This window comes from Cajanus cajan, chromosome 2 (genome assembly GCF_000230855.2).
Source record: "Cajanus cajan strain Asha chromosome 2, NIPB_CcT2T_4, whole genome shotgun sequence".
Taxonomy (NCBI): domain Eukaryota; kingdom Viridiplantae; phylum Streptophyta; class Magnoliopsida; order Fabales; family Fabaceae; genus Cajanus; species Cajanus cajan.
Genome location: NC_138518.1, coordinates 51,654,917 through 51,727,005, shown reverse-complemented (window position 1 = coordinate 51,727,005; position 72,089 = coordinate 51,654,917). Strand labels below are relative to the sequence as shown.

Below are 72,089 nucleotides of genomic sequence, written 5' to 3'. Positions count from 1 at the left end.
ACCCAACCCAGTGGCCTATCTGAGCACCACTCTCCCAAAACCAGTGGCCTCCCAGAGCACTACTCTCATATATCAGTGGCCTATCCAAGCACCACTCTCAAGAGACTCTATGTGAGCTCTTCCAGTTCGAAAATATTTTTCCTCTCCTCAAGTCCTAGGCTAGACTCATGCCATAGGCATCACATGCAATCATGCATCATACATCATAATGGTCTGCCCACCATCATGATCAATAGTCATACACATGTCATAAGACATCACATGCAATAATGCATCATACATCATAAATCATTATGATCAATAAACATACTCATATCATATTCAACCATTCATACGTATCATCACAAGCATACATATGAATGATACCTCACCATACATCATATATCATACATACATGATCTAAACTTTGACTTTAAACATGCATAAACATCGATTTAAATTAATTATTTATAAATATAATCACGATCGGCGCAGTCAGCTCGCGCCTGGCCTAACACCAACCCAAGAGCTCTAAGCTCTTCCACGCCTGACGCGCTCAACCTGCGCCCGGCCTAAATCTATTCAGAGAGTTCAAAACTCTCATCCAAACTAACAAATTCAACCACATGCAAACAATCTAGCTTCCCCTTACCTGGAAATTGGCTCAGATAGCCAAAAACTGAACAAAAGTAGAATTTCCCTTCGAGGCTCAACTCGGAACTTCAATCCTCCCAAAACAAGCTTTCTAATCTGAATTTCAAGAAAAGACAGAAGGAGTTATTGATCTAGAGGAGAAAAGGAGGTAAACAGAGAAATTTGGGAGTGAAAGGAGCTCACTGACCCAGAGACCTTCTCTCTAAAACTTCTCTCTAAAAACTCAAGTTCTCCTGAAGGCCCCTAACCCCTATTTATAGATTTTTCGGACTTCCCAGAACGGCCCGTACCGAATCAAAACAGCCCGTTCTGAACTCCCAATTCACGCACAAAACCCACACCCAAAACGGCCCCTTCTGAAATCAGAACGGCCCGTTCCGGGACTCATCCGAAACGGCCCGTTCTCCCTCCGGAACGGCCCGTTCTCCTTCCAGCCGTTCCAAGCTATTAAATTAGCCTAAATTTTTAGGTTGGGAATGGTTCTAGAACGGGCCGTTCCGGAATTTGGAACAGCCCGTTCTAGAACCATTCCCAACCTAAAAATTTAGGCTAATTTAATAGCTTGGAACGTCCCGTTCCAGATTGGGAACGACCCGTTCTAGGCTACTAAATCAGCTAAAAATATATTTTTTTTAACTATGTTACAATACTCCCCAACAATTAGGAATTTTCGTCCCCAAAAATAGGCTTACCTGAAAAGAGAAATGGATATTGTTCCTTGAACTGACTCTTTACTTCCCAGGTTGTCTCACCAATAGCTGCATCCCAAAGAATCTTCACCAAGCTAATGGACTTGCCACGAAGCTCCTTCAACTTGTGATCAATCACAGCTACCGGTCTCTTCTCGTAGGTCAAGTTCTCTCTAACTTGCACCTCATCCATCTCTATCACGTGACTCGGGTCTCTGATGTACTTCCTCAACTGTGAAACATGAAACACATCATGCAAGTTGGACAGAACCAGAGGTAACACCAACTGATAAGCTACCGGACCTACACGACGAAGGATCTGATAAGGACCAATGAACTTCGGTGTGAGTTTCTTGGCCCTTACAGCCCTTCCCACTCCAGTAGTGGGTGTCACCTTGAGAAACACGTGCTCTTCCTCCTCAAACTCTAGAGGTCTCCTCCTCTTATCAACATAAGACTTTTGTCGACTTTGAGTAGCTCTCAACCTCTCCTGAATCTGTCTCACCATCTTAATAGTCTGAAGAACTAACTCTGGACCAACCACTACTGACTCACCCTCCTGATACCAACATAAAGGAGTCCTACACCTCCTGCCATATAAAGCCTCAAAAGGTGCCATGCCAATACTCGCATGATAATTGTTATTGTAGGTACACTCTACCAATGGAAACACCTCCTCCCAGCTACCCAGATGATCCAACACACAAGCTCTCAAAAGATCCTCCAGTGACTGAATTGTCCTCTCTGACTGACCATCTGTCTGTGGATGATAGGCAGAACTCAACCTCAATCTCGTCCCCAACGCCTGATGTAGAGTCTGCCAAAACCTTGAAGTAAACCTTGGATCTCTGTCAGAAATAATACTGGAAGGCACTCCATGCAACCGTACTATCTCTCGGATATACAACTATGCAAGCCTCTCCAAGGACCACCTCTTGTTGACAGGAAGAAAGTGCGCACACTTTGTCAACCTATCCACAATCACCCAGATAGAGTCACTGTTCCTAGCTGTCCTAGGCAATCCAACCACAAAGTCCATAGTGACACTATCCCACTTCCACTCAGGAATCTCCATCAACTGTAAAACCCCTCTAGGCCTCTGATGCTCAACCTTCGCCTTCTGACAAGTCAGACAAGCGGCTACAAACCCTGCTATCTCCCTTTTCATACCAGGCCACCAGAAACTTTTCTTGATGTCTTGATACATCTTAGTCATACCAGGATGTATGCTAAGATGACTCATGTGTCCCTCCTCTAGAACAACTCTCCTCAACTCTGAATCACAAGGCAGACAAATCCGACCTCTGAATCTCAAAATCCCATCAGTACCAAGCTCAAAACCAGTTGCCTTCTCAGTACCAAGCAATCCCAAAATCCTCAACAAATCTGGGTCCTGTAACTGTTTAGTTCCCACCTGTTTCCAGAACTCATTAGTTATGGTGATCATACCACAACTAATGTGATCCTGAACAACCTCCACCTCTAATCTCAAATCTCTAAACTGCTCAATCAGCTCCAACTCTCTAACCATCATAGCTGACATGTGAAGGGATTTCCTACTCAATGCATCTGCTACCACATTCGCCTTTCCAGGATGATACATCAACTAGAAATCAAAGTCCTTTAGGAATTCCATCCGCCTCCTCTGCCTCATATTCAGCTCCTTCTGATCAAACAGATATTTCAAACTCTTGTGATCACTAAATATACTGAATCTCGCACCATACAGATAGTGTCTCCACGACTTCAAGGCAAAAATCACAACTGCAAGCTCCAAATCATGAGTAGGATAATTTCTTTCATGGTTCTTAAGTTGCCTCGAAGCGTATGCCACTACTCTCCCTCCCTGCATCAACACACAACCTAACCCCTGATGAGAAGCATCACAGAACACATCAAAAGGCTCATCAGTGTCAGGTAACACCAAAACTGGAGAAGTAGTCAACCGTCTCTTCAACTCTTGAAAACTCTGCTCACAAGCGTCCGTCCAAACAAAAGGCTGATCTTTTCGAGTCAATTGAGTCAAAGACATTACTATTCGAGAAAAACCCTCAATGAATCTCCGATAGTAACCCGCCAACCCAACAAAACACCTAATCTCTGTAACAGTCCTTAGACGCTCCCACTGAATCACAGCCTCCACCTTGGCTGGGTCCACTGCAATCCCCTCTGCCGATATCACATGCCCCAAAAATTTCACCTCAGACAACCAAAACTCACACTTGGACAGTTTGACATACAACTGTTTCTCCCTCAACACCTTCAAAACTGACCTCAAATGCTCACGATGATCCTCCAATGATTTAGAATACACCAAAATATCATCAATGAAGACCACCACAAATCTGTCTAAGAACGGTCTGAAAATCCTGTTCATGTAATCCATGAACACTGCTGGAGCATTAGTTACACCGAAAGGCATCACTACATACTCATAGTGACCATACCTAGTCCTGAAAGTAGTCTTTGGTATGTCACTTTCCTTCACCCTGATCTGGTGGTATCCGGATCTCAAATCAATCTTTGAAAATACTGAAGCTCCCCTCAGCTGATCCATCAAATCATCAATCATTGGAAGTGGATATTTATTCTTTATCGTTGATTTATTCAGCTGCCGATAATCAACACACAAACGGGCCCCACCATCCTTTTTCTTTACTAATAATACTGGGGCACCCCAAGGAGAAACACTAGGCCTCAGCATCTGTTTCTCCAACAAATCCTCAATCTATTTCTTCAGCTCTACCAACTCAGTTGGAGCCATCCTATAAGGAGCCACTGATACCGCTCCTGCACCAGGTACTAGATCAATGCTAAACTCAACATCACAAATAGGTGGCAATCCTGGCACATCATCTGGGAACACCTCAGGAAACTAACTAACAATCTCAATCCCAATGATGGCCCTCTCTGTCTCAACACTCAAAGCAGCAAATAACATAAATCACTCAGCTCCATCCCTCATCAACTGCTCAGCCTGACCCGCTGATACTAACACCTCCTCCTCCAATTGAGGAAATACCAACTCCCTACGAGCACAATCTATAAGGATGTGATGGGAAGATAACCAATCCATCCCTAAGATTATGTCGATATCCACCATGGGCAACATAATCAGGTTCACTCGGAACCTCCTACCAGATACCTCTATCGGGCATCTCACACACATCTCTGACGTCACCACAGAAACTGAAGCCGGAGTAGATACAGACAAATCAACATGCAAGGAAGATACTGACAAACCCAATCTCTTCACACAATCAACAGAAATGAAAGAATGTTTGGCACCAAAATCGAACAAAAATAAAACATCCTCACCTGTTGCCTTCCCCTTCCCCTTCACCAAGTCTGATGAAGTGGAAGCCTCTGCACCTGATAATGTAAACACTCTTCCCGCAGCTGTAGGTCTGGGTGGCCTCGGGGCACTCCCAGATGAAGTCGACGGTGTCTGACAATCTATAGAGATGTGGCCTGGCCTACCACATCTGAAGCAAACATTCCCTGGATGGGAACAATCTCTGACCATATGTGCTCCTCCACATCTGTAGCACCGCACTGACGATGCTCCACCCTGAGGAGTAGCAGGACGAGGTCCCCTACTAACAGCTCCTCTCTGAGACTGTACAGGTCTGTCATAGGGTCCCCTCTGCTAGCCTCCCCTCCTGGACCCGGATGATCCCTCCTGAACTCTAGCAGCCTTATAGCTGCTACCACCACCCTCCAAACTCTCAACACTCTTTTCCTTCTCAACCAAAGCAGGAAACTCCACTATGGACATAGGGACTATGACCCTCTTCAGCTCGTGCCTCAATCCCTCTGCAAACTTTCTACATCTCCAAGCCTCAGATATGGCCTGAGAGTAGAAACGAGCTAGATGCTCAAACCTCATAGCATACTCAGAAACAGACAAGCTCCCTTGATGTAATCTCATGAACTCTGCCTCCTTAGCGTATCTAACGCTGTCCGGGAAATATTTCTCCAAAAAGACCCTCTTGAAGCAATCCTAGTCAACAAGCACACCCCTCCTCTCTAACATCTACCTGGTGCCTCTCCACCAGTACTCAGCCTCGCCCCCCAGCATGTAAACTGCATAAGCCAACTTTCTCTCATCAGAAGATCCCAAAACACTGAAGATCTTCTCCATATCCCTCAACCATTGATCTGCCACATCAGGATCTGAATCCCCTCAGAACTGGGGAGGCTGACATCCCCTGAACTCTGCTAAATCTCTCCCCTCTTGAGAGACCACCGGTCTAGCTACCTCAGCCGCAGCTCTACCTGCCTCCATCTGAGCAAAGTGAGCACTCTGCTGCTCTATCGCCATGGCTATCATCTCCATGGCCCTAGCAATTTGGTCATACTGGGGTCTCGCCATACTACAAGAATTCAAACATCCTATTAGTAACATAATACCCCCACAATTCACCAAAGGCTAGCACATATCAGAGATATGAGACAACAGAAACCTAGAAGGATCACTCCCCACAGAGTATCCTAAAAGACTCGACCGGCTCTGATACCATAAAAGTGTAACGACCCGCCACAGTCTCTACACTTAGTGGAATCGCACTACAACTAGTTAACTAAAAGAATATTAAACTGGATAACACATACATACAGGCATAAATATAAAGATCAAAATAATTAAGTTTCTATATATAAAATATAGCACCATATATGTACAGTCATCCCAAAATATTCCTTAGTGCCGGTCAAGCACAGACAAAAAATGTTACCCAGAATGGTAACTCAAAACACGAGACTCAGCTCCTCGTCTCGCAACGATCACCTCTACTCCAAGCTATCCCTGACCTGCTCTCACACCAAGTATGATCATCGCAGTCCCACCACATGGAAACAGAAGGGTAAGCTAGAGTTCAAAAATCAATCATACAAGTACAGAATAAAATCTATACTACACATGCATCCCAATCAAGTCCCTAAGGAACCTTTCACCTTAATCAATCATCCATTCATCAAACATGAAGTAAAATACCATACACTTCATCATCATGACAATCATGCAATACATGCAACTCATGACAGATATCCATGCATATCAATCATCTAATGCGTCGTCACGCATACACCTAGGAGATCTCCATAATAATAGAGTTGTATAAGTGACATTCCATCCTACTGAAACCACCCCAACCGTTTTCACGCCCAATGCGCCTGCTCGGTCACAGCTAAACAGGATATAATCCTCACTCGGGTTTACTCGGATGATGTCACTTATACACTTGGAAGTCCAGATCCACCGTCAGGTATAGCACAGCTGGGTACAGGCTTACCACGACCTTGACATGCATTAACCAAGTCAATTGTGGAGTTCGTCCACCGACTATCCGCAAGGATCCACGCACCTTCCCGAGTACTTGGTTAAGGGAATAACCCTCGACCTCATACCCCGCTCCAACACTAGCTAAGGACTTAGAGGAGACTCACCCAACCCAGTGGCCTATCTGAGCACCACTCTCCCAAAACCAGTGGCCTCCCAGAGCACCACTCTCATATATCAGTGGCCTATCCAAGCACCATTCTCAAGAGACTCTATGTGAGCTCTTCCAGTTCGAAAATATTTTTCCTCTCCTCAAGTCCTAGGCTAGACTCATGCCATAGGCATCACATGCAATCATGCATCATACATCATAATGGTCTGCCCACCATCATGATCAATAGTCATACACATGTCATAAGACATCACATGCAATAATGCATCATACATCATAAATCATTATGATCAATAAACATACTCATATCATATTCAACCATTCATACGTATCATCACAAGCATACATATGAATCATACCTCACCATACATCATATATCATACATACATGATCTAAACTTCGACTTTAAACATGCATAAGCATCAATTTAAATTAATTATTTATAAATATAATCACGATCGGCGCAGTCAGCTCGCGCCTGGCCTAACACCAACCCAAGAGCTCTAAGCTCTTCCACGCCTGACGCGCTCAACCTGCGCCCGGCCTAAACCTATTCAGAGAGTTCAAAACTCTCATCCAAACTAACAAATTCAACCACATGCAAACAATCTAGCTTCCCCTTACCTGGAAATTGGCTCAGATAGCCAAAAACTGAACAAAAGTAGAATTTCCCTTCGAGGCTCAACTCGGAACTTCAATCCTCCCAAAACAAGCTTTCTAATCTGAATTTCAAGAAAAGACAGAAGGAGTTATTGATCTAGAGGAGAAAAGGAGTTAAACAGAGAAATTTGGGAGAGAAAGGAGCTCACTGACCCAGAGACCTTCTCTCTAAAACTTCTCTCTAAAAACTCAAGTTCTCTTGAAGGCCCCTAACCCCTATTTATAGATTTTTTGGACTGCCCAGAACGGCCCGTACCGAATCGAAACGGCCCGTTCTGAACTCCCAATTCACGCACAAAACCCACACCCAGAACGGCCCGTTCTGAAATCAGAACGGCCCGTTCCAGGACTCATCCGAAACGGCCCGTTCTCCCTCCGGAACGGCCCGTTCTCCTTCCAGAACGGCCCGTTCTGGAATTTGGAACATCCCGTTCTAGAACCGTTCCCAACCTAAAAGTTTAGGCTAATTTAATAGCTTGGAACGGCCCGTTCTGGGCTACTAAATCAGCTAAAAATATATTTTTTTTAACTATGTTACACTTTCTCTCTTTTTCACCTCCGTTATAATTTTTCACAGCCCTCACTCCTATTTATAGAAGTCTGGAAAGGCTAGAACGACACGTTCTGAATCCGGAACGGCCCGTTCTGGACCAATTCGTTATGTGTAATATTTATAACTGGAACGGCCCGTTCTCAAACGCCCCATTATGGGGTTGGATTTTACTCATGACGACCATAATTAGAACGGCCCGTTTCCAACTAAGGTCTTTAGGCATTTTTTATAACTCAGAACGAGTTGTTGCAGATTGGGAACGGCCCGTTCTGGGCTAACAAAACTAAGCCTCTTTCAGAGTTTGGAACGAGTCGTTCCACCTTTTGGAACGTCCCTTTCTGGAACAACAAAAATAGGTTATTTTCATAATTTGGAACGGCCCGTTCTAGGCCTTAAAAAAATAATAAAATAAATAAATAATATTTTTTATTTGATTATAAAACCCATTTAATAATCTTTATAAATATAAAATAAATGATAATTAACTATTGTATTAGTAAAATTTTAGGACATTACAAATAGAGGGAGAGAGGAGGAATCAAATAACTTACAAAATAACTCTTAGTAAAGTTATTTCGCTCAATAACTCATGGTGTTTGTTGAATTTCATCGATCAAATTGTTAAATTAAATTAAAGTTATTAATTTTTACTAATAATTAATATAAAAAATTAATTAACTTTGGAATAAATTATTTGCTAATTAACAATATAATTGAAATATTAATTATTTTAAATTATTTAACTAAAATCTTAATTATTGACAATTTACTATATGATCTTAATATTTTTGTATAACTAATATCTGATTTTAAATTTGATATGAAAATATTATGATATAATTAGATAAGATTTTAAGTTAGTATTTTATTAAATGGTTGATCATTAGAAAATAAAACAAGGATAAATACATTTTTTTTAATTTTATATGTTTGATTTAAGATAAATAAATATATTAAATTAATTAATAATTTATTTAAAATGTTAAAATTTAATTTATTAGTATGTGATAGATAAATATTTATAATTTTATAAATTATATTATCATTATAAATTATAAAATTAAATAATTTAAATTATAATTTTAAATAGAAATAAGTAGATTGTTAATTATAAAAGTAAGTACATATAAATAAAGAATAATTAAATATATTATTATTATTATTATTATTATTATTCGTAATATAAAAGTATTATATATTATTATTATAGTACAAATATGAGATTGTATAATTGAAGATGACTTAAATGAATTAATTTGTACAATTTATACTGACAACATGCATATATATTTCGGTAGCTTATCTCCTCAGAACTTCACAGTTAAGCGTGCTTGACTTGGAGTAATATAGAGATGGGTAACCTTCTGGGAAGTTTTCCTGAAATTGCGCAAGTAAAGATAAAACACCCTAAAAAGTGAAATATCGTGAAATAGAACCCTTGAGAGGCCAAATATGAGGGTTGTCACATTAATAAATTTATTAAAATTAAACAAAAATTATAATTTCTAACAGAATTTTTCGTCAGAAATTTTCGACGGATTTTTTTTTCTGACGCCACTTTTTCTGACAGATTTAAATCCGTTGGAAAAAAAATCCGTCAAAAATTTTCTTGTTTATGTCATAAATTTTCGTCGGAAATTAGCCTTTTTCTTGTAATGTTTGGAAGATCATCATAGGCAGTGATGTTCTTGTGACCAAACCAAAGAATGAATATAAATAGGAAGAATACAACATCTTGCAACTCAAAACAAAAGCAAGATACATTCTAGCTTGTTTTTTTGTCTTGAACTGAGTACAACAAGTTTTGCAGTTGCAAGACTGCTAAATAGGAAGTAATAAAGGTCAATATTTTTCTGAAGGGATTTCTCTTACAAGACCACCTACCTTTAATGGAGAAGACTACCCATATTGGATGGACAAGATGGAGATGTTCATCAAGTCCACCTAATACTATCTCTACAAGATCATCATAGGCTGTGATGTTTTCATGACCAAACTAGAGAATGAATACAACCAGGAAGACTACAACATCTTGCAACTCAACACAAAAGTAAGATACATTCTAGCTTGTTCTTTGTCTTGAACTGAGTACAACAAGTTTTGTAATTGAAAAATTGCTAAATAGGAAGTAGTGAAGGTCAGTACTTTCCTGAAGGATCTTTTCTTACGAAATTGGTAGCCTTTAATAGATAAGGCTATCCATATTGGAAGGACAAGATGGAGATGTTCATCAAGTTTAATTTACCTAATACCATCTTTGGAAGATCATCATAGGTAGTTGATGTTCTCGTGACCAAACCATAGAATGGATGCCAAAAGGAAGACTACAACATCTTGCAACTCAACATAAAATCCATATACATAGCCTACTATTTGTCTTGAACTAAGTACAAAAATTTTTGCAGTTGCAAGATTGCTAAAGAGATGTGGGAAACTATAACTCATGAAGGAACTAAAGACATAAGACTCAAATGGATTACTATTCTTGAGAGACATTATGAGTTGTTATATATGAAGGAGAACAAAACCATTGATGAGATGTTTGAGAGATTCCAAACCATTCTTAATGGGCTAAAATCCCTGGGAATTAAGTTCTCAAAAGCTCAAAACAATCTGAAGATCTTGGATAGCCTTCCAAAGATTTGTGAACCAAATGTTACTACCATATCAAAGGCTCATGACCTTAAAAATCTTATGTTGTATAAACTCTTAGGAGCCCTAAGGGTTCATGAAGTCCATATAAACATTAGAGATCATTTCCAAGCCAATGATTTTATTGCTCTAAGGATTAATGAAACCAATAAGAAGACGGATAAAGGAAAAACTTTGAAGGTAAAGTCTTGGTGCAATAAATCAAATGAAAATTCTGAGGACTCAATAGATGATGACATATCTCTCATGTCCAAGAAATTCAAGAACATGTTGAAAAAGAAAGGACGGCTAAGGAGCTTCCACAAAAAGAAAGATAGGTTCAAGAAACCTATCAAAGAGGAAAACAATAAGGTCATTTTCTATGAGTGTAAGAAGTCTGGAGATATGAAGGTTGAATGTCCTACACTCAAAAAGAGATGGACTAGCAAGAAAAAGGCCAAAAAGAGCCTAATAGCCACATGGGAAGATCTAGAGAACAATAATAGTAGCAATTTAGAGGTTTAAAAGGTCAACATCTATCTGATGGCAAATGTATATGAAATAAGGATAGAGGTAGAATATGACTTTAATTCTTGTTCTAATTCTTCTAAAAATTCTAGTGAAAAGGAAATATCCTATGAAACTCTTATGGAAAACTCTCACATGATCACTCTTGAATCTAAAAAGTTTATAGAAAAATACAAATTATTACTAAGGAAAATGAAAAACTTAAGAATGATTTGTGAGACACTTCCAAAGAGATTCAAACTTTTGAACACAAATTCACAAGGAATGAACCACCTGAGATTACAACATTGCAAACTAAAATCCTGCAACTCAAAAAGGATCTTGCTAAGTTTATAAATAGATCTTCTAAGATGAATATGCTTTTAAAGCATATAAGATTACCATCATACAATAGTGACCTTGGGTTTAAGAAGAAGGAATTAGAAACATCTTTCTTTACACCTAAAACTACTTAATACAATGTCTATAGTAAAAATAATCATCAATCTAGTATATGTAAAATTAAAAAGAAACAAAAAAGAAAGTCTGAGGTTAAGGGTACTAACAAAAAAGGACCCAAAAGGATTTTGATACCATAGTCTCAAATATTTTCTGTTGTAGATATCATTAGTGAAAAAAAAAAAAAGAAGCTAGAAAGGATTCACAATAGTACCTAAATAATAGTTACTCGTGACATATGACGGGAGAAAGGTCCATGTTCCTAGATCTTCAATCACATGAAGGAAAAATCTCGTTCGAAGGTAGTGGTAAAGGAAAGATGAGAGGTATAGGTAAGATTGGTAAGAATAAGTGATTTCCTAGCTTTAACTTTGTGTTATTGCTTGAAGAGGCAAGTAATTTAAGTTTAACTTTGTGTTATTGCTTAAAACCTGAAAAAGATTTTTTGTAAAAAATACTTGGTTGTTGAAGTCTGAAGGGACTTTATTGTTAAAAGAATACTTAGATAGTTGCTTAAAGATGTAAGTTAAAGAATACTTAGGTTGAGCCAAAAGTGACTTATGAAAGAATACTTGTATCTTTGTGAGAGATGGTAAAACTTTATCAATTGATCAAGAATTGGATGTAATCCCGATAGTTGAGACGAACCAATATAAAAATATCTTGTGTTTTTTATGCCTTACTCTTCGTCTACACCCTTAAAATCACATTACTATTTCATTGTTTTAAAAAGTATTGAGTTTTTGATTAACACTTTTCAACCCCCTTTTAATGTCTTTATTTTCTCCACAATTAATAAACATGCATATTTATTTAAAAGCCTCAATATTATTTTATAAAATGCATTTTGTTAATTAACCATCCGTTATTAATTTTAGAAAAATTTGAGGTATTACAAGACTAAAAATAATGGCAAAAAATAACTAAGACTAAGATGGGAGAAAAAAATTATTAAAGGACTAAAAGTAAATTTCATGAAAAATGAGACATTAAAACTAGTTAAAAATTGTTAGGGGATTAAAGTGATTTTTGTGAAAAGATAAGAGACTAAAAACATATATTACAAGATAATTGTTATTTAGTCACTAAAATTAATAACGCGTATTTTTTTCACTATCAACATAAAAATCAACAACTAATATAACGTGTAATCATTATTATCGACAAACTTAGCAACTGAAATATGTTGGTTGCTAAGGTTCATTGTTGAACGTTTTTGCTAACCATCTTTATTTACCAAAATAACATTTAGCGACCAAACATTATACAAATCAATGATCGAAGATTATCCAAATTATCCACCAACTTTACCATCTTAATCATATTTGTTCCATTCACAATATTTGAACGCAAAACCTGTGCTTAAAAAAACTTAGTAGGATTCTATCAACTATTTGAATAACTTATTGATACATAAATAACAACTAAACATTATTTAGTGCGGGTGGACGCCGGTGTTGGTTTTTAGATTAATATAATTTATTTCATAACAACGGAGCAATTATTTTGATAAGTTTCATCATTCACCAACGCGACTATAAACAAAAATAGAACTTCATAAATGTCTCAGGGTTGCGAGAAAATCACTTTATTAGTTTATTGACATGTCTCGTGGTTTCAAATGTTATCTTATAATTAATTTGATCAACTCAAGTCAATTTAAAACACCACAGAGTAACCCACTTCATGAGTTCATACGTATTTAGCAGCTATCTGCAAGAGAGAATCACATAGTTCTTGTGGCTTGCTAATCATAACCATATGGTCTGCACCTCTGATCTGTTGAACTTCGACATTGATTCCAACATTTTGAGTCATCCAGAGTTGGAAATTCAATGGAATTTCATTGTCATCAGTGGAAACAATAAAAGCAAGAGGAACGGACCCATATCCCTGTCTGGAAAAGTTTTTCTGCTGTGACAAGTCTTCGATAAAGAGGGACCCTGGCCTTAATAGAGTCTTGGCTAATTCTATATCCTGCAAAATGCAATCTATATTTATATTTTTGTACCATAAAAAAGCAAGTCAATTTTTTAGCATGGAATAGTTGGTTAGCATATATAAATAAGAAGGTTGCAACACATAATTACCTCAATGGAGGAGGCTTGGTAGAGTTTGTCGGACAAGAATTTGGGACCAAAGTTAACTACTGTTTTGTTTCCACTTTGGGTGAATTCACTGTCCAACCAATTCTCCGATGGAATACTCTCAATGTACTGTTGAGGCCAAGAAAAAACATGACGAGGATAAGTGTAATTTTATAACTTCTCCTTTTTGGAAAAAACTATCATTCGTAGTCATTGAATGGAAGAAAACTAACAAGTTTTCTTGAAACTACATTCCTTTTTGAGTGACAGTTAAATAACACTATTAACAATATCTATGTGGCACGGTGATCACATTTCTGTGTTCTTATATTTAATTTTTAATTGTACTATAACTCTGGTTAGTTTAGTTTAGTGTTATAATATAATTAAAAATAAATATAAAAAACACTTATCACAATGTACTTAAATTTTAAATAAATCATATGTGATTATTTTATTTGTATATGATAATAATTGCATTATTTAATTTAGTATCACACACCTAAAAATGATATAATTATCTTAATTTAATATATATTGTATCAATTAGTTTAATTAATATTCTCAATTTTATTAGTAAACTAATTAGAATTAATGATATAATTAAAATAAAATATTAACAAAATTTCTCGGATTTAAAAAAAAAAAAAAAATACAAAGACTAAAACATGATAAAATCATATTTATGGAGACATAAAACATCTTTAAACATAATAATAATTTATACTATTAATAGAGGTGATACATATTTTTGATATATATATTATGTTGACTATTTTGCTTTTTAACTTCCAAAAACTTCTCTCTCATACTTTTTTATTAAATTTTTATTCTTCTTTATTTATTTATTTATCATAAATTCATTTTTCAAATATTTCATATCCTTTAAATAATATCTTCTAATTTTTAATTAATCACATATATATATTTAACATTAATTATTTTTAGTTTATTTAATTTTTTTTTACATAAAATACATGTAAGTACGAATTGTCTTTTTAATTCTATTAATAATAATAAAAGGATAACTAAATATTTATATACACACATTAATACTTTATAACATTAAATTTAATATATATATATATATATATATATATATATATATATTAAACTTATAAACATTTTTAAATTGGTAGAATTTCTATTGAATATAATTTCTTTATGTGATATATCTTTCAACCTATAACAATAGGTTTGACAAAATAATCATATGATGAAATATAGGGATGTTCATGATCAAATTTTTGAAAAATTCAAAACGAAACGAACTATTCCATTTTATAAAAATAATCAGTTAATCGATCTGTTTTTATAAAATGGATTAATTTAATTTTTTTAAAATATAAATTAATTTTTTTGAAATTGAATTGATTTGATGCGATTATCTATTTTTTTTTTACTTATACATAGATTAATTTTTTTTTTTAAAAAAAAATAAACTAAACCGATCTAGTTTATAAACATAACTAGATATTTTTGTAAAGTGAATTAATTTTAATTTTTTTTAAAAGAGACCATATTTTGTAATGTAAATCAGATAATTATATCGATAATGAACAATTTAAATTTTTTTCACATCCCTAATGAAATATTATTAAATGCATAAAAATACTCTTGCAGGTTGCAGCAGATTTATTAAACTGATCAGTTTCATATTGATGAGGATATTTTTATGAAGCATGGTGAAGAGAGGCTGAGAATCAAACCTTTTCCAAGACATAGGGTGGCTTGTGTTCAGTGTCTGGCATTATAGCTGTTACGAAAACACCAACAGCTACCTTTTCTGGGAATCGGTCCATGGCAAGTGCTATGTTCAATCCTCCAAGGCTGTGACCAACTAGAACTACCTTGTCATTTTGGGAAAGTGTGGCCAATAGCTGCAACAAAGGCCCAGAATACTCTGAGAAAGTTTCAACGTCTTCTATTTTCTTGACGTTGGTGCCAGAAGCTGCTAGGTCGATTACTGTGACCTTGTTGCCCGCAGATTCCAACCGTGGCTTCAGCTTATACCAAAGCCAAGCTCCATAACATGCCCCATGCACCAAAACATAATGTTTTTCTGAACTCATTATGTTTTCTTCTTCGGCTTCCAGTGATTACTACTTCCTATCCCTTCTCGCTATATATACACACACTCAGGGACTCCATATGTCAGCAAATAACCCAATTATTGGCTTTGAATAGTGAAAGTAAATCACATGTTTCGTTACTATTTTTTTTTTCTCACGTAAGAAATAATTCGTTTGGATTACACTTTGGAAGCTCTAAAAGCTTATTTCTCATCATTCTGGACAAATTTTGATTTAGAAACTTCCATTTGAAGTTCAAATACACTATTAATCATTTCTTACCGCTATATTTTATATAATATAAGAGATAATATTTCCTACTCATTTTAATCAAATTATTAGTATATGTCTAAAAATATTGTTTTGTATCTCTTAATTTTATATATTGAAAATAATTGTTTTTATATTTATGTTTTATTTCTTTGTATATATGATAATAATAATTATTAAATTTTATTACATTATATAAACATAAATCATTTTATATGTTAATTTAAATTAATAAAATAAAATATTAAGTGATTTACAAAATTTTTAAAAAAATTTAAACTTGATTTATATATTAAGAATTTTAAGTTAAACGATTAGATCGTTGAAATTTGATATAAAACATGAGTTATTGAATGAAGTAAGTCTAGATAAACTTATTCCTAGGATAAACAAATATATAAACTTATATAATTCACATATTACATGCTTCTAAAATTTGATTAAACACGCTTGATTAAGTTGAGTGTCAAATGGAGTGAAAATAGTGAAAATTATTGTGAGAACTGAATAGTATATGATGACATTTTTGTTAGCATCGATAGTTTTGAATGATATTTCAATTTCATTCACATTTTAAATGCAAAATTATTTAAAAATAAATATAATGAAAAAATAACATAATTGAAAATTTAAATTGTTAAGGTAAAATAAAATATTTATTCCTTGACTTATGCTAGTGTAACAGTAGTGTTTCTGCTGTATTGATAAATGAAAAAAAAAACAGTAATTCAGGAATGGCCATTCTCTCTATCGTTGTCGTCTAGGAAAAATGTTATGCCTCGCCTGCTTAGCATTTTTTTATTTGACAATGAAGATTTACAGAAAATGTTTTGTCCTCTCGCTACATCATGGATTGTAATTAAGAAAAGGACATAAATTATTTTAATTTCTTTTGTGTGTGTGATTAGTATTATTTTTTATTATCAAATACGTGTATTTAATATACATTTCATTAATATACATTTTTATATATTATCTAAAGCAAAATAAAATTCTAATTTTAATCATACATAAAAAAATTATACTTAAGTTTTATTTAACAAAAAAAAAATTTGAGACACAGTTTCTTTTATGCAGTTGATATTATTTTATGGTCAAAATTATAATTTTATTTTAATATTATACACTTACACTTAATATAATCTTAATATATATATATAATAATGTAAAACTCCAATTCCACCGACGGTACATTAAAAAAGAATGCAACTGTATCATATCCATGTTTTAAACGGTTGATGGATGTGGCGTTGAGAGCTTTATGGTACGTGACAAAGAAAATGTGGTATTATTTAAGAAATAATGTTGCTTTAATATATTTGATTAAGAAATAAAATAATGGGCAAATAATATACACGATCTTATCGTTAATTTACTTTTGCAAATAATAGTTTTTCAATTCCCTTAATTAAGTAATGGTGATTAACTGATTGGTGAGGCATATCTTTTACAGATCACATGATTTCCTTAGATTTGATCCTATAACATTTTCCCCCCTTTTTTGTGTGGTTGCGTAGATAAACCACAAAGAAGGTACTGTCTGGGATTGGATTTTCTTTAACAAATATAAAATATATAAGCGGCACTGCAACCAGACTCTAACAGGATTAAACACGTTATTTACGTGGGACGGATTCTAACGCTAAATTAACTCATGTTTCACATGGTAAGAGTTTTTTTTTTTTTTTTTTTTGTTAATTACCGTGTCCTGTCCATGTAAAACTTTTTTGTACTAATATTCAATTATATCTTTTAATTGTGTCATGTCACTATAAACACATTTGCTTTTAACAGTAATATGACACAAATAAAAAATATAATTGGTTATCAGTGTAAAAAAATTTTAGACTGATAATATATAGGTGATTAACTTTTTTTTTATGACTATTAAATATAATTATTTAAAAATGAACGATTAAAATATTTTAATAATTAAATTTAGTTTATAAATTAAAAAATCTTAATCGACAAAATTATATATAAGAATTGAATAATTTAAATTTTAACTATAAACTATTATTTTTTAAAAAAATATTAAAATAAATAAGAATTATTATCAAAAATATATTTAGAAAATTATTTGTTTTTTGAAAAATAAATACTTATAGATATCTATAAATATAAAAAAATATATATACAAATATCACTTAACAGATACTCACCTAAATATGAAAATAAATACAAAATAGATATTTATTTGGCAAAATACCAAACTACTTCTCATACTCTCAACGTTAATATCTATATGCACGAAAAATTAGGTCTCAATATCAAACGGATTCTGTCAGTTTTGGCTCCCAAAACTCATGAAAATTGACTATTTATTTTTGGGATCGATATTGACATTTTTTCTTTAGAAAAAAGTTAAAAATTCAATAATATTTTATTTGAAAGAGAAAAATAGAAGGGAATAGAAAGAAATATGTGAGAATTGATTTGATAGAATAAGTAAAAAAAAATAGAGTGAAATTTATAGTTGTTTAATAAAATAGAATTACGTGAGAAATAAAGTATATTTAGTATTTTAAAAATATATTTTATATAATTAAATTTTTATATAAAATAAATAATATTCATAATTTTTTTCTCTTTTAACAATATAGTTTGAATTATTATTTTTATTATCATTAATATATATATATATATATATATATAATTTTTATAAATAATTTTATTCGAAAGAAATAAATACAAATTATTTTTGTTATTATTATTATTATATTTGTTTATTATTATTATTGGGGTTTAATTTTTTTATAAATAACATTATCTAAAAATAATACACAAAATTATTATTATTATTATTATTATATTTGTTTATAATTATTAAGAGTTTAATTATTTATAAATTTATTATATATATATATATATATATACACAAAATACAACTCTTACCCCTTCTTATTTTAATAAAAATTAAAATTTTCCATATCTCCTTTCTCATTTTAGAAGAAAAGTTTTTTTTTATGGGCTCCATCCCATTTTGTTCACATATTCTTATTATTTCTCTTTAATGAACAGTACTAAATTTTTTATTTTTCTTTACCAAACAAGAAAAACCAAATAAATTAAATACGAGTTGTGCTAAATTCAGCAGTAATTACAGCAAGCAACTATGTAGTATATCTGTTATATCTGAATAAACTTAAAGAATAAAAAAGTCCATATTTGAAATAACCAATGACAAAATTCCCTATTAAAAAATCATGATCATGTTCTACACAAATAGAAGAATGACAAGAAGATGCCAATTTATAGGAGAAGGAAGAGAGTTCCCAACACTAGTGAAAAAAAAGAAAAATCTTTAACATCAATTATTTTTGTGCTACAAAATCGGTTGTGAATTGAATGTTTAACCGACGTTGTATGTACCCACCACCCCAATACCCATCATCGTCGCACCTGTTCCAAATCCTGTAGACATCAATTACAACACCTTCCACCCAACACAGCCAACCCCAAAGCATATAGACAATCAAAAACAAATACAGAATCGATTATTCCATGTAACTCCAATTTTATATCATATACTATCATATAATTATTAAAAAAAATTGTGATTTGTGACAGTTAAAATTATAATTAATGACGATAAAAAAACCACCGCAAACATCCCAATCCACCCGGTGGTGCCCCAGATATGCAAAACCATTTTCCGGAGATTAAAAACCATGGTAACTTGCATTCTTTTATTTAAATTAACACTCACGGGCGGTTATACACCGTCACAAATTGCATTCTTTATTGTTTAGTATTTAACACTTATTGGGGGTCATAAATTACTACAAATCAGACTCTTTATTTATTTGAAAGTTTGGTAATTATTATATTTTTATGCAATAACTTTTTTTAAATGTTATCTAAATAGTATTTTTTTTTAACATTTTAATGATATTGTTAAGTTTTTTTAACTTTATAAAATGATAATTAATTTTAATTTAAATATTATTATTAATTATTATGTTTTTATGCCTCCTAAACTCTTATGAGTTCTTTAAGAGTAGGTTAAAGACATTTTTAATTAGTCATCATTAATTATATATCAAATATCAAAATCCTAAAAAAGATGTATTGGATTAGGCTTTTGAAGGACTTTTTTAGTTGAAAAAAGTCTTGCGAATTTTAAAAAATTTTGTAAAATTTTTATGACTTTTAAGATTTTGCAGGATTGCACAAGACTTTAAATAAGGATTTTAATGAATTTTGCAACTTTTAAGAAACGATTTTAATAGATTTTAGGGGACTTTGTGAACTTTGCAGAATTTCGTAGATTTTTTATATATGATAAGAGTTCAAGATTTTTTTTCATACATTCAAATTTAAAAAGAGTTAAAGAAAAAAATAAAAAAATAATAACAATCTCTAGATAAATAATGATAATAATAATTCTATGTAATATCATGTCCTCCTAAATAGCATTCACCCACATGTTCATAGCTATACTAGTCCTCAAAGCATTAACATCTTTTCGCTCTTACTCTTAGATTTGAATAATAGGCTCAAAATTATGATTTTTATTAACCGGTAATGTTGAAAATGAAAGTTCATCCACCGTTCCAATTGAAAATTTATCGGAATGACATTTTTTACGAAGAAAGTTATGTAGTATTGCACATGCTAAAAATTATTCTAAACAACATTTCAAATTGTTTATAATGTGTGATTTAAAATATTTTATTTATAGATGATTAAAAAAATAGTGGGGAATGTAACAGCCCATTTTTCGTGGGCCAAAGGCCCAATTCGTGGCCCAGAACGGGCCGTTTCAATTTTGAAACGGGCCGTTCTGGAATAGTGAGTATGGCCAAAATTGTAGAAGCAGAACGGGCCGTTCTGGTTTGGAGAACGGGCCGTTTTGGAAGCAGAACGGGTCGTTCTGTTGGGTTTGAGAACGGATCGTTCTGGTTTGGGAACGGGCCGTTCCAGTTGAAAAATTTACGTAGGTTTGAAGGGCCCAGAACGGGCCATTTCGATTTTGGAACGGGCCGTAGTGGTAGGTGGGCGAAAAATCCTATAAATAGGCCTCAAATCCTCTCATTTCTACACACCTCTCATTCTCACTCTCTCTTCTCTTCTGTTCTCTCTTTCGTTCCTCTTCTTCTCTCTGAAGACCAAGAGGAACTCAAAGGATGAGGTTCTACTCCAGTTTTAGTTCCAATCCTTGTTTAAGGAAAAAGAGGAGGAGGTTCTGCCCGAGTTCCTAATTATTCAGGTACGGGGGAAAAAGGGGATTATTTATATGTGGAGTTGCATGAGGGAATTGGGTAGAAGAAGAGCCCTTAGGATTATGAGTAATTTTACAATTATTTCTGTTTGAAGAATTATTGGCATTATTTGATTCTGTATATATTTAGGACAATAAATATATAATTTGTTTGTAAAAATGATGCTCTAGGAGAGAGAACGAAATTATAGAAAAGTGCCTGTAGGGTAGGTTTTGGAAAAATTGGATTATTCCTGTTTGAGGAATTAATTATATCATTAGATTCGGTATGTGTTGAGGATTATAAATATGCTAATAATTTGTAAAAATGATGCACTAGGAGAGAGAACGAAATTATAGAAAAGTGCCTGTAGGTTAGGTTTTGGAAAAATTGGATTATTTCTGTTTGAGGAATTAATTATACCATTAGATTCGGTACGTGTTGAGGATTATAAATATGCGAATAATTTGTAAGAATGATGATCTGTAAAAGAGAACGAAATTGTAGAAAAGTGCCTGTGAACTAGGTTTTGGAACAATTAGGGGTTTTACTGTGCTGAAATTATATTAAATTGATAATTCCAATGTTTATTAGTTTATGAATGTTATTCTTATATTATTTTATAAGAATTGATGATCGAGATGTGAATTGCTTGAGGATGTGTAAACCCTTATTTTGTTATACTTATCTGTTGAGTATGTGATATGGAATTGTGTATGTGATATGGAATCGTGATATGAGATGAGATGTTGTATGGACATGATTAAAAATGTGATTGCGATGTGTTTCCTCACACTAATGACTAGGGATGGCACGGCCCCTGGGTAAGTGGTGCTACAGGGAGGACGTGACCCTAGCATGGTGTGGGATGAGTAAGACAGTTAACACACACCACTTATGTCGATTATGGCAGCCCTGGCACAAAGTTAATTGCAAGAGACTATGTGGATTGTAATGTGATTGTGGTTCCTCACACTAAAGGATCGAGGATGATACGAACCCTGGTAGTGGATGCTTCAGGGACGAGCGTACTCCTGGATGATCAGGGATGATACGAACCCTGGGTAGTTGATGATTCAGGGACGAGCGTACTCCTGGATGATCAGGGATGATACGAACCCTAGGTAGGTGATGCTTCAGGGACGAGCGTACTCCTTAATGACTAGGGATGGCACGGCCCCTGGGTAAGTGATGCTACAGGGAGGGCGTGACCCTGGTTTGGTGTGGGAGGCAATTAACCCGTATCACTTGTGTCAGATGTGGCGAGGTCTTGGCATAGTGTTAATTGTGAGATTGGTGTGAATTATGGATGTGGAAATGATATTTGTTAAATGTAAAATTGGTGTGAATTATGGATGTGGAAATGATATTGTTAATTGTAAGATTGACATGAATTATGAATATGGAAATGATGTTATAAATTGTATAATTAGTGTGGATTATGATGGATTGAGATATGTATGTGAAATGAGATATGTTAAATGTGAATTGAGATGTGAAGATGATGAATGATTGATATATATACATATATATATATATATATATTTTATTAAATAATGAATTATGAGATTATATTGTGATGTGTTTGTATGTACTTTGCATATAGATATTTTCTTTTCTCACCGTATAAACTGTGGATATTTTAGGTGAAGAAGATCCGGCTACGAGTGGCATCTAGAATGCCAACAGTTAAATTATGGGAATGCTTTGATAGTGTGACATCGGGGCAGAGGATTTCTAGGACAGAATATTTATATGGATTTGGTATTGTAATAAATGATTTTAAAATTGTAAACTCTTAAATTTTACCTTTCAAGTTTTATTTTTCAGTCATTCTCTTATATTGAAGAAAGAACATATTTGAAGTTTTATGTGAACCTTTTTACGAACCCTTTGAAAGTTTATTCTTCTTAATTAAATTATATTATATATGTGTTGGGGTAGTAAGGGTGTCACAGGGAAGCTACCCTACTCTCTTATAACTAAATATGTCCTTGTATCACTACTAGAAAAATTAATATTTGTGACGAATTTTGTGACGGAAAAAATAGCATCGCTAATAGTGACGCATTTTGTGAGGGAATTTTAAGTTTTGTGACGGACAAGAATTTATTGACTTTTGTGACGGATTTTGTGACGGAATATATTCCGTCTCTAAAAATCCGTCACAAATTTCGTCACTGAATCAAAAAAAAAATATTTGTGACGGATTTTGTGACGGAAAAATTTTCGTCTCTAAAAATCCATCACAAATTTCATCACTAAATAAAAAAAAAATGTTTGTGACGGATTTTGTGACGGAATGAACTTCGTCTCTAAAAAATCCGTCACAAATTTCGTCACTAAAATGAAAAAATTTAGTGACGGATTTTTCCCTCTCAAAATTCCGTCACAAATAGGTTAAAATATTTTGTGACAAATTATTCCCTCTCAAAATATTAAATTTTATTTATGAAACTTTTATATTTAAGAATTATGCATAATTAAAGAAAATATGTTAATTTTTTTTTAAAAAAAATTAAAAATATTTTATTTCATTAAAAGACTGAAAAAATTATGAAATTCATTTAATTAAATAAAAAATTGTCAATTTTGAACATAAGAAACTAAGACATTCATTAAAAATATTTAAAAAAAAACTTGTGAAAATAAAAAAAAAAATATTAATTTAATTTTGGCTTAATTACATTTTTGATCCCTCAAGTATTGTAATTTGCAATTTTGATCCCTAAGATTTTAATTGGATAATTTTAGTCCCTAAAGAATTGTAATTGTGCAATTTTAGTTCTTTAATTTTTAATTGAACAATTTTAGTCCCTCAAATATCATAATTGTACAATTTGAATGTCTCCCATTAAAAATTTAATAATTTTAAAATTTTAATATATATATATATATATATAAAATAATTTAAAATTATATAATTATTTTCTTATTTAAGTTAGCATATACTATAATTTTTATTAATGTAACAAATGATATATATTTAATATTACTAAATAAATAAAATGTATATATTATTAATAATTTAATATTGCTAATAAATTAATATCAATAATATTTTTAGTATATTTATAGATAAACTCATAATTTGATAAATATAACTTAGTATATGTTAATATAATTTTACAAAAATATAAATATACTAGATAAGATATGTATATTTATAATTAATATACTTATATTTTTGTAAAAGTATATTAATATATAATAAGTTATATTTATCAAATTATGAGTTTATCTATAAATACACTAATAATATTATTGATATTAATTTATCAATGATATTATAAAAATAATAATATATAAATTTTATTTATTTAGTAATAATAAACAATTATACTAATAGAAAATTCGGGATGTTACAATTTGATATATTAATGAAAATTATAATACACGTTGATTTGAATAGACAAATAATATAATTTTAAAATATTGTATATATATATATATGTATATATAGTAAAATTATGAAATTTTTAATGAGAGAGACTAAAATCACACAATTATGATATTTAATAGACTAAAATTGTTCAATTAAAAATTGAAGAACTAAAATTGCACAATTGCAATCTAAAATTACCCAATTAAAATCTTAGGGATCAAAATTGCACAATTGCAATACTTAAAAGATCAAAAATACAATTAAGCATATAATTTTTTAGCTAAAAAAGTTAAAAATGAATGTGTAATTAGAAAAGTTTAAAATATTTATTTTTTAATTTAATAATTTAATTATAATATAATAAATTTTAGAAAAACTTATAAATTAAAGTAAAGAAATCAGAAGTGTCAATTTATTTTTCTAAGTTATTGATTTCTTATTTTTTAGTTTAGTTGTTTATTGAAAAATGTCTTTCTAATGTCATAATTTTATAATTTTAAAGTGTAAATTTTTAGTTAAAAAATTAAAAGTTTCTTATTTTATGTTAATAAAATAATATCTTTTAATTTCTTTATTTTTATGTTTAAAATCAAACTATAAATTAATGTAATTTAGATTTAAAAGTGACAAGGATAATTTACAAGTTTTTTATTATTTTTTTTAACTTTAATTGCTTCTAAATGAAGGAAAAAAAGTAAGAAAACAAGATATCTTGAAACCCTTCATTGAGTCATATCTAACAAATTATGAGAAACAATCTCACACTCTAGTGAATAAATTTTTATCAATACCATAGTACTTTACTCAACCATGGGTTTGACAGTAATACATGGTCGTTATGAATTCGATTAACAAGAACATGGAGAGGTTGGGAACCTTATATCGAAGATTTAATTCGAATGAAAATAGAAAGTATTACTACTGTGATGAATTGGAATGCATATTCGATAAACCCTAAACACTTTGATTTTGAAATGCAAGAATTGCTTTGCTCCATCCTCTTTCAACCGTCAATAATTTATCTGTTTTAAATTATGTCTTATTTTTATTATAAAAACCAACAAAACTGTAAAATTGGATAACCAACAAAACTACTACATGGAGGTTATTTTTTAATAAAGTGGAGACCAAAACCTTTGTATTTCTTTTATCTTTAGTTAAGTTATAAATAAGTTTAAATTGATTTTTTTTAAAAACGAGTAAACATGATTTAGATTATAAAAAATGACTAAATGTAATAATTTATTGTAGATTTTATTTATAATTTTTTTTTTGGAAAAAACTCAAATGAAATCAAATTTCTAAATAAAATATTCAAAATAACATAAATTTAGTTATTTGAATTTTTGTAATTAAAAAACCATAAGAATTATATAAATTTCAAAATTCAAAATTAGGCTAATTTTAAAATTGAATTTATAATAAAATATGATTATATATTTAAATTTTTAAAAATGAATTTAGAAATTATTGAAACGATAATTTATATTTATGTTATTTTATATAATAAAAAAATGAATTTGATAAATAGAAATATCTTAAATTTAGATTTTTAATAAGTTGAATATGTAATAATTCAAAATTGCTGGTGGCCGGAACGGGCCGTTTCAAAAGTGAAACGGGCCGTTCCGGAATAAGAAAAATGCCCAAAACTGGAGAAGCAGAACGGCCCGTTCTCATAACCAGCAGAACGACCCGTTCTGCTTCTCCAATATAGGGCATTTTTGTTATTCCGGAACGGCCCGTTTCACTTTTGAAACGGCCCGTTCTGTCTACTGTTACGTAATAAATTTAAATTCAGTATAAAAATAATAATAAAATGATTATAAAAAGTAAAATTAAATAACTTAGTTAAAAAATGACTATAATTAATAATTTAATGTAAAATTTGTTTAAATTTTTTTGAAAATAAATAATAAAATAAATCCTCTCTTTCGTCTTCTTCACTTTTTAGAAATGTGTTGACAAGATAATGGATAATATATTTATTTTTAGATAAAACTTAAATGCAATATTAAATGCTAGAGGGAACCGGCCAAGTTAACTATATATAGAGTATCATACAAAGAAGGAGAGTGACACTTAAGTATTCTTAATTAAGATTTATATTAAAGTTTATATTAATATTTTATTGTTGAATTTATTGTATTACCCTTTATCAAAATTTTCTGGTATTAAGTGCATTTATATATTTAGAGTTTTATAAATGTTACACTCAAAATGTGAGGAAATGTATTAAAAATTTTATATTGAATAATGATATAACTAAAATAAAGTATATATAAATAATAAAAATTCGTACATTACAAATCACTTATATATATATATATATGATTAAGAAATAACTTATTTAAGATATATTATATAATAAGTTTTTATATAATAAGATCTTAATTATAATTAACATTAAACATTCAATGAATTCGAATAATGATATGTTTTAAGAAATAACTTCTTTAAGATCTTATATAATAATTTTTAGTTAACTTATTCATTATCATTCACTCACTTGATTAAAAAGTGATAAAATATAATTAATTTTTAATTAATTTAATAAAATAAAAACTTTAAAATATATATCTAAAATCTGTAACAATTTCTTAAAGACAAATATTTAATTAATAATTATATGTTATTAATAATTTATATATTATTTATATATTATTAATATAAATAATATATTATACAAATATTTATATATTATTAATAATTTAATATTGCTAATAAATTAATATCAATAATATTTTTAGTATATTTATAGATAAATTGATAATTTGATAAATATAACTTAGTATATATTAATATACTTTTACAAAAATATAAATATAGTAGATAAGATATGTATATTTATATTTTTGTAAAAGTATATTAATATATAATAAGTTATATTTATCAAATTATTAGTTTATGTATAAATATACTAATAATATTATTGATATTAATTTATGAATAATATTATAAAAATATAATATATTTATATATATATATATATATATATATATTATGTATTTATTAATAATAAATATATATCATTTGTGTGACACCCTCTACCCCACATACCATAACACAAATAACAAAAATTGAATAACATAATCTTTTTCATATTTGAAATACCAAACATGTTTAATTCAAATCAAAACTCATGTATTTGTGGAGATATTCATACATCTCACGCAATAAGGAATACAACAGAACAATCAAAAAGCAAAATATAAACTTGCATAGTTTATTTGTTTCTTTCAGGGTTCTCTTAAGAACTCACAGAGTACTCTAATCCATACAATAAACATCTTACTCATATAATTGTATCTTACAATTGCATTCCCTTATTGTGTGTTTGGATGAGTAATTTTACAAATTCAAGGAATTTGAAATTCTTGGTATTTGAATTACTTTGATTTCAATTTCTATCATTGTTAAAATATTTCGTTTGGCTAAGTCAATTCAATTTTTTTTAAATTTTAAATTGTTAATATGGATATGATAATTTGATTCTATCATGATAAAATTGCTTTTAAAAATATATTTATATGTTGAGATTTTTAAATAAAATTTTATAAATAAAATGTTAACCAAATTTTAAATATTTAATAATTTTAAAAATTAATTCAGATAATATTTAATAATTTTTAAAGTATTTTTAAATATAATAATTTAATTATAATATAATAAATTTTAAAAAAACTTATAAATTAAAGTAAAGAAATCAGAAGTGTCAATTTATTTTTCTAAGTTATTGATTTGTTATTTTTTAGTTTAGTTGTTTATTGAAAAATGTCTTTCTAATGTCATAATTTTTTTTAATTAAAATATATTTCAAAATTTTAGTTAATTCATTATCATTCACTTATTTTATTAAAAAGTGATCAAATATAATTTATTTTCAATTAATTTAATAAAATAAAAACTTTAAAATATATATTTAAAATCTGTAACAATTTCTTAAATACTAATATTTAATTAATTTTAATATAGACTAAATTTAATATTAGAAAACACTACTAGAAAATCTTGTGTTTAATTTTAATGTGTGCAAAATATTTTCATATGACAAAGAAAAAGTTTCCAAGACAATAAATTTCAAACAAATAGTCAATTTATCTCCTAGAATTGAGGATTTAGACAATTTTATAATTTTCCACACAATCTATTATATTTTTCATTTATTTCATTCATTGTCAATATATTGTGTTTTTATTTGTTAAGTTTTCAAGGGGTGTTTGCAAAAGGGTGCTAATTTTCTTCTTGTGTAGTTGGTGAGTGGTTGTGAGATCTTCCTCAAAGTTGAGTTTCTTGTTGGGCTCGAAACCGTACAAAGGGTGTGGAACTCCTTCTTTGCTTCTCCTCTTAGAAGATTTTGGCTCTCCGAAGAGATAAGGGAAGTTTATTATGTAATTGTGTTAATGTGCATGAGTTTGGGGTGGTCCAAGATCACTAAATTCATAGTAAGTTGTTGATGTTTGGTGGCTAAGTTGTGGGTATAAGGGTTCTTCAAGTAAGGCTCTTTTCTCATGGTGAATCTTTAATACTTGGTTGCATATGTTGTTTTGATGGTGAAACCTTGACGTGCTTGTATCGTATAGTTGAGTGCAAGATTTTGAGTAGAAATCAATTCTGCATGAGTGTGGAACTAATGTCGCGTTAGGTGTGCCTTCACTGCACTAAGGGCAGTTCAACCAGAGGATCCTCCATTTCTCCACATTGAGCGCAAGATTGGTGACGTCAAGCGTAGGATTGGTGGAGTCAGACATGGGAAGAGGGAGTGATCTCAGATCGGATTAGCGTCGATGCATGAGGAGAGAGATGAGTCTCTGCTTGGGTTCACGTCAGGCGTCAAAGGGTGCAATGCCAAACGTGAGTCAACTAAAGAGTTCTTTGCCTGATTAAGGTTAGGGGTGGGTTTTGCCATGTTAGGTGAGAGAGAGTGAAACACTCTCTATCTTAATCATGTTGGATGCTAGTGGTGTGTAAAAGATAAAAGGACAAATGTGCAAGGATAGAATAGAGTGATGAAATGTTTGGTGTATTGATTATCCAATGTGAGCAATATATGTACAAGGTGAAAGGCATCAACAAGGACAAAATAAAATAAAGAAATATTGTTACAATATACAGCTAATACCATCTAGAAGCTACTGATATTTACAGCAAACGTAACAGAAAATAAACTAAGAATGTATTGAGGAATAATCTGTGGGCTGAGGAATGGATTGGGCTAAGAAAGCATTGGGCTTCTTCTGTTTTACCCCCCCCCCCCCACAAGCTAGAGGTGAGTGAATGTCAAGCAAATCTAGCTTGGATAAATTAATAGTGAATAAGCGAGGGGAAAGAGCCTTTGTAAACATGTCAGCAAGTTGGTTGGAGGATGAAATAGGTAGCAAGCGCATGAGACCTGACTGAGCTTTCTCACGAACAAGATGACAATTAATTTCTAGATGTTTTGTGCGTTTATGAAAAACTGGATTGGCAGCAATATGGAGAGTGCTTTGATTATCGCAATACAGGACAAGCTGCTTTGAACATGAAATTCCCAAATCAGACAGTAAATAAATGAGCCATTGCAATTCACATGTGGTGGAAGCAAGTGCCCTATATTCGACTTCGGAAGAAGATCTAGATACTGTGTTCTGTTTCTTGGTTTTCCAAGAAACTAAAGAATTGCCAATAAAGATGCAATATCCTGTAATAGACCGACGAGAATCAACACAGGTAGCCCAATCTGTGTCGCTAAAACCTAGAACATGAACCGGTGAATCACGCCTAAACACATAAGGCCTTTGCTGGGGCTAGCTTTAAGATATTTAAGAACTCATATAGCAGCCTGGAAGTGAACTTGAGTTGGGTTAGACATGAATTGGCTTAGTTGTTGGACAGGAAAAGTAATGTTAGGACGCGTGCTTGTAAGATACAACAATCGACCAATTAAACGTCTATAAGAGAGGGGATCAAACAATGGTGCACTTGAATCTTGATGAAGACGTAGTGAACAATCCATTGGAGTGGTGGATGGTTTGCATCCCAACATACCAGAATCTGATAACAAATCTAAGCAATACTTCTGTTGACAAATTGAAATTCCAACATCTGAAACATTGACTTCTAAACCCAAGAAATATTTAAGATTTCCTAAATTCTTTATGTGAAAATTTGAATTTAGGATCTGCTTGATAACATAAATTTCATGCAAACAATTACCTGCCAAAACTATATCATCAACATACACTATCAAGGCTGTGAAATCAGTTCCATGATTTTTGACAAAGAGGCTATGATCCGCTTGGGCCTGCTGATATCCACAAGATAAAAGAAGGGAAAGTTTCTCATACCAACGTCGACTAGCTTGCTTCAGTCCATATAGAGATTTGCGAAGTTTACAGTAATGTGAACTAGAGTAGCCATGAATACCAGGAAGAATAGTCATATAAACATCTTCAGCTAAATCTCCGTGCAAGAAGGTGTTGCTGACATCTAATTGCTACAAGTGCCAGCAATTGATTGATGTTAAGGCCAAAATTACACGAATTGTAGTCATCTTTGCCACAAGAGAGAAGGTCACCATGTAATCAATCCCCTCAATTTGAGAGAACCCTTTGGCAACAAGTCGCGCTTTGTAGCGCTCAATACTACCATCAGCTTTGCGTTTTATCTTGTAAACCCATTTACATCCTATGGGTTTAACGTTAGGAGGAGGCACAACAATGTCCCAGGTCTGATTTAGATTCAGAGCATCAATCTCAGCATTCATTGCCTCAATCCAACAGGGGTTGTGAATCACCTCTTTGTAGGTAGCGGGTTCACTTTCAGAGAAAAGAGACATGACAAAGTTGTGATCAAATGGAGGTAACTGAGAGTAAGAAATGACCTTTTGAATTGGATATTCACACTCTGAGGATGGTTGGTCTCACAAAGCAGTAAAGGTGTTACAAACAAAGTCACGAAGCTGAGTTGATGGTTGAGGAACACGAGTTGAACGACGTGGCTGAGGAATGAATTGTGTGGTGGGCGTAGGTGAATTAGATGTGGGTGGTGATGGTAATGGTGAGTTAAGGTGGGTGGTTGATGGTGATGCGTTAGGCAAAGGCAGGGAAGGAGACGTGTTTGGTGTTGAAATGGGGTCCACATGAGAATAAATGGGGTCCACATGAGGGTAAGTGTTGTTGTGAAAAGGTATGGATGGTTCTGAAGGAAGAGGAGGAGTGGTGTTAGAGACAATATCATTGGGCTTGGGCTTTTTGAATGGTAGGATTGCTTCATGAAATATGACATTTCTAGACAAAAAAATTTCTCTGGAATCCAAAATAATGTACCCTTTTGTTCCATTTTGAAAACCAATAAAAACACCACGTCTAGAACGTGGGTCAATTTTTTTTCGAGGAGTATGGGTGGAAGCATAGCAAAGAGATCCAAAAACCTTGATACTAGAAAAATCAGGTTTGTTATTAAAAATTAATTCAAAAGGAGTTTTATTTTGTATAACGGGTGAGGGAACCCGGTTTATGAGAAAAATAGCATGCTTAATGGCATAGGACCAAAATTTATTAGGAATTTCAGATTCAAACATAAGGGCCCGGGCAACATCGAGAATATGTTGGTGTTTCCGTTCTACTCTAGCATTTTGTTGAGGGGTGCATGGACAACTTGTTTGGTGAATAATACCTTTAGAGGCATAAAAGTCTTTTAGGGAAAATTCTGGGCCATTATCAGAATGAAGAATTTTTACCTTAGAATCAAATTATGTTTCAATTAAGGCAATAAAATTTTCAATATTAATTTAGACCTCTGCTTTTGTTTTTAATAAAACAACCCAGGTAAATCTACTGAAATCATCGACAATTGTAAGAAAATATTTGTGACCATGGATAGAAACTTGAGAGAAAGGGCCCCATATATCTATATGAATAAGATCAAATATTTTTTAGGCTTTGCTAGTACTAACAGAATATGATAATTGCTTTTGTTTAGCTAAATGACAAATATCACAAGGTTCATTAATAGGCTTGGAAATAAAAGGATATTCATGTAAAGTTGAAGCTTAGCCAAACCAACCATCTTCATTGTGCTTAGTTCCTGGATTTGGCATAAAAGACCCGAAAAGGTTAATTTGTGATTGAGACTTGAAAGGAATTTTGAAATGAAGAAAAGATTAAAGCTAAAATCTGGAACATAAAGAACATTATAAATTGTAAAATTTGGAGCAAAATGAACAGTGCCAGCATAATGTGAAGTGACTATGGACCCATTGGGTAGATGAATATTAATGGGTTTTATTTTTGAAAAAACTTGAAAATTTTTTAGAGAACAACTAATGTGATCAATTGCTCCAAAATCCACAATCCAAGATGACGAATTATATAATGAATTGAAAGAGAAGACATGAGAAGTTTGTTGTGTGACATTACAAAAAATAAAAGGCGCGTTACCACTAGGACCAGAAAAAGAATTTGGGCCTTTTTGAATGAGGTTGACCCGAGTGGAAGAATGAGGCTTATTGCTATTTGCACCACTTGTGGCTTGTTGGAGTAGAGACATTAAATGCTGATATTGGGCCTGAGTGAAGTTAAGACCTGATCCATGTTGTTGCTCAATAGATTTTTGCGACGGAGAAAGCTAGTCATCGGTGGCTTTGTAGTTAACAGAGGAAGGACCGCTAGAAGAAGAACCACCGTTGGGGTTGTAGAAACGTGGACGACCCGGATATCATGGATGACCAGGAGGGTAACCGTGTTTGCTATAGCAAACATCAACGGTGTGCCCTGTTCTCTTACAATAAACACACATTTTTGAAGATCTGGCTTGTTGGGTTTTGCCACCACTACCTCCGCCGCTTGGTCCACCACCTCCACCACTGCAAGTTTTACCATGAAAAGAACGTGCGTCAGTGGCATTTGTTGAAGGGGAAATGACATTATTAGCAAAGTAATTTGGCGCATCTAGAGGAGAAACGGCAGTAGCATGCTGTCATTCATTTTGAATGACCATGGAAAAGACTCTGTTAATAGAAGGTAGAGGATCCATTAGTAAAACTTGGGAACGAACAACATTGAATCTGTCATCAAGACCCTTAAGAAAGCAAATAATAAAATCCTGTTGATGGTAAACGCGGGCTTGACAATCACACGGTGGAAAAGGACGAAAATTATCAAGTTCCTCCCAAGATGCCTTTAGAGTAGTAAAGAAATCTGTGACAGTGAGTGGACCTTGCTTCAAGGCATAAATTTCCTCCTGGAGTTCTGCAATACACAAAAGATCGCTCTGAGAAAAACGTTCTCGTAAATCATTCCAGACATCAACAACACGGTCCAGATAAATTATGCTTTGCGCAATCAACGGAGAGACATAATTTATGAGCCATGACATGAGCAGCATGTTGCAACGCTCCCATGGAGGATAGGTAGGATCATTAGGACTTGGAATAGGAAAAGAACCAGTAAGGAACCCCATTTTGTTTTTGGAAGTGAGAGCCATGCGAAAGGAACGAGACCAAGAGTGGTAGTTACCACCGGAGAGGACTAGAGAAACTAAGACAGAGGAGGGGTTCTCACTAGGTTGTATGTAAAAAGGACTTGATGGATTTTGGCTAGGGTCAATAAAAGGAGGTGGGTCTGAGATGTGATCACTGTGAGGGGACCCAGGTTCAGAAATAGAGGTTGCCATGGTAGCAAAAAAAGGATATCAGCAGAGCTCTAGGAGGGAGCTTTGATACCATAAAAGATAAAAGGACAAATGTGCAATATAGTTATGAAATGTTCGGTGTATTGATTATCCCAATGTGAGCAATATATGTACAAGGTGAAAGGCATCAACAAGGACAAAATAAAATAAAGGAATATTGTTACAATATACATCTAATACCATCTAGAAGCTACTGATATTTATAGCAAACGTAACAGAAAATAAACTAAGAATGTACTGAGGAATAATTTGTGGGCCGAGGAATGGATTGGGCTAAGAAAGCATTGGGCTTCTTTTATTTTAGTGTGGCATCAGACGTGGATGAGACAGAGAGTTCATTGTCTCAATGGCGTCAGATGCCGCTTGAGTAGCATCAGGCACGACCTACATGTTGTATGTTGGTTGTTTTATGATAAACTATAGTTGAATATTGATGATTAAGTTGTATCTATGCTAATGTATGATGAATACCTATATTGTAAGTTGATAGATGGATTAGTGATGTTATGTTGTAAGTTGTATGTTGTACAGTTGTTAAATTTGTGAAGCTGTAGACATGTGGTTGAGATACATGTCTTAATTAAGATACGTAGATGCCAAAGGTGAATTATGTTGTTTTAAAAGTTGATTTTCCCGCTAAGTTCTATGTGGTTTAGTATGGGGTAGTCGAACCATATCTTAGTTGAATAACTAATCAAGTAAAGTACAATATTGGAGACTTAATCTTTAACTTAGCGTTGGAGGGTTGTGGTAAAGGTAGTTGGTGGACTAATCCCACAGGTAGCTCAGTGTTACAAGCTAATGTCGTGGTAGACTCATACCCAAATTGTTTTACCTTGACATAGTATCATACTTGTTTAAGTGACAAAATCTGAGAAATCAAATTAAGTTGTATATGCTTGGCTCTCCTTGAGGCCTAATGCTATTTTATGTCTAACCTGATTGAGATATGTCTAACGTTATGGTTCGATAGGGCTAAGTCACTTAAACCACTCATTTTTATTATAAAAGATCTTTTTAGTTGACATACATGACAATGCATTAGTTGTTAATATATGTATGTTGAAATGTTAACTATGATAAAGTTAACAAATGATGAGTATGTTATAAGTTATGAGTTGTACTATTATTAATCTATACTTTTGTTACTTTGTTGTGTTGTTGGAAGTTGTTTTCTTTAGTAAGCTTATATTTTTTTTCTTGTGATTGAAACTCTACGATGATTACACTAAATATGCGAGTAAAATAGGATTAGGCGACAAAGTTCGACTGTTTTGAATGACTTTTAAATGAAATCATATTCTGGAATCCTCAATTGATCGTATAGAAGAAATTTTGTATTGTCTAGTCTCTAAAATATATATATATATATATATATATATATATATATATATATATATTTATTTGATATATTAAATTTATATTTGTGTATATTTTATATATTTTATTCTATGTTTGTTTAACTTCCGCTTAAATATTTTTTTTTAATAAATGTGATTATTTCTCATATCGTTACAATTTTATTTTATTTTATTTTTTAAAATGTTTTTTTTAATCTAAATATACTGGCAATCAGTCCAAGAATGTGTTCTTTTTCACTAATTGATACAAATCATACAATGAGCAACTTGCATGTGTACGGGCATGACTCCACCGCCTATTATATGTCAGTGGCACTGTTAAAAATTTGTATTGTTTCGCTCCATACTCAGTACTTTCCAGAGCACGCTACAATAATTTGGCTACTTTTCAGATTATACATCTCTATATTTCTATTTGTTTAGATTATTTTCGACAATGCTTTCTATTTTCTGTAGGCACATCAAGTATCTTCTAGACAATAGATTTCAAGGGTATGTGCATGTGCTGTTCATCACTTTAAATTATTTTTAATAAATTTACAGCATCCAGCTTCTGAGTTGTGATCATGAAGCAAGCCAGGTTACTAGTAAGTCAACAATCATGAGTAGCTAGGGAGTGGAATATATTGCAAAACTCGAGTCCATTCTTCCATCTGATGACACAAGGAGAATAGTAAGTAACTATAGTATCAAAAATTTGTTTTCAAAGTCCCACATGTAGTTGACTCACTGCTGATAAATTGTAATGAATAAATCACTAATTAAATTACATAAATAGATATAAATAAAATACAATTACATAAAAAGAAGAAAAAAATTATATATATATATATATATATTAATATTATGCTTCAGTAAAATATATATAAGTGCATTGTTTGATTCTTGCAAGTTGTGCTACTGGCTGCGCATGCTTCATATGTAATTTTATAAAATTGTTAAGTAAATATAAATTTATGTTAATGTAATTCTTGTTTGAATAACAAATGTTATAAAATTAATTAATTTTGGAAGACAATGTTGTTTGAAAATTTATAATTTAAAATTAATTTTAAATGCATAATTACCGAAATAAATTTAAAAATAAAATGCAGAATTTTAAAATAAAACTTTCGCTTTTTTGTTGGGCTTGGTACTTTTCTTTCTTTCTCCGGCCCAATCCACATAATGAATCATCTCACTCATTTTTATTTATTTATTTTTTTTTTTTGGTAAGAGTCATCTCATTCCTTGTAACCTTGTCCAATTTTTCTTGGTGGTACACCGCAACTAGAGATGGCAAATATACCTATATTCGCGGATAATACTCGAACCCGTCCTGACTTTAACAGGAAATACCCGGTTTGACTGGGTACGGTACGGGTAAAACCCGATATATTAAATCGGGTACGGGTACGGGTACGTGTATGTACTTACCTGCCCCGTACCCATACCCGTATCCGTCTCCGTTTCCATTTTTAATTTAATACTCACTTTCAATTTAATTATATTAAAGAGTTTTAATATTTTTTATGTGTGATTATTTATTATAATATAAGATAGAGAAATAACCTAATTATAATTATAATATAATAAAAAAATAATTTAAAAGTATAAAAAAATTACAAAAAATAAAAATAAAAAAATTGACGGGTACGGGTACAGGTATACCCGATACCCGACGGGGACGGGAATGGGAATGAAAATCACATACCCGACGAGTACGGGTACGGGAACGGGGATGAGTTTGAGTCGCAAGACGGAGACGAGTATCATGAAACCCGTACCCGACCCGCCCCGTTACCATCCCTAACCGCAACTAGAGCAAGTTGGGTTTTAAATTGATTTAGTCCCATTTTATTAAACTTTTCCACAAATATTTTTAAAAAAAGAAAATAAGAAAGAAAATTAGAGTAAGTATTTTCTTAAATTAAAATTAACTTGTATTACGTAAATTAGAAAATATATTTTAGAGGAATTAATATAAGAAAATTTTTATAAATTAGTTTATCATATGATAATTTTAAGTTTTAAAGAATTTTATTTTATTTTTCTATAAGTGCAGGTAGAAAAATGCATCTAAACAAATCCTTAATGGACATAGTTGACTTGCATCCAACAATTGAGAGTTTTAGTATTGATCCTATGCATTCGCACAACACTTATTTATAGTTAGAAGGTTTTCTTCACCAAATCATTTTTTGCGCTTTGAGAAGGAAAGGGCAAAGATGTAGGGAGTGTTTGAATTTAGTTTGACATACCTAAACTTGAGTTAAAAAATGGTTTTTCAATTAACCATGATACTTGACATTGTGTTAGAAACATGACTCTAAGTTTTAGAATCAAGTTTCATTGATGCTAATATAACAAGAATTTGCATCGATACTAACTTGAGTCACATATGTTATTTATTTTATGCATACCCTTAATTATGTTATTTGTTTCATGTATATTCTTAGTTAAACTTAAGTTATTTTTTATAATCATACACCTAAAATTAATTTTGATTGCAATCTAATAATATTGTTTATCAAAATCAATTTTTTTTAATATTGTTATCTAAACAAGAATAACGTTACTACATAATTACATTTACTTATGATTAATCTTATAAAATTATGTTAATTTACAATCAATTTTATATATGAATATCTAAAATTCTCTAAGAATATTCAGTGATAACGCTTATAAGGACTTTAATGGTAAATTCAGTGCTAATTCTAAATGTTTGTAAGAATGTAGAATAGTTTTATAGCTTTATTAAAGAATCTTGAAGTTCTCTTTATATAAGAATTTTCTTTTCAAGCTAAGAAAGTTAGTCACATTTGTTTCCCCATGAGGAATGCATTAATAAGAAAAAAAAATGCATTAGATGTCAAGTACCTTAATTTTGACAAGTTTCTTTATTATTTTTCTAAGTCCAATTTATCTAGTGTTTACTCTAGCTAACTTCGAATTAGGCATAAATAATGTAAAATGGGCAATTTTCCCAAGTTGATATTACTTGGTAGAAGTAATATTGACTTAAGAGTTTAAACACGTATTTTTATTTCTTTTCTTAATTGATCAGCCATCACCACATTAAATATTAATAACCATTTTCGATAATTGAATCGTGGTCAAAAGTTTACCTGTACGCTTTGTTAACCTTGTCTAAAAGTATGTCTTCAAACTTTTATCGTCACTATTTCTCCTTTATTACACTTTTCGTCTTCCTATCAACTACGTCTAGGCTTTCCATTACAAGGTGCATTCATCATTTCATAGTGTTTATTTAGCTTTTGAAGTAAGTATCTTATCTTTTCTTTCTTTATTTTTGTCTTCTTTCTTGAATTTATTGATTTAAAGATGGCGTCATGCAACCATGCATTTCATCTATCTTTCCATGGTGAAATTGCAATATATATATATATATATAATGATAAATATCTAATATTTTTTGTCTTCATTTTTTAATAAATCATTATATTTCTCAGATGTAAAAAAAAATATTTTTTCTTTAAATAATTACACACGTCTCTCCAATACTCTTTATATACAGTAGAGAGATTGGAGCACTACATGTCTTTAATAATTATACACAGACAAATATTAGAAGTTGTAAAAGATATAAAAAAATTTTATAATTTTTTTACATTTAAGGGATATAAAGGTCCCCTAAAAAATAGAAATTAAATAAGTAATTACTAAAATTTATTCCCATTATAATAAGTATATATATATATATATATATATATATATATATATATATATATATATATATTATAAGCACGGACTCTTCTAATATCAAATAAAGTGTTTCGTTAGCCGTTAATTTTATTGTCCCTCTGTGGGCCTTAGAGGTACCACTTCTCGGTTAAAAACATTGATGTAATAGAATGGGCTTTGGCTTTTCTGTATTTTGTTTTTGGCAGATGATAAACACACTTCCACTCTCGTATAAACATACTCCCTTTTTTAAAAAATATATATATAATATCTAAATTACTCTTTAAAAAAAATGAAATTCCTAAATTTACACCTCCTTTCCTCGCACCCCCTTCCCCGCACCCCTCTTCTTCCCAAAGTTTGTTTCCGCTCAATGTCATCAAGCAATATACTTTTACAGTCATTCTGAATAGAAAAAAAGGACTAGCCCCACCATAACCAGCATAAGAAAGACTCTTTGCTGGTGAAGGATTTGACTCTGGTAAGTATCATTTATACTAAAGCTTCTTTACAATGATTTTCTTTTATATAAGTGCTCGAGTTAGGATTGTTGACTCAGAATTTGAAGTATACAATCCATTCGTGGCCGATTTCTTTCTCAATATCCTGTATCTGCATGTAGAAGTTTGAACTTTGGAGAATATTATGCCTAAAACTACTTGCAGCCTAAAACTTTAGTCTGGAACGACACCAGAACGGGCCGCACTGCAAGCAGAACAGCCCGTTCTGCAAGCAGTACAGGTCGTTCTGCTTGTAGTACGGGTCGTACTGAAAGTAGTACAGGCCGTTCTGCTTGCAGCAGGGCCATTCTGGAGCCGTTCTGTTGTAGTACAGGCCACCGCGTCACTTTTAAAATGGCGACCTTATGACTGATTTTAAAACCCCGATTTTAAAAGTCATTTTTCTACTAGTGTTTCTTTCCATAGAACAAGTAAGAGTCTTTCTCTTACAAGACCACCTACTGACATTGCGCACCTCTCTTCTTTCTCTTTCTGGCACTCCTCTTCTTCTTTTTTTTTCACGCACCTCGCACCCCTGTTCTTTCTCTTCCCCACACCCCTCTTCTTCTTTCTTTTTCCCGCACCCCCCATCTTCTTTCTTTTCTACCCCTTTATTCTTTTCTTCTTCATCACTTTCTTATCCGACCTCTCTACCTCCTCTTCTAGCCTTTTTAGTTTTTGTAATATCTTCTTCCTTTTTTATTTTGTTATAAATTGTAAGCTCACGGTTTAGTGTCAAAGGAAAAGGTGTAAGGTCATATGCATTTTTCCTCCAAGTAATTCTCCCTACTATCTCCACCTTCTTCTATATTCTTTTGTTCTTATTGTTTGTAATTTATTATTGCTCATTGTTTCTCTATTTTGTTAACATTGTATCTCATCTTTACATTTCTTTTTAGGATTCTTTATAAGGTTTGTGTGTTTTAAATTGATTGATCAATTATCTTTGTATTTTGAAATTGACCGATCATCTATCGTTATGTGAAGTTATGGCACGGACAAGAGGTGGTAGCGTTGCACGAAAGCGTCAACGACTAACGAAAGATAAGCAACATGTGAATGCTCAAGTACCTATAGTCAATGATCACGAGGAGCCTCAAGAGGTCATGTTAGATGGTGTTGTAAACCCTTAAGCACCGAGGTCATTTCTAGGAGGCCCTGAGGATTTGTCGGTCCTTAGGAATTTTTCAGACCATGTTGCAACCCGCTTATGGAGTGGCGAGGTAATTAAAGTTGTTGGATTTTTTTAATTTGATGTTTAATAAACTTTTATAATGACAAGATCATAAAAATTAGGATCGTGGTGAGCTTAAAATTGTCAATCATGGAAGAAAAGTAAAAAGTTTTGTCATCAAGCACCACCAAATACAAAAATTGGTAGATAAGTCTGGCTTGGCATCACTTCTAGTTTGCAGCTACCAGATGGTGGATAAAGGGTCCATCCTCCAGCCTTTTTTGAGGTTGTTCCCCTTAGTTTGAAAGGGCATTCACATTTTTTGGTACTAGTCACCCTATTAGATAATGCATTTTTGTTTGATCTTCTAAATTTTCCACTTCTTTCACAACTCAAAATTACAAATGTCTTCCTTTTATCACGTCCTGTATTTGTATCTGACCTAAAAATAATAAGGACAAATCCACTTTCTTTTGCAACATGTCGTGCCCAATCCAACATAGCATCTCGAGATGGAAAAACCTAAACATATAAATAGAAAAACAATTATTATTATTATTATTATTATTATTATTATTATATATTGATAACTTAACAAAAATAATTGATTGTTCAATTACCTCTTTAGTGTTAAATACACCACTACAGTCAATAGTCTTATTTGTTGTTCCATTGGTTGATATATTCCTCACCTCAGACATTTTCCTAACATGTATTTCATGTGCACATATAAATAAAAATAAAATATTAAATAAATAAAACTATAATGAGAGATAAAAAATATATAACAATTGTACTAAAAACAAAAATATAGTATTTTAGGAATAATAAAATTTTTATTCCAGAAAATACTTTCCATAATATTTAATTCTGTAGCCTCCGAAAATGTTTTGTTACATAATTACGGAAAGTACTTTCCATAATACTAAAGTTACTGTTACGGAAAGTTCTTTCCGGAATTATATAAAAATGTTCCGGAAAATACTTTCCATAATATTAAATTCTTATTCCGGAAAGTATTTTCCAGAAATGTTTTGTTACATAATTCCGGAAAGTACTTTCCATAATATTAAAGTTACTATTACAGAAAGTTCTTTCCGGAATTATATGAACAATAATTTTACTATTCCGGAAAGTACTTTCCGGAATGCTAAAAAACTTATTTTACATTCCGGAAAGTACTTTCCATAATGTTAAAGTTACTATTACAGAAAGTTCTTTCCAGAATTATATGAACAATAATTTTACTATTACGGAAAGTACTTTCCGGAATGCTAAAAAACTTATTTTACAAGCGCATGACACATTTAACTTACCAGTTTCTTTATCTCTTCATCCACCACCGGCATCTGCGATCGAACCTGTTGTGCATAAGTAATGTTAAATAAGTTAAAAAAAATTGTAAATATGAAATGTAATTTAATATATTAATTTTGTACCTTGTATTGAATGTAGAGGATAATGATGATTGAATGAAAAATTAGGGTTTAAGAAAGAATAGAGTGGAAAGTGAAAAATAAAATTTAAAAGATAGAAAGATAAAATATGATTATGTTGATTGTAAAATAAGAAAAATCAAGAATGAAAAATAGGGATGGCAAATATACCCGTACTCGCGGGTAATACCCGAACCCGTCCTGACTTTGATGGGGAATACCCGGTTTGACCGGGTATGGGTACGGGTACGGGTAAAACTCGATATATTAAATCGGGTACGGGTACGGGTATGTACTTACCCGCCCCGTACCCGTACCCATACCCGTCCCCGTTCCAATTTTTAATTTAATACCCACTTTCAATTTAATTATATTAAAGAATTTTAATATTTTTTTATGTGTGATTATTTATTATAATATGAGATAGAGAAATAACCTAATTATAATTATAATATAATTAAAAAAATAATTTAAAAATATTATATTTTTTAAAAATAAAAATAAAAATAAAAATTTTGACGGGTACGGGTACGGGTACGGGTATACTCGATACCCGACGGGGACGGGGATGGGGATGAAAATCACATACCCGACGGGTACGGGTATGGGGACGGGGATGGGTTTGGCTCGCGGGGACGGGGACGGGTATCATGAAACCCGTACCCGCCCCACCCCGTTGCCATCCCTAATGAAAAACGAAAAAGAATAAAATCATCAAAAAATGACTAGAGTGATAAAAAAGGAGAATAAGAAAAAGAAGAAGAAAAAGAAGAAGAAAAAGAAGAAGAAAAAGAGGAAGAAAAAGAAGAAGAAAAAGAAGAAGAAAGAAGAAGAAGAAGAATGATAAAAGAAGGGGGTGAATAAAACAATTTTAAAAATAAAAATTTAGTTATAAGGATATTTTAGGAATTTTTTTATAAAAAAAAAGAGAGATTGGAAGTGTATTTATAAAAGAAGAATGTCTAAATTACCCTTTTAAAAAAAATGAAATTCTTAAATTTACACCTCCCTTGCTCGCACCCCCCCTTTCCCGCACCCCACACTCCACACCCCTCTTCTTCCCAAAGCCTCTTTCCGCTCAATGTCATTAAGCAATATATTTTTACAGTCATTCTGAATAGAAAAAAAGGACTAGCCCCACCATATCCAGCATAAGAAAGGTTCTTTTACATTCATTAGCATTCTGGAAAGTACTTTTACAGTCATTAGCATTCCGGAAAGTACTTTTCAGAATAGTAAAATTATTATTCATATAATTCCGGAAAGAACTTTCCGTAATAGTAACTTTAATATTATGGAAAGTACTTTCCGGAATTATGTAACAAAACATTTCTGGAAAATACTTTCCGGAATAAGAATTTAATATTATGGAAAGTATTTTCTGGAACATTTTTATATAATTTCGGAAAGAACTTTCCGTAACAGTAAGAAGAAGAAGAAGAGGAGTGCCAGAAAGAAAAAAGAAGAGGGGTGTGCGAGGTGCGGGAAAAAAGAAGAAGAAGAGGAGCGCCAGAAAGAGAAAGAAGAGGGGTGCGCAATGTCAGCAGGTGGTCTTGTAAGAGAGACTCTTACTTGTTCTATGGAAAGACACACTAGTACAAAAATGACTTTTGAAATCGGAGTTTTAAAATCAGTCATAAGGTAGCCATTTTAAAAGTGACGCAGTGGCCTGTACTACAACAGAACGGCCCTAGAACAGCCTGTACTGCTTGTAGAACGGGCAGTTCTACAAGCAGAACGGGCCGTTCTGCTATCAGAAAGGGTCGTTCTTCTTGTAGAACAGCCCGTTCTGGTGCCGTTCCAGACTAAAGTTTACATGCCGATACAGGATAATGTTCCATGCATGTACTTTTTACGCAATGGTTGACCTTATGTACGCATGTGATGTCCCGGTATTGAGAAAGGAATCGGCCAGGAATGGATTGTATACTTCAAATTCCGAGTCAACAATCCTAACTCGAGCACTTATATAAAAGAAAATCATTGTAAAGAAGCTTTAGTATAAAGGATACTTACCAAAGTCAAATCCTTCACCGGCAAAGAGCCTTTCTTATGCTGGTTATGGTGGAGCTAGTCCTTTTTTTCTATTCAGAATTACTGTAAAAATATATTGTTTAATGACATTGAGCGGAAAGAGACTTTGGGAAGAAGAGGGGTGTGGAGTGTGAGGTGCGGGGAAGGGGGGTGCGGGGAAGGGAAGTGTAAATTTAGGAATTTCATTTTTTTTAAAAGAGTAATTTAGACATTTTATATATTTTTTTTAAAAAAGGGGGTGTATTTATACGAGAGTGAAAGTGTGTTTATCATAGCCATATCATCAGCCTTTGTTTTTTTAGGTTTAGGAACTGAAGTTCCTTAAGCCCATTTCAAAGAATGTCAAGTTCATGGACAGTGGGTAGTGTCCGTAACTAGCTCATATCTCGTACTTTGCGTTAATTTTTTTTGACCGTTTGATATTAGAAAAAACATATGAACGGTATAGATATTTTAAGAGTACCGAAGTAAACTGTTATCCCAACCATTTTTTTTTTGTCTTATTATACTCAATCAATTATGTTCGATCAGAACAAATATCATACACGTTCTAATATATTTTGAAGAAAAAAAAATCCACATGCGATTCCTTTTTGTGAGACACGGGTTTATAAATGAAGTGGATTGAATTTCAATTATATATTTTTTTTTAATGAAAAGTATTAGTAACACATTTTTTTAATATATATTTATTTTCGTTAGTTAAAATTTATTGAAAGTTAAAAAATTAGAAAAAAAGTCATTATATGATATAAAATTTATTAAATTTGATATTTTTTTAATAAATTTTAATCAATCAGAATATGTGTGAGAGAATATATTGTTAGATTTTTTTTATATAGATATGAGTTCAAAGTAGTTTTTTTTCCTTAGTATACTTGATTGATTATCTCTAATTGGGAAATTTGCACACATGAATATTGATTAGTTATTTTTTCTTTATCGTAGATATATAATAAGATATATAATTTTTAAACTGCATACCTTTTTCTTTGAAATTAAATCATAAATCTAATAATATTATATTCTACGCATAAAATAATAAATAATTTATACTCATATAGAGGAGATTCCTATTTTGGTGTACATATTATAATTGACAATTTCAATCTTTAAAAATTTACACAATAATAATTAATAAAGATCATAAAAATCTTTTCTTATAATTTTTTTAATCTATTAATAATTCTTTACTATCATCACCAACATCTATATTTTCTACATATAAAAAGAGTGTACATTATTGTTGACAATTTTAACTTTTAAAAAGTTTTTTTTATAAGAAAAATAAATTAAGGGGAGCACAAGGGGTACCTCAACCCATTACAAAATACAAAATCACCTAAACAAAATCCAACGTAGTCTATATAAAAGGTAATCACCAGATTGTAATGTCTACCACCATTACAAAACTAGGACCATAAAATGTCATTTAATAATCAAACAAGTTCAGTAATCAGAAAATCAGATACAAAACTAACACCGTGGTGTGTACAAAATCAAAAAGAATCACTATTCCAGAAGTTATGGCAAACCCCAAGGGAAGAAAACTAGCTGAGAATGGGTAAAAAAATGACTTATCTTTGGTCTTAACCAGTTCCAGCTACGTAGTTTGATTAATTCCACTAAATCCGTAATTGCCACCACCTTGTCTTTAAAAATGACATCATTTCTAGCAAGCCACATAGACCAAATTGTTGCTAACCAAACCACAGACCACCCCATCCTATTTCTACCACTGCATCTAGGAAATCCAATAAAATGAGAAAAATTTTCATGACAAGAGTTGTGTAAAACTGTTGAAACACCAAATCACTACAAGAAAATGACGATTTTGCGACGGTTATATGGCCTACATTGCGACGGTTAGAACTGCCGCAAAGACAACATTGCGACGGTTTGGGCCGTCACCAGGCAATTTTGCGACGGTTATCAGAACCGTTGCACAAACCGTCGCAAACTTGGAATTGCGACCCTTTCATCAACTGTCACACCAACTGCGTCTATATTAACATTGCGACCCTTTCATCAACTGTCGCACCAACTGCCTCTAAATTAATATTACGACTCTTTTTTTACGCATCGAAAATTATTATTTTTTTAATTTTAATAAATTTATTAATGTAACAATCCTCATATTTGGCCTCTTAAGGGTTCTATTTCACAACATTTTACTATTTAGCGTGTTTTATCCTTACTTGTGCAATTTCTGGGAAACTTCCCAGAAGGTCACCCATCCCTGTACTACTCCAGGTCAAGCACGCTTAACTGTGAAGTTCTGATGAGTAGGTTACCGAAATGTATATGTATGTTGTCAGTATAACTTATACAAATTAATTCATTTAAGTTATCCTCAAATATACAATCTCATATTTGTACTATAATAATAATATATAATAATTTTATATTATGAATAATAATAATAATAGTAATAATAATAATAATAATAATAATATATTTAGTTATTCTTTATTTATATGTACTTACTTTTATAATTAACATCTACTTATTTCTATTTAAAAATATAACTTAAATTATTTAATTTTATAATTTATAATGATAATATAATTTATAAAATTATATATTTATTTATTAAATACTTATAAATTAAATTTTAATATTTTAAATAATTATTAATTAATTTAATATATTTATTTACCTTAAATCAAACATATAAAATTCAAAAAAATGTGTTTATCCTTGTTTTATTTTCTAATTATCAACTATTAATAAAATACTAACTTAAAATCTTATCTAATTATATATAATATTCTCATATCAAATTTAAAAGCAGATATTAGTTATACAAAAATATTAAGATTATATAGTAAATTGTCAATAAGATTTTAGTTAAATAATTTAAAATAATTAATGTTTCAATTATATTGTTAATTAGCAAATAATTTATTCCAAAACTAATTAAATTTTTTATATTAATTATTAGTAAAATTTAATAACTTTTAAATTAACAATTAATTGGATCGATGAAATTCAACACACACCATGAGTTATTGAGCGAAATAATTTTACCAAGAGTTATTTTCTAAGTTATCTTAAATCAAGCATATAATATTCAAAAAATGTATTTATCCTTGTTTTATTTTTTAATTATCAACCATTAATAAAATACTAACTTAAAATCTTATCTAATTATATCATAATATTTTCATATCAAATTTAAAACCAGTTCTTACATTTTCGACAAATATAAATTTTTCTGAAATATTCCATCAATAATATAGTTTTTCCTACAAAAATTTTCTCTTCGAAAATATAAATTTTTCGATAGATTGAATTTAATTTTATAAGAAATCATCTTCGATTAATATAACATTTTGTATATATGATTTAAGAGTAAAAGATTTTCAATTTAACGGTTGAATTTACAAAATTTACATTTAATATAAAGTTATTGAGCGGTGTAACACTTAGTAAAATTTACACCGATGTAATTATAACCCCCCTCATATATATATATATATATATATATATATATATATATATATATATATATATTAAATGTGACTTTTACTAAGTATTACACCGCTCAATAACTTTATATTAAATGTAAATTTGGTAAATCCAACTGTTAGATTGAAAGTTCATATCTCTCATAGATTATATATACAAAACTTTATATTAATCCAAGATGATTTGATACTTCATTTTTATAAAACAAAATTGATGCAATATATTCATTTCAAAATACACTAAAATATAAACACTTTGATTGCCTTCCAGTTGTTCAATTTTAACAAAATTTGATATACACTTATAAAGTGATATGAACTTTCAATTTAACCGTTGGATTTACAAAATTCACATTTAATATAAAGTTATTGAGCGTCATAATACTTAGTGAAAGTTACACCGGTATAATTATAACCCCCTATATTATATATATATATATATATATATATATATATATATATATATATATATATATATATATATACAGGAACGGATGCACATTTGAATAGTGGGGCACTTGCCCCACTACTATTTGACATATACATAATTTTTTATCTAAAAAATAATAATTTTAAAAAATAAAAATTATATTCTAATAAAATAAAATATAGATTCTGAAAAAAAATATTTATTTATTTGATATCTGTCAAATTTTTGAAAGAAATTAATTCTCATGTGATAAAAAAATTTCTTAATAATGAATTAATTTTTAAAAAAGTTTAATTATAATATATATATTGATATATATATATATCTCTTAATATTCACATATATAATGTAATATATTAAAATAAATAATTTTTTGATAAAATAAAATTTGTCCATGCATGTTTATCTTTTGTGTTTTTTATTTATTGTATACGTTGATTGAAAAAATCAAAATAGTAAAATTGTATATATTAATTAAAAAAATCAAAATAAGAAAAATATGAAGATTTATGTTCCATTTAGAATTGTTATTGTAAGATATATTTTAAAATAAATTATCATCTAAAAATATATATTAGATATTAAAAACATATTTATATCATAAATAAATTAAACTGGATTTTTATAAAATTTAACATATTTATTTTTATATTTTTAATAGTGTTATAAAGATGGAATTTAAAATAAAATTTATAAAATTTAACATTATAAATTATTCAATAATATGTGATCTGATAACTCAAAAATTAAGTTATAAAATGATTATATTTATTTATATACTCCAACACATCTTACATACAAGATAAATTCATAAGTTTGTTGAAAGATAAATTTATATTCTAGTCACGATTTTGAAATTATATAAAGAAAAAAAAATCGTGTACCTCATGTTAAAGGAAGTATATATAAAATTGTTAATAAAATATAAGTTTATTAAGATAATATACATAATACTTAAAAAAATTTAATTTTATTAAAAAAAAATTGTCTTGTAGATTGCGACGGTTTATAGTAAACCGTCGCAATGCTGATAGTTTTGCGACGGTTTATGACTAACTGTCGCAATGTTAAAAAAAATTTGCGACGGTTTATGATTAACTGTCGCAATTTTCAACAAATTTTGCGACGGTTTACAATAAACCGTCGCAATGTTGAACAATTTTGCGACGGTTTTGAAAAACTGTCGTATGAAGGGTCGCAATATCAAAGCGACGAAGGTTTCTAGATAACCGTCGCAATTTATCCGTCGCAATTTATCATTTTCCTTGTAGTGAACCAAGCAAAAATAGATAACCATACAGAATAGGCATAATAACATCCGAATAATAGGTGAGAAGTATTCTCCAAATCTTCACCACACCAAGCACATCCACTAGCAGAAATATTAAGAACCTTCCGCTTAATTAAGTTACATTTACTTGGTATCCTATTCAGCAAGGCTTTCCAAGCAAAACCTGATACTTTAGAAGGTACACAACTGGACCAGAGAAATTTATGAAGCGGAAAATCTGCGTAGATACCATCATTAATCACCGCCTTGTATGCTGATTTCACATTATATATCCCATCATTAGAATCCTTCCAACACTACCTATCACAAAAATCATTCTTTAAGACAGTTGATCCTAAATCAGTAGCTAATTGTGATAATAAATCTAATTCCCATTGAAATAGACTCCTACGCCAAGACCAAATTCACTCAAAACCTCCATCCTTCCAAAGCACAATGTTTGGGACCAATACATCCTTGTCAGAAGTTATAGAGAAAAATCTACTATATCGATTACAAAGAGGTCCCTGACCACTCCAACCATCCTTCCAAAAAAAGGTATTTCGACCATCTTCCTCCACCTTGGTACACCTAGAAGAGAACCGATCAAATGATGCGTATGGAGTAGAATCAATGGTTCACAGATCAACCCACCACTTTGAACTTTGTACTTTATCACCAACTCCCTGAAAACAACCTTCCCCATAAATAGAAGTGACAACCCTATGCCAAAATCTACCATTTTCAACTAACAGCCGCCATCTCCACTTTCCTAGGAGAGCAAGGTTAAATATTCTAAGGTTTAGAATTCCCAACCCACCATGTTCATTTCTCCTACACATCTCCTGCCAAGCCACCCAAGCAATTTTCCTATGATTAACAATAATAATTAATAAAGGTTAAAAAAGTCTTTTGATATATATATATTAATGTATTAATAAAGGCCTATTATACTTCCACCAAGATGTGTATTAAAAAAAATATGAAGTGTTTTTTATCTACTAATAAATATAATACAAATGGAATCAAATTTATATGGTTATTTAACTAATAATTATTTTTCATTGTAAAAATATAATATGTGAGAGGCATGATTCTTTGGGTTGCATGCTTTACTTCATTGCAATTAGATACTATAAATATGATTTTCATCTTTATAATTTAATTTTTTTAATTTTAAGCACTTATAACATAAGTTCTTCTTATACAAAAGTTTATTAAATAATATTTTAATTAAATTAATTATCCTAATAGGTTATTTTTTTTCAAAAATTACTTTTCGAAAGTATAATTTTGTTATTTTAAAAAGCACTTTCACAAAAGGGTATTTATATAAGGAATTAAAAAATAGAGTAAAGAGGTGTATTATTTATTTTTTTACGATTAATATTAGGGACAAAAAATGAAATGTGTGAATTTTATAAGAATGATTTCCTAGTTTTTTTTTTACAAAATCAAAAATGAAAAATGTTAAATTACATGGACAAAATCATATTTGTGTAGAATATAATATTATTGTATTTATGATTAATTTCAAAGAAAAAGGTATGCAATTCAAAAATTATATATCTTATTATATATCTAGAATAAAAAAACAATTATTAATTAATATTTATGTGTGAAAATTTCCCAATTAGAGATAATAAATCAAGTATACTAAGGGGAAAAAAATAGTTTGAATTCATATCGGAAAAAAATCTATTGTCTAACACGCATTCTAATTGATTAAGATTTATTTAAAACATATAATTTAATAGATTTAAAATTCTATTTAATGACTTTTTTTTTCTGATTTTTTAATTTTTAATAAATTTTAACAAACAAAAATGAATGTGTATTAAAGAATGCGTTGCTATCACTCTTTAATTAAGAAAAATACAATTAAAATTCAATCCACATCATTTATAACCCCGTGTCTCATAAAAAAGAATCGCATGTGGATTTCTTTTTTCAAAAAATATTGGAACGTATGTGATGTTTGCACTGATTGAAGATAATTGATCGAGTATAATAAAATTTAAAAAAAAAATGGTTTGGATAACATTTTTTTTTGTCGGCAAAAGAAATTTATAAATAAGTAAGTACTAAAAGTATTCAAAAATACAAAGATAATTAATACACTCTAACAAATAATAAATAAGAAATATCAACTCTTTCAAGTAAATCTAATAAAATATATTTCATTCTTTGTCAATTCTTTTAATCAAATTCATGAAAAAAATAATGTCTTGTATTACTTGTTGGAATAAAAAACTTGACTTTTTTTTTTTTTTTGGATAACATAGTTTTACGCTTCTGATACAGTCAAGATATCCACAGCATTCAAATGATTTTTTTTGAGACCCCCTTTTCCCTTTTCTTCCTCCTTTACTTACCCTCACTCTACTCTCACTTCTCCTCACTTGCCCATTTCCTTTCTTTGTGGTAGCTGTTGCATTTTAGGTGTGGGATAGGGGCTTTCGTAGCTGGCTGAAGTTATTCCTTCTTTTCTCATCTCTCCGTTCATCTTTCTTCCCCGTTCAAGCTTGTCTCCTTCCTGGAAGCTCGGATCTTCGCACCGAGGTAAGGGAAGCTAGGTTTTTGTTGATCTTGGCTGTAAATGAGTTCTAGAAACTCATTGGTTGTTTGATATTTGATGATTTTTGTTGAGATTGAAGAAATTGGGGCTTTTGGGTTTTACGGGGTTTGATGGAAAATTTGGGGTTTTTTATGATTGATGGATGCATGTTGAAAAAGCTGGTATTTTTTAGTTGTTGTTTGAAAATGTGGTACTTTGGACCGTTTGCATGTGGAATTTCTGTTGATTTTTGCAGGTTTTGAGCAAATTTTCGAAGTTGGAGAGTTTCTGATTGAAAGCACGCCGGACACAGTTCTTGGCGCCGGGCGCGTGACCATCAGAGGGCTCCATTGGTCAAGCACGCTGGGTGCAGGGTTGTGTGTGCCGGGCGAGCTTGAAAATGGATGCCCTTGGATGGCTCACGCTGGGCGTGGTTGGACCACGCTGGGCGCGCTATCAGTCAGTGACCCACTCTTTTTGGTTTTTGATGTGGCGTCGGGCGTAGAGACTCCTTGGGAGTCTCTGCCAGAGGTGGCGCCAGGCGCAATTTATATTGCGCCGGGCGTGAGACCCTGGGAAGGTCTCTGCTTACCTTGCGCCGAGCGCGGGTTTGCACGCCGAGCGTATGAGACCTTGTGAGATCTCTGCCTCCTATCACGCCAGGCGTTATAGGAATTGCGGTGGGCACGATGACCCCCTGGTGTTCTCTGGTTGTGCCACGCCGGGCGCGATCATGAGTGCGCCGGGCACGGATAAGATGATGTCTTATGTGCTGAAATTTGCTGATAATTGTGGTTAAACAATGAGCTGAGCTGTGCCGAATGTCGTTTATGCTAATTTAAAGCTGTATTTGATGTATACTGTTGTGCTGGATGCTGATATTATTGTGTTGTGTTGAGATGTATGCTGTTATAGCCGCTATGTCGGTGCTGTTATTAGCCACTATTGTGGTACTATAGCCGTTATGTTGGTGCTGTTATTAGCCACTATTATGGTGCTGTTATAGCCGCTATGACGGTGCTGTTATTAGCCACTATTGTGGTATTATAGCCGCTATGCCGGTGCTGTTATTAGCCACTATTGTGGTACTATAGCCGTTATGTCGGTGCTGTTATTAGCCACTATTGTGGTACTGTTATAGCCTCTATGCAGGTGCTGTTATTAGCCACTATTGTGGTGCTGTTATAGCCGCTATGCCGGTGCTGTTATTAGCCACTATTGTGGTGCTGTTATAGTCGCTATGCTGGTCCTGTTATAGTCGTTATGCCGGTGCTGTTATTAGCCACTATTGTGGTGCTGTTATAACCGTTATGTCGGTGCTGTTATTGTTGAATGCTGTGATATGCTAAACTGATATTGTTAAGATGGTTGGTGTGCTGATAGCTGTAGTTGTTTATCCTTCATATTTCACATATGTATGCTGATTCTTTTCCTTAGCTTACCCTTTGTTGTTTCCATGTAGTTTGGACTGCGATGATCATACTATGTATGGGAGCAGGGCAGGGTTGAGGTTGGTGTTTTTGCTAAAGAAGGTCTACATTGTATTTTGTACACTCTGATTCTAGACGAATTTGGACCTTATATATATATATATATATTTTAGATCCTATATGTATATACTTGTTCGTTTCTGTGTAGTATTCTGGTGTGCTGTGACCTGCCGAGTCGTTACATTTTCAAATATCAAACGGTCTGGAAAAAAAAAAAGTTAACGCAATGTATGATATATGTGCTAGTTACGCACACTAATTAACCTCCGTCCAAGTTCATGTTGAGTTGTGTGAAACTTAAAATCCTTTGTTTGAGAAGACAATTGTTCCTTTCTAATTTTTCTTTCTTGGTGAAAATATGTAGGGGGGTGGGAGAAAATGTGTTATTCTCTTCTTTAGGTAGACAAATAGATTCGTGGAATCTGTTCTATTCTTACTGATGAAGTTATATGAAATTTGATCACTAGTTAACTTCGGCAATGCTATTGACGATAAGCTAAAACATTGGTCAATGTTTTCTCCTAAAGAAGATGGATGGATTTGTTCTCATGGTTCAAAAAGAACGTGGTGTTCCTCCAAGTTATTTAGGGGTTAGACTTCCTTTTTCTCAATTTCAAGTGGACATACTTATTTTTTGACACTGGACCATGTCTTAAGTGTTTTTAAGAATAAGGAACATTTTAATTTGCAGTTTTGTGAATGAATCCTCTTTATATGTAAATAGAGTTTTGACAAAAAAAAAAAAGTTAATTGCATTTGTAATTAGATCACGTAAAATACTCTAATAAGGGAGAAATGCCTTACAAAGTATATATCTTGGTTTTGACAGGATTCCTAATTATTTTTCTTAGTTCCGATTACCTACACCACAACATAAAGAATCTTTAACAATATTTAAAAAATGTTACATAACAATTTTACACAATTAGGAAATATTTTTCAAATGTTATCAAAATGATATTTTTGTAATATTTTAATAATATTACTAAATTTTTGTTAATTTTATAAAATGACAATTAGTTTTAATTTATATATTGTTATCAATTATTACATTTTTATATCTCTTAAACTCCTATATAAAAATTCTTTAAGAGAAAGTTAAAGACATTTTTAATTAGTCACTACTTATTATATATCAAATATCAAAGTTTATTTATCATAGATATAACTATATAATTATATATACTATTTGTGAGTTATTCATTTATTCGATGTGAGACTTTAATCATGGATAACAATTATAGATGAGAGAAATAAACTTTTTTTTTACTCAAAAAATGCTAGTTATCTACAATAACATTTTTCTAAAAAATGTTACAAAATAATCTATTTATTGAATAAATAGTAACATTTTAACAAATATAAGAAAAATAATGTTACTAAAGAATTAAAATATAGTAGTGCTAGAATTTGTTCTAACACTCAACTAGGCTTAATATATATATATATATATATATATATATATATATATATATATATATATATATATATATATAAAAGTGGATTTACGATTACATATATTAATATATTAAGTTAGTTCATTATTTTCGTGTTGATAATTTTTAAGATGATTTTATCTTTTATTTATTGTAATAAATATACACTTTATTTTTATGTAAAATAATTCAATAATTTTACTTTATTAATTTAAATAAAAATTATTATTTATCAAAAATATAAACCGCACACTTTATTACCGTCTTATAACTTTCACACCCTATAACATTATAAAGGTAATTATAGCACAAGGTTTTTTTTTTCCTTTTCAAAACTCAGATTTAGGATTTATGGTTTAAAACTTAGGGTTTATTTCAGTATATATAAGTCATTTGGTTCCAAAGAAATCAATGGATTTTCCAAAATAAAGTTTTTAACAACAAATGGCTCATGAATGACATCGTTTACATAGTGGCTCGCGTAGCTTTTCCAGTGGAATCCTGCACGATTGTGTCTACTATTCATCATGACAGAATTCTAGCATCCTAGTGTTCACTACAAGACAAGGAAATTGTCTAGCTTCAATACCCAACTTATCGTTTGCAAAATTGTAAATGACCACCCCATTGTGGGATGAGGGACATAACACCTTTTTTGTAACAATAATAAAATAGAGTGAAAAAAATAGATAAAAATAAATAAAGAAAGTGAAATTTTGAATTGTTTAATTTAAAAATAAAAAATGTTATAAAAAATAATATTATAAAATTGTTTGATTCAACTAGAAAAAAACTACAAAACTTAAAATATAAATGGGATTATAATTATGCTTTTGGTGTGTATTAAGGGAAATTTCAATATCAACAATTCACACGAGTTATTTAATACATATTTAAATGTGTGATTGGTGATTGTTATTATTTTATGCCATTGCTAAACAATTTATATGCAATTTTGTTCTAATAAATAAAATTCTAAAGAATTTTAAGAAACTCATAATAATTGCTTGTTAAGTGAATTCAAAATATTTTTTTTAATAATGAAGAACAATTATTTGTTGAAGAAATTGGAAAAAAAAATCAAACAACTTTCATTAAGGTGTGTATTTAACTAATTTAATTATAACTCATTTTGTAATTATTTAAGAGTTAATCACTTATACACGGTTAGTATAAAGTTTTTTTACACTAATAACCAATCATATTTTTTACCAAAAAAAAAAGTAATCTTTACAAAAAAAAATTAAATAAAAATTTAAAAGATATGATTGGTTATCAGTATAAAAATACACTAAAAGTGTATGAATGATTAACTCATTATTTAAATAGATATTAAAGGAGGAAAAATCGCACTAATAATAAGCATTTAATGAATTGTGGCATTGTGCACTTAAATTTGTGTAATTGATTGAGTTGGCTACCATTGTGCAAGGGTGTGTTTATAATTGATTGTGCAACGTTGTTAATCAATTAAATCTGCTTACAACAAGGTGCTTTTAATCGATTGTGCAGGGAGGTTATTTTCAGCATAGGAACGTGCCAGTCCAATTGTTCTTTATTTCCACTCATCGCAGCAAGGAAAATAAAACAGTAGGTTCCACTAACTTCAAAAACCTCTCCACTTATTTCATCTTAACTTGATCCCACTTTCTTCTCTCTCATTAGTATTTCAACTCTCTCCCACTAATTTTTCATATATTTTTAACCTATGAAGCAAAGTGAAAGAGAGGGAAGGAAAAGTAGCGAGAAAACGTGATCTGACAAAAATATAGACTTGGAGAGAAAAAATGAGATGTTAATAAATTGTAAGAAAGTGAAATATATAGTTATAAGGATAACTCATGATGGAGTTTAGGACATCCCTTATCAAGTACTAACTAATGCCATTGCTGATATCTTGGAAATTGCCTCTTTACAGTTTTGATTTTTGAATAATATACACAACTCATTCCATAAAAAAAGAAAAAAAGAAAAAAAGGTTTTAGTGAATACGATTTATTCATAACAATGCACAGAACCCACATTTATTTGAAAATATTCATTTGTTCACCAACTGGGGTACAATTCTAATGATAAGTTTGCATAGCTTCATGCATATTTATTAGCTATATGCAGGAGAGAATCACATAGTTGTTGGGGCTTGCTAAGCATAGGCATATGATCTGCACCTTTAATCTCTAGAACGTCCTTGATTCCAGCATTTTGGATCATCCAAAGCTGGAAATTCAATGGAACTCCAAGGTCTTCGGTACAAATAATAAAAGTAAGAGGAACTGAACCATATCCTTCTTTGGAGAAGTTATTCTGCTGGGACAAGTCTTCAATAAAAAGGGACCCTGGCCTTAACAAAGTCTTGGCCAATTCTATATCCTGCAAAATGAGTCCTTGTGTTTATTTTCTCTAACATAAAAAAAGCATGTTACATTTTGGGCATGCAATACTCTAGTTAGAAAATATGGACAAGAATATGTAATTACCTCAATGGAGGAGGCTTGGTATAGTTTGTGAGACAAAAGTTTGGGTCCAAAAACAACTATTGTTTTGTTTCCACTAAGGTAGAATTCAGCGTCCAACCAATCTGCCGCCGGGATACTCTCGATGTACTGTCGAAGTAAACAAATAATGGCGAGAATTAGGTCTAATTTTCCCATTTTTCTTTTTCTTTTTGCACATGATGTAAATGCATGTGTTGATTCACAAAGTCAAAATGAGGTTACATAAACCCGATGTGAATGATTGATGCAATATTAGAACATTTCTCCAACCTTCTTTAAAAGAATTATTGCACAAATAATTTCTATAAAGTTGTTTAACCTCATTTTTAGTTGGAGTAACTTACACAACACCATTAATAAATAATATCTTTTTTTTTTTTTAACACAACGTCAAAAAAAAGAAGAAGAAGATAAGAATGAGTCAAAGAACTACATCCATAAGAACAAAGTGATTAATTATATTTATAACCATAACTATTATTTTTCATATTTTCTTTTAACATTTCTACTTCTTATATTATAAAAGTGATTAATTATATTTTTCAATTAGAAAATAAAATCACAGAATGATGTCACTTTCAAAACAAAGTCACTATGCACTACACTTATTTTTCCTACAAACATGATATTTGTTTTCTTTTATATTTTGTTGTATATTTTTTTAAATATAATGACACGGGTAATCTCTTTTTTCTTGGTTTATATATTGGCATTCTATATTAAAAAATAATTTTTAGTATATAAAAATATATATTATCAGTACATTATAATATTAATATATAATATTCTTTACTGTTCACATGTATTCATAAAATTTTTATATTAAATATGTATTTTCTTTTAAAAAAATCTATATTAACTGAAATAAATTAAATAACGAAGCATTACCTACTAAAGATTTCTTTAATGAGTATACATATTACTATTAGAGTATGATCCTTTCACTAAAAAAAAAATAGAGTGTGGATAAGTTAATTTGTTCTAGTTTTTTTTTCTCTTAAAAAATGTTTTTTTTTAAAAAATAAATTAAATATATATAAATTTTTTTTTTATTTTTAACGTGTTTAATTTTTTTTCTTTTAAAATTAGCAGTTTTATGCTTTTTAAAAACCTACTCTAATTTACTTTTTAAAAAACCACTTCCTTAAAATCATTTCTTTTTAATAAGTTAAACAAACGGATCTTATATTTTAACATGTGTGAATAATTTTTGTCAACTAATCAATTTTTTATATGAATTATCAGATAATTGTTATTAACGTCAATAAGTTTTTCAAAAATAATCATATATAAATGACTCATTACCATAATATTATCATTTATTCTAAAATAATCACCTAAATTATATATCTAATAAAGAATTGTTACTATGCAAATTGATGTATTTATTTCGGGTTTACCAGGTCTTCGTGGCGTCATAAGAAATTATAGTGTAGATTGGATAGTTGGCTTTACAGGATTTTGCAGACAATGTGGAGTAACTACCAATATGAATAAATGTTGAGTACAAGGAAATATTTATAATGGTCTTTGCATTCTTGGTCAAGGAGAATAAAGAATTTAGTTTGTAAATCGGATTTCAAATCTGCTTTGGATTTAATCATGAAGGGGTAATTATTACTCATCTACTTGTTCCTTTAGTGGAAAAATAGGTTCCTACACGGCTCAAAATTGGAACCTTGCCTTTTAGCACACCCTCAGGGAAGGAAATTATGTGCCACATGGTCTAGCTATAAAAGGGTACAACTTAAAGAAAATTTAACTATTTTTAATGATTGTCTATAAGATCTGCATAATTTTTTTTTTTCAGATACTTTACAAAAAAAAAATGCAGTATGTTTCTTTTGTTACTCTTAGCTTCATGAAGAATAAAAAAGAATTGATGTGTTTATTTTGGAAAAATTTTATAGTAATAAATTAGAAAAAGTTAGGCTGCCTCCTGTGTCGATCGGTTATGAAACTAAGGATTTGCCAAGATAAATTACAATATCGCTCCTTACATCTTTAATTCCATGATTCATGTTGTAGGGCAGAGATTTCAGATTAAGTAACATTGATGCAAATTTGGGGAGCGAAATATAATTTTTTATATATATAGTATTAATTTTATGAATTTCATTGTTAATTTTAATATATATTTTCAAACTAATAAATAATTTCAAATTGATATAAAATTTTATGAAGATAATCTATATATGTGATGACATATTTCAATGGTAGCACTTGCGTGGGGTGGAAAAAATGAGGAATTTTTTTAGCATGATGAAGTGGATGAGAAGCAAACCTTTTCCAAGACATAGGATGGTTTGTGTTCAGTGTCTGGAATTACAGCTGTTAAGAAAACAGCAACAGCTACCTTTTCTGGGAATTTGTCCATTGCAAGTGCTATGCTGAGTCCTCCAAGGCTGTGGCCAACTAGAACTATCTTCTCATTTTGGGCAAGTGTGGCCAATAGCTGCAACAAAGGTTCAGAATACTCTGAGAAAGTAACAACATCTTCTATTCTCTTCATGTTGATGCCAGAAGCTGCAAGATCAAGCACTGTGACCTTGTGTCCTGCAGATTCCAAGAGTGGCTTGAGCTTATACCAACACCAAGCTCCATGGCAAGCCCCATGCACCAGAACATAATGCTTCCTATCCATACAATTTCCTGAACCCATGATGTTTTTTTTTCTTCTTTTTTTCCAGAGGGTACTTTGTATAGACAGTACTGAATTGTGTCTTTGGCGTCTTTTTGTTTGCAAAAGGTCGAATTATTCGCTCAAAATAGTCAAACTACATGTGCATTATTTTCTTTTTCATTGTATATGACTTTTTGAACTTTGTAGGTAATTTCTAAAATTATTTATGTAAATAGAATTATTTTGTATTATTTTTTTATGTTTTTAAGACTATTTTATATAATGTTGTCCATAACGATTTAGGTGGCATGAGTATTTTTTTTATAAAAATTTTAACGAGTCGTTTGAATCTAACTAATGTCACTTAGTTAATAGTAACATCAACAAAATTATTAGCTATAGCCACCAACACCACTATTTTTTTTAAATAAATAAGTAAATTTTAAAAAAGGAAGGAGATAGCCACCAACGACCCCCAATTATTTTATATATAAAAAAGATAATAAAAATTACATAAAATTAAAAAAAGAAAGTAATATATTTTTTAAAAAAATTGATATATATATATATATGTTAAACGAATCTTGAATATATATATATATAAATAAATAAAATAAATTATCTTCATTTATTAAATTTTTAAAAATAAAAAAATCAAAACAAATAAATAAATATATAAGTAAATTAAAAAAAAGGAGGGTGTAATTTTAGAGTGTTATAATTGTTTTAATCATTTCTTATTATTAAGTTGAAATGTTATTCAGTGTTGAGAGACTTTAGAGTTTAAAGATCTTGTAGAAGTTTCCATAGTATTAGGAATTTTTTTAGATAGAGATCTTATTTGACTTTGGAAGAAATAGTATATAATATGTCTATTTAGAATAAAGTTTCATAAACTAAAGCTCTGAGAATATTAGGAGTATGAACTCCTTGTGAACAAAGAAAGTGAAGAATGCAATAGGATCAGCTATAGCGAAGGGAAGCAAAAATGAATTAATCTGAATTGTCTGCACCCTAGTAGGGATGTATATATAATAGATAACCCATAACCATATATAAATAGATTTAATAACCTATAATAGCCGGTAAACCTGTAACTTAATCCAATACCCCCCCTCAAGATGGGAGGAAGATGTTGTCAATTCCCATCTTGGACAATATGCTCAGGAAAGCAGTTCTTGGCAAAGCTTTAGTGAATACATCTGCAAGCTGATGAAACTTTCGAACATGGAATAATTTTAGAACTCCTCTTGTGACTTGTTCCCTCACAAAGTGAAGATCTATTTCAAGATGTTTTGTCCTTTCATGGAATGTTGGATTGGAGGCTATATGAATAGCGACTTTATTGTCACAATAAATTGCTGCATGTGTAGTTGTAACGTGAAAGTCAGTTAGGAGGTTTTTCAGCCAAATTATTTCACTTGCCACAGATGCAAGAGATCGGTACTCAGCTTCAGCTGAAGACCTGCTAACTGTTTTCTGGCGTTTTGCTTTCCAAGAGACCACTGAATTTCCCAGAAACACGTAGAACCCTGTTGTGGATCTTCTACTGTCACTACATGTAACCCAATCTTCATCAACATAAGCATGCAACCTTGTGTCAGAATTAGCTTTAAATAAAACACCTTGACCAGCAGTATGCTTGAGGTATCGAAGTAACAATGTTGCTGCATTCATGTGGTCAGTGTGAGGATTGGACACAAATTGAATCAACTTGTGGACAATATAACAAATATCTGGGCGAGAGATTGTTAAATACAAGAGTCTCCCAATTAGCCTTCTATATATGCTTGGGTCTGGGAGCTTTGTTCCGGATTCTGCATGAAGTTTAAGATTCGCCACCATTGGAATGGCTGAAGGTTTGCAAGCAAGCATACCAGAATCGTCAAGTATGGCTAGTGTGTAGTGTCGCTGACATAGATAAATGCCTTCCTTCGATTTTGACAACTCCAATCCTAAAAAAAATTTGAGATCTCCTAAGTCTTTTAGCTTGAAGTGTTGCTGTAGCATTGTTTTGGCCATGTGGATCATATTCGGGCTTGGACTAGCTAGCACAATATCATCTACATACACTAGAACAACTATGAATGTAGAGTTTGAACCTTTTGTGAATAGAGTGTAGTCATACTTGGACTGCTTGTAGCCTTGTGAGATTAGAGTGTGCTGAAAGTATTAAACCAACTTCTAGACGCTTGCTTTAAGCCATAAATTGACCTGTTGAGTTTGCAAACCAATGAAGCTTTGGTGTAGTCTATGCATGTGTTTGTTGAAACATATCCTTGAGGAATTTTCATGAATATCTCTTCTTCAAGGTCACCATTGAGAAAAGCATTGTTGACATCTAGTTGAGCTAGGTGCCAGTTTTTGGATGCTGCTAAAGCTAGTAAAACTCTAAGAGTTGTGATCTTTGCTACAGGAGAGAATGTTTCTTGAAAATCCAGGCCATATTGTTGAGTGAATCCCCTTGCTACTAGCCGATCTTTGTGTTTGGCAACTGTTCCATCTGAATTAAGCTTGAGTTTGAAAAGCCATTTACAGCTAATTGGTTTCTTGTCAGGAGGCAGAGGCTGGATTGTCCAGGTGTTGTTGACTTCCATTACAGCTAGTTCATCTTCAATTGCTTGACGCCAATGTTTATGTTTGATAGCTTGGTTGTAGGTTTGGGGTTCAAATTTTTTTGATATTTGACATATAAAATGTTTGTAAGATTTTGAAAGTCTGGAGTAGTCTAGATATCTTTGTATAGGATACATGATTGTAGATTCCGTGCTCACATTGTAGCAATGGTAGTCTGACAGATAGGAAGGTGATTTTGTGTTTCGTGTTGATCTCCTTGGAGGATCATTAGATGAATCAGGCTGGTTGACGACTGGCTGTGATGTGGATGAATGAGATGTTGAAGTAGGAAGATCTGCATCAGCATCAATTTCAGGTTCATTGTTGGGATTGACCAAGTTGGGTGTAATATAAAAAATGACAGCATCCTCATTGATTGGTGCAGTTGGCATCTTTTTGAAAGGAAAGATGTGCTCATAGAAATGGACATCTCTGGAGATGAAAACCTGATTGTTGCTAAGGTCAAGGAGTTTGTATCCCTTGTAGCCTTGAGGGTAACCAATGAAGACAGCAGCAATTGTTCTTGGACTGAACTTATGCCTGCTGGAAATAAGAGTAGATGCATAACATAATGCGCCAAATGTCCTGAAAGAAGAATAGTTAGGAAGTTTGTTGTATAAAAGTTCATATGGTGATTTGCAATTTAGAATAGGACTAGGAGTTCTATTCATAAGAAACATTGCAGTTTTAACGCAATCACCCCAAACTTTGAGAGGAACATTTGACTGAAACATTAAACCCCAAGCAATATTAAGAATGTGTAGGTGTTTTCTTTCCACAACACTATTCTGTTGTGGTCTCTCTACACAAGAAAATTGATGCATGATGCCTTTCTTAGAGAAGTATTCTTTAAAAGCAAGTTCCTTAGCATTGTCAGATCTAAACATCTTAATAGTAAACTGAAATTGATTTTCCATATAAGCACAGAATTGTGGTACTATGTTAATGCATTCAGATTTGTTCTTTAGTAAGTATATCCAGGTAAATCTAGACATATCATCTACTAAGGTGAGAAAATATTTGTATCCATCATAGGTTGGTTCCCGAAAAGGTCCCCAAATATCTGCATGAATTAAATCAAAACTGTTAGCACTAAAATTGTTGGGATTTGTGAAAGGTAATCTGTTTTGTTTTGCCAGATTACAGGTGCTGCAATGAAAACTAGAATCAATAGCACTCAATTGAGTTTTATTAGCAATAAGTTTGTATACAGAAGTAGGTACATGACCCAATCTTTGGTGCCAAGTGTCATACGTAACAGAATTGCAAATTTGATTACAAACAGAATTTAAACCAGACTTAGGAAAATCAAAGAAGAGGAGCCCGTGATGCTGTTTAACAATGCCAATCTTCCTCAAGGTCTTGAGGTCCTGGAGAATACAGCTGTTAGTGTCTAAAACAAATCTGAAACAATTCTCATTGATGAGAGTTAATAAAGATAATAAATTAAATCTAAAATTGGGTATATGAAGAACATTATGTAGAAAAATATCATCATTCAGCTGTATGCTCCCTATTCCTTCTACCTTAACTTTAGTGGAATTAGGCAACAAAACATTAGAATTATGAAGAGGTGAATATGAGTTATACATGGTTTTGGAACGACATATATGAGATGTAGCCCTTGAGTCTATGATCCAAGTGTTATCTTTGTCAGGAAACTCTACATTCATGCAAATACCTGTGACATTGGTGGCTAGTGCATCAGGATTATTATCAGACTGCATTTGATTAGTCAGAAAAGTGATCAACTGCTAGCATTGAGCATGAGTCAGATTAGATGAGGAATTCAAATTCAAGGAATCAGTTGAGTTTTCAACTTGATTCACAGCTTTTGGTTGACGATTTTTGAAATAGTTAGGGGGGTATCCCACAAGTTTGTAACATTTATCTTTGGTATGACCGAACATCTCATAGTGAGCACACTTCGGCCTTTCTTTCTTAGTAAATCCACTTTTGTTGCTATCAGAATGTGTTTTAGCATGTTGATTCACAACAAAAGCCATGTGTTCAGAATCATTAGAAGAACTGTGTGTAATAGCAATTTCTTTCTGAGCTTCTTCTTGAAGAATTAGGGAAAAAACATTACCAATTGAAGGGAAAGGATCAGAGAGTAAGATCTAACCACGAATTTGTGAAAAAGAATCATTTAGGCCCATAAGGAAGGACATGACATATTCAGATTGTGTGTGTTCTTGAAGGGATTGAAGTCCTCCACAGGTGCACTGAAAATTTGGTTTGTAACCAGCTAATTCTTCCCATATTGATTTCAATTTGGTGTAGTATGTGCTGACATCATTTGATCCCTGTTGCAGCGACATCAATTGGCGCCTGAGTTGAAATATCCGAGGTCCGTTCTTTCTTGAAAATCTTGTTTTTAAGTCATCCCAAATCTCTTTTGCAGTGGTTGCAAAGAGAATACTTGTGATTATATCCTTTGAGACAGAGTTATAAAGCCAAGATATAACCACATTGTTTCCACGGTTCCAAGTAGCAAAGGTAGAATCTGTGGCAGCGGGTTTCGGGAGGGTTCCATCTATGAAGGCGAGCTTGTTCTTCACGGAGAGAGCCACATGCATCGCACGACTCCATGTGGTATAGTTTTTGTGATCAAGAGGCTGAGAGGTGAGGACAAGCCCGGGTCCATCCGAATGATGTAGGAAGAGAGGATTGCTTGGATCTTGGCTAGGATCTTTCGTTTGTGTTGTCATGTTTGAGTTGATTTCTTCTAATACCATATTAGGAGTATGAACTCCTTGTGAACAAAGAAAGTGAAGAATGCAATAGGATCAGCTACAGCGAAGGGAAGCAAAAATGAATTAATCTGAATTTTCTGCACCCTAGTACAGTACAAGGGATGTATATATAATAGATAACCTATAACCATATATAAATAGATTTGATAACCTATAATAGCCGGTAAACATGTAACTTAATCCAATAGAGAAGCTTAGAGAAAGGATTCTAAAGAGCTGAACTTTGGTTCATGAGCTTCTCTTTTTTCTAAATCTTCTCTTTTTCCTTCTCTAATTTTGAATTCAAGTGCTTAGAGACTTGAATCCACCTGCTCAATTTGTTTTGGTGTGGTAGTGCAGAGTTTCGAGTTCTCTTCTTCTTCCTCGATTAGTTTCAAATTTGGGGTATATTTTTAATTAAAATTTTTAATTTTTTTCCTCTTAAATATAGGTTCAGTGGAGTAACAATTATAAATCATTTACTATGCTAAAGATATAAATTTGTTGGACTAGAACATGCTTGTTGTTCTATTTTGTTTACTACGTTAGAGTTTATTTTAATGTTGATAAGCTAATTGAATAATAAGAGACTATTTTGTTTACCATGTTTGAGTTTATTTTGATGTTCACATGCTAATTGAATGATTATAAGGTCTCTAATGGGTATGTGATTGAGTAGCATAATTATATCTTAAGTAAAATGCATCCTCTATGGAGATGTTGGAGTTAATAAGATAAATTCGAGTTTAACTTCAATAACTATGTTTTGTTTTAAGAGTTAATCATCCATACACTACTAGTGTAATGACCCGCCCAGCTGTTACACTATAGAACAACACCACACAGAAGTAGAATATGCATATAAAGGAGTATATACATATACATATATCCAGCCTGGGGCTCAACAAGTCAAAGTATCTAATACTAACAAAATGTTACACCGAGTAGCCTACACAAAAATCAGCTCCTGCTACCACCTGCTGCCCTGCTACTACTCTCTAGCCTATCCCTACTCTACTCTCATACACAGTATGATCATCGTAGTCCAAACCACATGGAAACATGCAAGGGTAAGCTAGTGAAAAAGAAATCAACATATAGTTATATATATAAGCAGCCTTCAACTTAATAACACCATCATAAACACACAACTCAATCATAGCTTCATAACACAACAACACATATACAACTCATATAATCACAACTTCACAACACAAAAGCACATATACAACTTATATCAACATCAATTAAACACATCAACATCTTATGCGTCGTCACGCATTTTAACTCGGAGATCTCCTACAACATGGGTGAGAAGTTTAAGTGGCTAGGTCCTACCAAACCAACAACAAAGAACCTTTTTGGTCTTGCTAGGTAAACAACAAATTTGGATGCCAATCCACAACACGATAATGATTTCTCAGACTTTGCCACTTAAACAAGGAAGTATAGTACTATGTTAGGATAAAACAACTGGGTTTAGGCCTACCACAACATTAGCTAGCTCAACTAAGCCATTTATGGGATTAGCCTACCGACTATCCCCCAAATACTACAACCCTCCGATACTTGGTTAGGAACTAAGTTCTCGACTTCGTACTTTACTCAAATTGGCCGCTTGTAATCGGTATAGCTCGCCTGACCCCTATATCGTGGTTGCTTTGTACACGTGTGCGTCGACCTTGCCCACACACAGAACCAACTAAGTCCTAGAGGAGAACAATACAATGTCCACTCCAAGGGACAACTTGCCAAGGAGGGTTTTCAACAAATTGGGCTCTCTGAGCACCACAGCTTTCTCAATCCACATAATGGATGAGCAACTTTGAAAATATCTCCCCTAGTCCTAGTGATCAGCAGCTCATCATCACAGCTTAATCATCTTACAACTCGACAGCACAACTCAGTTCAACAACTTAAACAACATGATCAACTCAACAACTTAAAATAATATCTTTCAACACATAGTGCCACATACAACTTTCGTCACATAGCTACATCTTTTCATCATATACAAAATTCAACATTTTCTAAGTCATAGAATAAAATACCTCTACGCCCGGCGCAAGTAAACTTGCGCCCGGCCTGAACCCAGCCCGAGAGCTCTAAGGCTCTTCCACACCCAGCGTATCATCATCACGCCTGGCGTATGGGTAGGTAAAGACTTCCAAAATTCTCCCAAGCCCGGCGTACCAAACTTGCGCTCGGGGCAATTAAGGCAGAGACCTCACCAGGGTCTCACGCCTGGCATGCTCTTTCTGCGCCCGACGCCACCCCAGGAAGAGACCCCCAAGGAGTCTCTAGCTCGGCGAGATCAAATCACGCCCAGCGCCATATCAGTAACTCAAAATTTTGAGCCACTATCTGATATCACGCCCAACGCAGTTCTCCTCACGCCCGACATGATTCATCCAGAGACTTCCATTCCCAACCTCGTCCGGCACAACCAACCTCGCGCCCGACGTGCTTGGACAATGGAGTTCCCTGATGAACACACACCCGATGCCAAGGACTACGCCCGGCGCAAATTCAAACAACAACCCTCACAACTTCGAAATTTCAAACAAAAACCTGCAAATCAGCCAACTCAAACACATGCAATCCATGAAATGAACTACATTTACATCATACGACTCAAAAACAAACTCTATTTCAACATGCAACCATCAAACGCATCAAAATCACCATTTTTCCCAATTTTCCCAAAACCCCAAAAATGATAATTTCTTCAAACCAACAATTCTCAACGTTCTTACTCCCAATGAGTTCTAAATTTCCTATACAGCAACCAAGTTTACAATATAACTTCCCTTACCTTAGAGAAGTAGAATCCAAGCTTCGGGGAAAGGAAGAAAAGAAGAAGGGTCGGGTTTCCAACTAGCTCCTGACGCCTCTACTCAGCACCTTCAACCACAACAATCACCACAAGGAAGCTTAAGAATTTGAAACCAAAGAATAGGAAGTGAGGAGAAAATAAGAGTGTTGAGGTGAAGGAGGAAGAAGAAGCGGGTCTTACAGCCAATGTAAAGTTTTTTACACGGACGACTAATCATATCTTTTAAATTATTTTATTTTACTTTTATTTGATTAAATGAGCAAATGACATGGTACTATCAAGATATATGATTAATTGGTTGTCAGTGTAAAAAAACTTTACACTAGTAGTATATAGATGATTCACTCTTGTTTTAATTATGTTATTTTAGCTTCATGATTAAAGATTGAACTTAAAAAGTTCGTAACATGAGCAAGGATAATTAATGAGTGATTAAGAATTTGTAATTGGAGTCAGACTAGATTAGTTCTTAAGTAAGTATCTTTATGTTAGATAAGTATGAAGAAAGCTAATTTAATTAGTCCTTAAGTAAAATTTTTAGGTTAATTAAGCATGATTAAGGCTAATTTAATTAGTATAAAAGTACGGATCTTTAAGTTAGTTAAGCGTGATAAAGACTAGCTTCATTAGTACTAATAGGTAAAGAGCATTAATGTAATTAAATACGATTAGGACTTAAATGTGATTAGGCCTAAACATAATTAATTAACGCTTAAGAAAATTAAATATGATTAACACTTTAATCTAATTAGGTTTAAGGTTAACTAATGCACCGGTAAAGTTATTAGGATAATTAAGTATGATACACTTAATTTAGATAATTAAGTATATATGATACACTTAATTAAGATAATTAAATACGATTAAAACTTAGGTAAGAGAGGCATGTGATAAGCGTATGATCGAGTTAAATGCTCAATTAGTTCCTAATTGAGGTTTAGTTTAACACTTATGAGTACAAATAATGGTTTTGTTGTATCACTATAAAAAATAATGTAATTAGCATGAGTTTTTTTTGGCGGTTTTAAAAAACCGCCACAAAATATTATATTTCTGACAATTATTTTCACCTCCACAAAAAGAGGCTTTTTCACCAAAGTGAGGTCGTTGACCAACTTATTTACGTAAATGGGGCTCTTTTGAAAGTATTTACGCCTTTGGGGCTGTTTACAACGGTGTCGCTATGGCCCATAGCGATACCCATGCCACGTGGAATTTTTAAACTCCAGAAAAGCCATGAAAGCCATATTGATAATGTCGCTATAGCCCATAGCGACACAAAACGGCTTCAATGAAGTCGCTATAGCCTACAGCGCCTCATTTTTAATATTAAAAAAAATATCAAAAAATAAGTAAATAGTTTTTTTAAAAAAAATACGAATTTGTGAAAGTGGCGCTATGGCCTATAGCGACACAGTGTCGCTATAGACCATAGCGCCACAGTGTCGCTATAGACCATAGCGCCACAGTGTCGCTATAGACCATAGCGCCACTTTTAATTATTTACTTAATTTATTTTTTCTATTTTTTAATTTATTTTATGAATTTTATATAAATTTATATTTATATATTTATCTTTTCTATATTTTTTTTATTTAAAGGAAAAAAATATTTAAAAATAAAATGGAATAAAACAGAAATTTAAAAATAAAACTTAAAAAAAGTTAATAATATAAATAAAAATAAAAATAAAGTAAAATAAATAATTTATTGAAATTAAATAAATTTTTATAATAATAAAAATATAAAATTAATATTTTAAATAAATTAATAATATAAAATTTGAAAAGAAAAGAAAAAAAAAAAAAACACGTCGCTGTATAGGCCATAGCGACTCTTGAGGTGCCACCATTTTACGCTTGATTGTTGGAGTCATATACACCATGCTTTTCATTTATTCAGACATAGATTACCAAATGCATTCCACAACCAGCTTTCTCCTTTTCATTTGAAATTCATACACAATCATTTTAAATAATTAAAAAACATTTCTGATTTGTAGTATTTCTAAAACATGTAGTATTTCTGATTCGTATACGTAAAAAAACATTCATTAAATAATTAAAATACATTAGTTAATAATTTAAAAAAAAAAACAAATAAATTAGTGGCGCTATGGCCTATAGCGACACTGTGTCGCTATAGCCCACAGCGCCACTTAAAAAAATAAATACATTATTTAATTCGTCATAAAATAATAAAGGAAAAAAATATATATACACAAAACTAATTATAGAAAAATTAACTTTACAATTACAAATTATTATTTAACTGCTAATATAAAATAAACAAATTGTAAAATAAATTAAGTTAATAATTTAAAAAAAAAAAAAAAATAGTGTCGCTGTGGCCTATAGCGACACTGTATCGCTATAGGCCATAGCGCCACTTAAAAAAAATACATTATTTAATTTCGTCATAAAATAATAAAGGAAAAAAATATATATACACAAAACTAATTACAGAAAAATTAACTTTACAATTACAAATTATTATTTAACTGCTAATATAAAATAAATAAATTGTAAAATAAATTAAGTTCATAATTAAAAATAAATAAATAAATAAATAGTGTCGCTGTGGCCTATAGCGACACAGTGTCGCTATTGGCCATAACGCCACTTGCAAAAATAATTATATATATTTTTAAAAATTATGTTTTTAAATAAATATTTTTTATTTTTATAAATATATAATAAGTAAACTCAGTTGATTCTTTTAAACTTAGATTTAAATTTTTTTACTTTTTTTTGTTTTTTTTTCTTAAATGGTGTCGCTATGGGCTATACCATTTTTATTTGTGTTGCCTCAGCCCATAGCGACACTGGTATGGCTCATTCGAGCCCACCCCACACAAAAAAAAAGCCACGTGGCAATGGTGTCGCTATAGGCCATAGCGATACCATTGTAAACAGCCCCAAAGGCGTAAATAGTTTCTAAAGAGCCCCATTTACGTAAATAAGTTTCCATACAGCCCTACTTTGGTCAAAAAGCCCACAAAAAGAATAATATTTTCAGGGGTTTAAAACCGCCACAATAATTAAACATTGGTACACGTGGCAACCATTTTTTTTATTTTATTATTTTCATGTTAAGGGAAAAAAAAATACAAATGTGCCATCAATTTTTTATTTTCATTTTTTTAATTCGAAATAGTTTCAATATTTTCCTTCCGATCCCAATTCCGCACACCATATTCACTTCAGTCTCTGTTGTGAAATTCTCTATTCACTATAATAACACCAATATACACCCACTTATAGTGACCATAGATTTAGGGTTTCACACTTCCGTAACAAAAAATCACATCAATTTTCTTTATAATAATAATAATTATCATTTCGATTTAACTAAGCTTCAGCTATCACAATAATAGTTTTGGAGAATGGAGAAGAAAAAGGTAGCAGTTCCCCTCTCGCCCCGTCGTTGATCTCTTCTACAGCTCTGTTACGCCCGATGGCTTTTTCCTCATCAGTGCAAGCAAGGGTACGCTCTCGCAACCACTTTTACTTTTTATGGATCTGAAATTATTTTCTATTTCTAAATCTCAGGGTTCCTTACTTTCACTTTTAGCTCTCCAATTAAGGCACATGAATCTCTGCAAGAGAATCAGAGGATTGAATTTGTTCCTCTGAAAAGTTGATTTCCTATTCATTGGAACTTT

The 72,089-nt window shown here is 31.6% G+C and overlaps 4 protein-coding genes across 4 annotated transcripts; all 4 read right to left on the bottom strand.

The window, feature by feature from the left end:
- Positions 1 to 13,157: 13,157 nt before the first annotated feature.
- Positions 13,158 to 15,788, bottom strand: LOC109818347 (salicylic acid-binding protein 2). Its single transcript, XM_020383793.3, has 3 exons — positions 15,382 to 15,788; positions 13,676 to 13,801; positions 13,158 to 13,562 (listed from the first exon to the last, which is right to left on the bottom strand). Exons 1-3 carry the CDS (start codon positions 15,742 to 15,744, stop codon positions 13,278 to 13,280), a joined length of 774 nt encoding a protein of 257 aa, XP_020239382.1. The 5' UTR covers positions 15,745 to 15,788; the 3' UTR covers positions 13,158 to 13,277.
- A 17,773-nt stretch (positions 15,789 to 33,561) lies between these two features.
- Positions 33,562 to 34,257, bottom strand: LOC145955025 (uncharacterized). Its single transcript, XM_083069722.1, has one exon. The coding sequence runs from the start codon at positions 34,255 to 34,257 to the stop codon at positions 33,562 to 33,564; it is 696 nt and encodes a 231-aa protein (XP_082925848.1).
- A 22,829-nt stretch (positions 34,258 to 57,086) lies between these two features.
- Positions 57,087 to 60,468, bottom strand: LOC109818345 (salicylic acid-binding protein 2). The gene is made up of 3 exons (XM_020383790.3): positions 59,900 to 60,468; positions 57,598 to 57,723; positions 57,087 to 57,490 (listed from the first exon to the last, which is right to left on the bottom strand). The coding sequence occupies exons 1-3, from the start codon at positions 60,275 to 60,277 to the stop codon at positions 57,209 to 57,211; spliced, it is 786 nt and encodes a 261-aa protein (XP_020239379.1). The 5' UTR covers positions 60,278 to 60,468; the 3' UTR covers positions 57,087 to 57,208.
- A 4,140-nt stretch (positions 60,469 to 64,608) lies between these two features.
- LOC145955024 (uncharacterized) lies at positions 64,609 to 65,433 on the bottom strand. The gene is made up of 2 exons (XM_083069721.1): positions 64,980 to 65,433; positions 64,609 to 64,916 (listed from the first exon to the last, which is right to left on the bottom strand). Exons 1-2 carry the CDS (start codon positions 65,431 to 65,433, stop codon positions 64,609 to 64,611), a joined length of 762 nt encoding a protein of 253 aa, XP_082925847.1.
- Between the last annotated feature and the right edge of the window lie 6,656 nt (positions 65,434 to 72,089).

What these genes read in the sequence shown, in the direction of transcription:
- LOC109818347 (XM_020383793.3), bottom strand. Translation starts at nt 15,744, where the DNA reads ATGAGTTCAGAAAAACATTATGTTTTGGTGCATGGGGCATGTTATGGA. An exon ending in CACCCTATGTCTTGGAAAAG is followed by an intron (nt 13,802 to 15,381) that starts GTTTGATTCTCA and finishes TGGCCTCAACAG; the next exon opens with TACATTGAGAGTATTCCATC. An exon ending in ACCAAGCCTCCTCCATTGAG is followed by an intron (nt 13,563 to 13,675) that starts GTAATTATGTGT and finishes TGCATTTTGCAG; the next exon opens with GATATAGAATTAGCCAAGAC.
- LOC145955025 (XM_083069722.1), bottom strand. Translation starts at nt 34,257, where the DNA reads ATGGCAACCTCTATTTCTGAACCTGGGTCCCCTCACAGTGATCACATC.
- LOC109818345 (XM_020383790.3), bottom strand. Translation starts at nt 60,277, where the DNA reads ATGGGTTCAGGAAATTGTATGGATAGGAAGCATTATGTTCTGGTGCAT. An exon ending in CATCCTATGTCTTGGAAAAG is followed by an intron (nt 57,724 to 59,899) that starts GTTTGCTTCTCA and finishes TTACTTCGACAG; the next exon opens with TACATCGAGAGTATCCCGGC. An exon ending in ACCAAGCCTCCTCCATTGAG is followed by an intron (nt 57,491 to 57,597) that starts GTAATTACATAT and finishes CTCATTTTGCAG; the next exon opens with GATATAGAATTGGCCAAGAC.
- LOC145955024 (XM_083069721.1), bottom strand. Translation starts at nt 65,433, where the DNA reads ATGCATGTGGCTCTCTCCGTGAAGAACAAGCTCGCCTTCATAGATGGA. An exon ending in TTCTTTTTCACAAATTCGTG is followed by an intron (nt 64,917 to 64,979) that starts GTTAGATCTTAC and finishes TAATTCTTCAAG; the next exon opens with AAGAAGCTCAGAAAGAAATT.